The sequence below is a fragment of the Siphateles boraxobius genome, unplaced genomic scaffold (assembly GCF_051911475.1).
Source record: "Siphateles boraxobius isolate OS27281-9 unplaced genomic scaffold, OSU_SipBor_1 22, whole genome shotgun sequence".
Taxonomy (NCBI): domain Eukaryota; kingdom Metazoa; phylum Chordata; class Actinopteri; order Cypriniformes; family Leuciscidae; genus Siphateles; species Siphateles boraxobius.
The window spans coordinates 40,346,357-40,415,426 of NW_027508833.1; the positions used below are offsets into that span (position 1 = coordinate 40,346,357).

The 69,070-nt window shown below is 41.2% G+C and overlaps 2 protein-coding genes across 6 annotated transcripts; both read right to left on the reverse strand.

Annotated features, from left to right (window-relative positions):
- Positions 1 to 1,782: 1,782 nt before the first annotated feature.
- fam98b (family with sequence similarity 98 member B) lies at positions 1,783 to 17,415 on the reverse strand. Its single transcript, XM_077240150.1, has 8 exons — positions 17,258 to 17,415; positions 16,595 to 16,743; positions 16,302 to 16,424; positions 16,060 to 16,223; positions 12,117 to 12,197; positions 11,489 to 11,605; positions 3,791 to 3,958; positions 1,783 to 3,162 (listed from the first exon to the last, which is right to left on the reverse strand). The coding sequence occupies exons 1-8, from the start codon at positions 17,293 to 17,295 to the stop codon at positions 2,920 to 2,922; spliced, it is 1,083 nt and encodes a 360-aa protein (XP_077096265.1). The 5' UTR covers positions 17,296 to 17,415; the 3' UTR covers positions 1,783 to 2,919.
- Positions 17,416 to 18,310: 895 nt separating this feature from the next.
- On the reverse strand, positions 18,311 to 55,660 carry spred1 (sprouty related EVH1 domain containing 1). 5 transcript variants are annotated; one of them, XR_013206717.1, is made up of 7 exons: positions 55,000 to 55,660; positions 35,625 to 35,793; positions 34,189 to 34,357; positions 22,681 to 22,730; positions 21,443 to 21,586; positions 19,974 to 21,310; positions 18,311 to 19,841 (listed from the first exon to the last, which is right to left on the reverse strand). XR_013206717.1 is itself a non-coding variant. In XM_077240147.1 (6 exons), exons 1-6 carry the CDS (start codon positions 55,026 to 55,028, stop codon positions 20,708 to 20,710), a joined length of 1,164 nt encoding a protein of 387 aa, XP_077096262.1. In that variant the 5' UTR covers positions 55,029 to 55,578; the 3' UTR covers positions 18,311 to 20,707. The 5 variants fall into 5 exon arrangements, 1 of the variants encoding a protein (XP_077096262.1); XR_013206720.1 differs by having other exon boundaries at positions 20,527 to 21,310; positions 55,000 to 55,578; XR_013206719.1 differs by having other exon boundaries at positions 18,311 to 19,803; positions 20,070 to 21,310; positions 55,000 to 55,578.
- Between the last annotated feature and the right edge of the window lie 13,410 nt (positions 55,661 to 69,070).

A 69,070-nucleotide genomic window follows, 5' to 3' on the forward strand; every position in this document is an offset into this window, starting at 1 on the left:
CACTGACATTTGATTTGACATAACTACTGCCAGATATCTTACCTGTCCACTATCTAGGTGGGTTTAACTCTTGAGTTTCATGAAAAGCCAGTCTGAGGTTGATGAGCTTTATTACAAGGTCTGTTATACCCCTTTTCCACCAAAGCATTTTGAGAGCCGGTTCGGAGCCGGTGCCTACTCACGAACCAGTTCTTTGTGTTTCGACAGCCAAAGAACCGGTTCTCGGCCAGGAAAACTGGTTCCAAAGCGGCACCAACTCTTTGCTGGACTAGAACCGTTCTTTTACCACGTCATGTTTACGTCGGGGGCTGGGGCGGGTTTAGATGTGTTCTAAACATCTTTTCTGACCGCAAAGCCAGGAGAAACATTTGCAGAAACACAATGTAGTCCGCCATTGTAATTGTTATGCTTGAAGTTGGCGCAAGCATTTCTAGCTTTTATTTTATTTTATTTTTTTATTGAAAACATTATGTAAGCAAAGAAGAAAACAGTCACGATATAGAACAAATAAACGGAAAGAAAAAAAGACACAAGACAGGGGTACATAACTAATCAGAAAAGATTACATATCAAAGGAAAAGATTAAAAGACTTACATATTTCAATTGTTTTTAAACCCTTCTTGGTACACGAGTTAGAGATAATCCCAAAGTAATGTTGTACTTGCAAGCGTTTCTAGCTAAAGCCTGTTTTATGCTTCTGTGTCGAATCGACGGCGTACCCCGCAGACCCCTCTGCGTCGCCGCGAACCCCTCTCCGAACCCTCCGCCGTAGCTCGATGTGCACCTCCAAAAAATTTTAACTACGCGTCGAGGCAACGCAGACCACAAGGGCTGTGATTGGTCAGATGCACCGCGATGCAACGCAACCTGACGCAGAACCATAAAACGGCCACTACGCCGTCACTCCTACGGCGTCGTTGCCGTTTTATGGTTCTGCGTCAAGTTGAGTTGCATCGCGGTGCATCTGACCAATCACAGCCCTTGTGGTCTGCGTTGCCTCGACGCGTAGTTAAAATTTTTTGGAGATGCACGTCGAGCTACGGCGGAGGGGTTCGCGGGGGTACGCCGTCGATTCGACGCAGAAGCATAAAACAGGCTTGCGTATAGCGACGTACACAGTGACGTAACGACGTCGTTCGCTGGGCGCACTAGTCAGTGGAAAAACAAACAGGTTCTGAGAAGGTTCGCAAGTTGAACCAACTCCGAACCAACTTTGAACCAGCACCAGTTCCCGAACCAGTTCTTTTTTGGTGGAAAAGGGGTATTACTGTACTTTCTTTTTATGCTTCTAAACTCTTTTCTGAAACAAGGTTTGTTTTATCAACAGATGCTTCCATAGATGGTTACCTTTTTTAATGATGTATTGTCAATAATGTTGCTCATTAGTTATGACTCAGCACTAACGCACCTCCCATGCGCTGTAACAGCAAGATCTACTGTGTTTACACACGTGACGTAACAGCCGTAAGATGTGAGATGTTGGTTGTTGAAGTGATTCCCCTTCCATATGTAAAGCGCTTGAGTGCTTAAAAAAGCACTATATAAATGAAATTAACTATATTAATATAAATTACATATCCTGCAGAATCCAACCTGACAGCTCAAATTATCCATCATTACAAGCTTTACCCTTGTGAATCTGAGTAAGATTGAGTTACAAGAGATCCAGCGGGACCAGAATGCAAAGCACACGAACAGGAACATTGAACTGAGTCCATTTATACAGAACAAGAAAAAAGCTTCATACGACAAATAAATAAAAACAAAGATCAAATGTCATGTATATTTCATCAGGGTTTTTCACGGCTTTATTTTTCATAGTTTTCAGCAGACTTTTGAAGCAATGCATGCTTAGTAATCTCAGGTTTTTGCACAGGCTGATGATGTAGCTTAAAATGATAGTTCACCCAAAAATGAAAATTAGCCCATGATTTACTCACGCTGAAGTTATATACACACTTAGCTAGCGGTATATGACATTCTTCTTTCAGATGACTAAAATCTGAGTTATATTAAAAAATGTCCTGGCTCTTCCAAGCTTTATAATGGCAGTGAATGGCTGGTGCATCCATCCATGATGATAGTCTGGGGGGGGGTAATAAAGGCCTTCTGAAGTGAAGCGATGCATTCGTGTAAGAAAAATGTCCATATTTAAAACTTTATAAACTATAATCACTAGCTTCCGACAGACGGCCGTACACATCGATTTACGCCGAAAGACTAACCTCTGACCCGACGCGTAACAGTGACGAACACGGAAGCGCAGAGGAAAGAGCAAAACAAAAACACCGTCACAAATTAGCAATTTTTAAAGAGAAATGTGGGAGGAGCTTCAGTTTGTTGCCCAGTCCTGATTGTTTAAACCGTGAGAGGCTTCTAAGGTCATGATACTCCTAAATGCGACATCATTCATGCGTCAAGGGTTACTCTTGTGGCGCCAGTCGAATTGCGTTGTATGTGCGCGGTCGTCTGGCGGAAGATAGTTATTTTAGTTTATAAAGTTATAAATATGCGTATTTTTCTTACAAAAACCCATGGCTTCGCTTCAGAAGGCCTTTATTAACCCACTGGAGCCTGTGGAGAACTTTTATGATGGATAGATGCACTTTTATCATGGATAGATTTTCACTTAAATTTTCGCTTCAAATTTTCACCAGCCATTCACTGCCATTATAAAGCTTGGAAGAGCCAGGACATTTTCTAATATAACTCTGATTGCATTCGTCTGAAAGAAGAATGTCATATACAGCTAGAATGGCTTCAGGGTGAGTAAATCATGGGCTAATTAAATTTTTGGGTGAACTATCGCTTTAAGAAAACACTAGTTTAAAAGAGAGGAAATGACATCTCCTCACAGGACGCACGTTAATGCGCTTCACTGTCAGGCAAACTTCAGTCATTCGTCCACTATAACACTGTCAGTGATAATACTGCCCCCCTCGGCCTCCTCTCCTCCATCGGCGGCCTCCTCCTCCTCCTCCTCCTCCTCCTCCTCCATCTCTCCATCCTCCTCCTCCTCCATCTCTCCATCCTCCTCCTCCTCCATCTCTCCATCCTCCTCCTCCTCCATCTGTTCTCTTCTTCCACACGGGCATCTCCGGCAGAGGCGCCTGGATCTCAGACGGCCGTCCTCCGCGATCAGGAACTCTTCCCATCAGGATCTGACGAATCCACATCAAGTCAAGTCACCTTCATTTATACAGCGCTTTAACAATACAGATTATTTAAAAGCAGCTTTACAGTGATAATAGGAAATGAAAGTAACAGATTGTTTTGGCTTTACAGCAGCTCTAGAATAAAGTTATTGTCCAGCTAAAGTACGTTTTGTTTGATTCACTTCCGTTGCAAAGATCATTAGTTATTAACTTAGGGGCCGCTAACACGACGCCGCTCTAACAGAAAACCCTGAACGCGCTCCGGCTCACACACACACAACAGTGCCTGGAGCTCGAGGACACAAACCCTGAAACAGGTTCCACAGTGGAAACGTTATCATCTCTGCGCAAACTTAAACGGAAAACCTGTGAAACGCTGACGGCGTGCACATGCATATTACGTGTCTATAGAAATATGCGCATTTGATTATGTGCGCAGTCGTGTGTCTTTCTTTACAAATTGACCTCAACAAATTACTTGTCTGGCCTTAAAAATTCATAATACAGAATTTTTTGTTGGTTCCGCGTATCCATGCGAACTGGAATTATTTTCACAAGGTTTATCAGTACAGAGGAGAAGGGAAGGCCTTCACAGGGAGACAGTAGTTCATCAGAGATCATAAGCGGGACGTACTCTGTTGACGGCGCAGGCGGTGTTCTCTCGGCTCGAGCCGCTGCTGGTCTTCCTCAGGTTACAGACGTCCTCTCGAGCGGCGAGGAGATGAGCCACGCTCACTGACGACTGCAGCGACAGAGAGAAGCGCTTCGGCTGATACGCCCGGGCCATTCGGTCAATCCTAACCTGAAACATACACACAAATACACTCACAGCTTTGCTTTCCTAACACTCACAGCATACGCATCTGTCTGCCATTTATGTAAGGGAACAGAAGTACAGAGGGCGTCAGTGTCTTTCAATCAGAACTCAGTTCAGCTTCAGTTTCTGCTATACAGCGTCTCAGTGTGTATTTACCGGCGTCTGAACCGGAGATGATTTACACCTCAGAGAAGGCGGAGCCTCAGAGCCACACCCACCTGTTACATCAGCACCACCGACCAATGGGAGTATTGTAATATATTGTATTTCTGCTTTTTCTCTTAATTCTGACTTATTTTTTCACAATTTCGAGTTTAAATCTCATAATTCTGACTATTTTCTTTGTAATTATGAGTTTATATCCATTTCTGACTTTTTTCTTTGTAATTAAGTCGTCACCCTCATTTATACAGCGCTTTTTACAATACTGATTGTTTCAAAGCAGCTTTACAGTGATGACATGTTTCATTTTTGTTTAAACTAAGTTATTAATTTCGTTCATTTATATATATATGTATATAGCCACTCTGGAGAAAGTGATGTCATCGTCCAGCTCAGTTCAGTTCTCATAAAATGGTGTCAATGCAGGCAGATCAATATTATTGTTGAATATTAAATTAAATGTTCATTTCTGACTTTTTTCTTTGTAATTACAAGTTTCTCTCTCAATTTCTGACTTTTCTCTTCCTAATTACAAGTTTCTCTCTCAATTTCTGACTTTTTTTTCTTCCTAATTACAAGTTTCTCTCTCAATTTCTGACTTTTCTCTTCCTAATTACAAGTTTCTCTCTCAATTTCTGACTTTTTTTTCTTCCTAATTACAAGTTTCTCTCTCAATTTCTGACTTTTCTCTTCCTAATTACAAGTTTCTCTCTCAATTTCTGACTTTTTTTTCTTCCTAATTACAAGTTTCTCTCTCAATTTCTGACTTTTTTTCTTCCTAATTACAAGTTTCTCTCTCAATTTCTGACTTTTCTCTTCCTAATTACAAGTTTCTCTCTCAATTTCTGACTTTTCTCTTCCTAATTACAAGTTTCTCTCTCAATTTCTGACTTTTCTCTTCCTAATTACAAGTTTCTCTCTCAATTTCTGACTTTTTTTCTTCCTAATTACAAGTTTCTCTCTCAATTTCTGACTTTTCTCTTTCTAATTACAAGTTTCTCTCTCAATTTCTGACTTTTCTCTTCCTAATTACAAGTTTCTCTCTCAATTTCTGACTTTTTTTCTTCCTAATTACAAGTTTCTCTCTCAATTTCTGACTATTCTCTTTCTAATTACAAGTTTCTCTCTCAATTTCTGACTTTTCTCTTCCTAATTACAAGTTTCTCTCTCAATTTCTGACTTTTTTCTTCCTAATTACAAGTTTCTCTCTCAATTTCTGACTTTTCTCTTTCTAATTACAAGTTTCTCTCTCAATTTCTGACTTTTTTTCTTCCTAATTACAAGTTTCTCTCTCAATTTCTGACTTTTCTCTTTCTAATTACAAGTTTCTCTCTCAATTTCTGACTTTTCTCTTTCTAATTACAAGTTTCTCTCTCAATTTCTGACTTTTTTCTTCCTAATTACAAGTTTCTCTCTCAATTTCTGACTTTTCTCTTCCTAATTACAAGTTTCTCTCTCAATTTCTGACTTTTTTTTCTTCCTAATTACAAGTTTCTCTCTCAATTTCTGACTTTTCTCTTCCTAATTACAAGTTTCTCTCTCAATTTCTGACTTTTTTTTCTTCCTAATTACAAGTTTCTCTCTCAATTTCTGACTTTTTTTCTTCCTAATTACAAGTTTCTCTCTCAATTTCTGACTTTTCTCTTCCTAATTACAAGTTTCTCTCTCAATTTCTGACTTTTCTCTTCCTAATTACAAGTTTCTCTCTCAATTTCTGACTTTTCTCTTCCTAATTACAAGTTTCTCTCTCAATTTCTGACTTTTTTTCTTCCTAATTACAAGTTTCTCTCTCAATTTCTGACTTTTCTCTTTCTAATTACAAGTTTCTCTCTCAATTTCTGACTTTTCTCTTCCTAATTACAAGTTTCTCTCTCAATTTCTGACTTTTTTTCTTCCTAATTACAAGTTTCTCTCTCAATTTCTGACTATTCTCTTTCTAATTACAAGTTTCTCTCTCAATTTCTGACTTTTCTCTTCCTAATTACAAGTTTCTCTCTCAATTTCTGACTTTTTTTCTTCCTAATTACAAGTTTCTCTCTCAATTTCTGACTTTTCTCTTTCTAATTACAAGTTTCTCTCTCAATTTCTGACTTTTTTTCTTCCTAATTACAAGTTTCTCTCTCAATTTCTGACTTTTCTCTTTCTAATTACAAGTTTCTCTCTCAATTTCTGACTTTTCTCTTTCTAATTACAAGTTTCTCTCTCAATTTCTGACTTTTCTCTTCCTAATTACAAGTTTCTCTCTCAATTTCTGACTTTTCTCTTCCTAATTACAAGTTTCTCTCTCAATTTCTGACTTTTTTTCTTCCTAATTACAAGTTTCTCTCTCAATTTCTGACTTTTTTTTCTTCCTAATTACAAGTTTCTCTCTCAATTTCTGACTTTTCTCTTCCTAATTACAAGTTTCTCTCTCAATTTCTGACTTTTTTTCTTCCTAATTACAAGTTTCTCTCTCCATTTCTGACTTTTCTCTTTCTAATTACACGTTTCTCTCTCAATTTCTGACTTTTCTCTTCCTAATTACAAGTTTCTCTCTCAATTTCTGACTTTTCTCTTCCTAATTACAAGTTTCTCTCTCAATTTCTGACTTTTCTCTTCCTAATTACAAGTTTCTCTCTCAATTTCTGACTTTTCTCTTCCTAATTACAAGTTTCTCTCTCAATTTCTGACTTTTCTCTTCCTAATTACAAGTTTCTCTCTCAATTTCTGACTTTTCTCTTTCTAATTACAAGTTTCTCTCTCAATTTCTGACTTTTCTCTTTCTAATTACAAGTTTCTCTCTCAATTTCTGACTTTTTTTCTTCCTAATTACAAGTTTCTCTCTCAATTTCTGACTTTTCTCTTCCTAATTACAAGTTTCTCTCTCAATTTCTGACTTTTCTCTTCCTAATTACAAGTTTCTCTCTCAATTTCTGACTTTTCTCTTCCTAATTACAAGTTTCTCTCTCAATTTCTGACTTTTCTCTTTCTAATTACAAGTTTCTCTCTCAATTTCTGACTTTTTTTCTTCCTAATTACAAGTTTCTCTCTCAATTTCTGACTTTTCTCTTTCTAATTACAAGTTTCTCTCTCAATTTCTGACTTTTTTTCTTCCTAATTACAAGTTTCTCTCTCAATTTCTGACTTTTCTCTTCCTAATTACAAGTTTCTCTCTCAATTTCTGACTTTTCTCTTCCTAATTACAAGTTTCTCTCTCAATTTCTGACTTTTCTCTTCCTAATTACAAGTTTCTCTCTCAATTTCTGACTTTTCTCTTCCTAATTACAAGTTTCTCTCTCAATTTCTGACTTTTCTCTTTCTAATTACAAGTTTCTCTCTCAATTTCTGACTTTTTTTCTTCCTAATTACAAGTTTCTCTCTCAATTTCTGACTTTTCTCTTTCTAATTACAAGTTTCTCTCTCAATTTCTGACTTTTTTTCTTCCTAATTACAAGTTTCTCTCTCAATTTCTGACTTTTTTTCTTCCTAATTACAAGTTTCTCTCTCAATTTCTGACTTTTCTCTTCCTAATTACAAGTTTCTCTCTCAATTTCTGACTTTTCACTTCCTAATTACAAGTTTCTCTCTCAATTTCTGACTTTTTTTCTTTCTAATTACAAGTTTCTCTCTCAATTTCTTACTTTTTTTCTTCCTAATTACAAGTTTCTCTCTCAATTTCTGACTTTTCTCTTCCTAATTACAAGTTTCTCTCTCAATTTCTGACTTTTTTCTTCCTAATTACAAGTTTCTCTCTCAATTTCTGACTTTTTTTCTTCCTAATTACAAGTTTCTCTCTCAATTTCTGACTTTTCTCTTCCTAATTACAAGTTTCTCTCTCAATTTTTGACTTTTTTTTCTTCCTAATTACAAGTTTCTCTCTCAATTTCTGACTTTTTTTCTTCCTAATTACAAGTTTCTCTCTCAATTTTTGACTTTTCTCTTCCTAATTACAAGTTTCTCTCTCAATTTCTGACTTTTTTTCTTCCTAATTACAAGTTTCTCTCTCAATTTCTGACTTTTTTTCTTCCTAATTACAAGTTTCTCTCTCAATTTCTGACTTTTTTTCTTCCTAATTACAAGTTTCTCTCTCAATTTCTGACTTTTCTCTTCCTAATTACAAGTTTCTCTCTCAATTTCTGACTTTTTTCTTCCTAATTACAAGTTTCTCTCTCAATTTCTGACTTTTTTTCTTCCTAATTACAAGTTTCTCTCTCAATTTCTGACTTTTCTCTTCCTAATTACAAGTTTCTCTCTCAATTTCTGACTTTTCTCTTCCTAATTACAAGTTTCTCTCTCAATTTCTGACTTTTTTTCTTTCTAATTACAAGTTTCTCTCTCAATTTCTGACTTTTTTTCTTCCTAATTACAAGTTTCTCTCTCAATTTCTGACTTTTCTCTTCCTAATTACAAGTTTCTCTCTCAATTTCTGACTTTTTTTCTTCCTAATTACGTTTCTCTCTCAATTTCTGACTTTTCTCTTTCTAATTACAAGTTTCTCTCTCAATTTCTGACTTTTCTCTTCCTAATTACAAGTTTCTCTCTCAATTTCTGACTTTTCTCTTCCTAATTACAAGTTTCTCTCTCAATTTCTGACTTTTCTCTTTCTAATTACAAGTTTCTCTCTCAATTTCTGACTTTTTTTCTTCCTAATTACAAGTTTCTCTCTCAATTTCTGACTTTTCTCTTCCTAATTACAAGTTTCTCTCTCAATTTCTGACTTTTTTTCTTCCTAATTACAAGTTTCTCTCTCAATTTCTGACTTTTCTCTTCCTAATTACAAGTTTCTCTCTCAATTTCTGACTTTTCTCTTCCTAATTACAAGTTTCTCTCTCAATTTCTGACTTTTCTCTTTCTAATTACAAGTTTCTCTCTCAATTTCTGACTTTTTTTCTTCCTAATTACAAGTTTCTCTCTCAATTTCTGACTTTTCTCTTTTGTAATTACAAGTTTCTCTCTCAATTTCTGACTTTTTTTCTTCCTAATTACAAGTTTCTCTCTCAATTTCTGACTTTTTTTCTTCCTAATTACAAGTTTCTCTCTCAATTTCTGACTTTTCTCTTCCTAATTACAAGTTTCTCTCTCAATTTCTGACTTTTCACTTCCTAATTACAAGTTTCTCTCTCAATTTCTGACTTTTTTTCTTTCTAATTACAAGTTTCTCTCTCAATTTCTTACTTTTTTCTTCCTAATTACAAGTTTCTCTCTCAATTTCTGACTTTTCTCTTCCTAATTACAAGTTTCTCTCTCAATTTCTGACTTTTTTCTTCCTAATTACAAGTTTCTCTCTCAATTTCTGACTTTTTTTCTTCCTAATTACAAGTTTCTCTCTCAATTTCTGACTTTTCTCTTCCTAATTACTAGTTTCTCTCTCAATTTTTGACTTTTTTTTCTTCCTAATTACAAGTTTCTCTCTCAATTTCTGACTTTTTTTCTTCCTAATTACAAGTTTCTCTCTCAATTTTTGACTTTTCTCTTCCTAATTACAAGTTTCTCTCTCAATTTCTGACTTTTTTTCTTCCTAATTACAAGTTTCTCTCTCAATTTCTGACTTTTTTTCTTCCTAATTACAAGTTTCTCTCTCAATTTCTGACTTTTTTTCTTCCTAATTACAAGTTTCTCTCTCAATTTCTGACTTTTCTCTTCCTAATTACAAGTTTCTCTCTCAATTTCTGACTTTTTTCTTCCTAATTACAAGTTTCTCTCTCAATTTCTGACTTTTTTTCTTCCTAATTACAAGTTTCTCTCTCAATTTCTGACTTTTCTCTTCCTAATTACAAGTTTCTCTCTCAATTTCTGACTTTTCTCTTCCTAATTACAAGTTTCTCTCTCAATTTCTGACTTTTTTTCTTTCTAATTACAAGTTTCTCTCTCAATTTCTGACTTTTTTTCTTCCTAATTACAAGTTTCTCTCTCAATTTCTGACTTTTCTCTTCCTAATTACAAGTTTCTCTCAATTTCTGACTTTTTTTCTTCCTAATTACAAGTTTCTCTCTCAATTTCTGACTTTTCTCTTTCTAATTACAAGTTTCTCTCTCAATTTCTGACTTTTCTCTTCCTAATTACAAGTTTCTCTCTCAATTTTTGACTTTTTTTCTTCCTAATTACAAGTTTCTCTCTCAATTTCTGACTTTTTTTCTTCCTAATTACAAGTTTCTCTCTCAATTTTTGACTTTTCTCTTCCTAATTACAAGTTTCTCTCTCAATTTCTGACTTTTTTTCTTCCTAATTACAAGTTTCTCTCTCAATTTCTGACTTTTTCTCTTCCTAATTACAAGTTTCTCTCTCAATTTCTGACTTTTTTTCTTCCTAATTACAAGTTTCTCTCTCAATTTCTGACTTTTCTCTTCCTAATTACAAGTTTCTCTCTCAATTTCTGATTTTTTTTCTTCCTAATTACAAGTTTCTCTCTCAATTTCTGACTTTTCTCTTCCTAATTACAAGTTTCTCTCTCAATTTCTGACTTTTTTTTCTTCCTAATTACAAGTTTCTCTCTCAATTTCTGACTTTTTTTCTTCCTAATTACAAGTTTCTCTCTCAATTTTTGACTTTTCTCTTCCTAATTACAAGTTTCTCTCTCAATTTCTGACTTTTTTTCTTCCTAATTACAAGTTTCTCTCTCAATTTCTGACTTTTTTTCTTCCTAATTACAAGTTTCTCTCTCAATTTCTGACTTTTCTCTTCCTAATTACAAGTTTCTCTCTCAATTTCTGACTTTTTTTTCTTCCTAATTACAAGTTTCTCTCTAAATTTCTGACTTTTTTTCTTCCTAATTACAAGTTTCTCTCTCAATTTCTGACTTTTCTCTTCCTAATTACAAGTTTCTCTCTCAATTTCTGACTTTTCTCTTCCTAATTACAAGTTTCTCTCTCAATTTCTGACTTTTTTTCTTCCTAATTACAAGTTTCTCTCTCCATTTCTGACTTTTCTCTTCCTAATTACAAGTTTCTCTCTCAATTTCTGACTTTTCTCTTTCTAATTACAAGTTTCTCTCTCAATTTCTGACTTTTTTTCTTCCTAATTACAAGTTTCTCTCTCAATTTCTGACTTTTCTCTTTCTAATTACAAGTTTCTCTCTCAATTTCTGACTTTTCTCTTTCTAATTACAAGTTTCTCTCTCAATTTCTGACTTTTCTCTTTCTAATTACAAGTTTCTCTCTCAATTTCTGACTTTTCTCTTCCTAATTACAAGTTTCTCTCTCAATTTCTGACTTTTTTTCTTCCTAATTACAAGTTTCTCTCTCAATTTCTGACTTTTCTCTTTCTAATTACAAGTTTCTCTCTCAATTTCTGACTTTTTTCTTCCTAATTACAAGTTCTGATTTGCTTAAAAAAAGCTAGAAGTGTTGTTGAAAGTGTGTAGGCAGTGAGTCGTGCCTTGGCTCTGTCAGACCAGCTGAAGGACTGCACCGTCACATCCAGCCGCTTGATCAGCATCCGCCGCCGACACTCGTACTCCGCCGACAGCGCGCCGTTGATCTTCTCCAGCTCGCTCTAAACAGGCACACAGCACAATGATCACACACACATACACACTCTGCAGAGCTTGCAACAACAGCTGGGTTTACATCCAAACCTGAACCCAATCTTTTCAAAGTTTGCAAAAAAATGAGAAAGCAAACAAATGTGAGTTAGGTGCGTTTCCATTAAGTTGTTGGAGGATGACGGTGGTATTGGTAATCTAGTAAACAACAGTAAATAAAACATCAGCAGATCAGTGACGAGGCTTTAATCTTCGCTACATCAGAAGTTATTCAGCAAATGCATTTCCATCTCCAATTATTCACATTAACTCTTCACACAAAAGATCTCAAGCGAGTGTAAAAACTGTGAATTAAGGGATTTCCCCCAAAACTTGTCATTTCCATCGCTCGTTTCTGATGTGCATAACCCAGGTGATGGAGCGCTAGAGTCCGTGTTCTGCTGAAGCTCATCTGGGATGATCATCTGATCTGAAACCTCAGCGGTTGATGATGTATGTTCTGGGGAGAGAAGACGGACTCACCCATTGGTCAGGATGAAGGGAGCTCTTGAACGCAGGATCTCCGATGTGTGTGTCTGGAAGCTGCTTCAGCAAAACATTCACCTGCGCACAAACACAACTCTTATTTTAGTACGTCCACAGATAACAGCACATGAAGAGAGTCAATGTCATGAAGAATCTGTGATATTACAGAGAAGATTGTGCTATAAAACACACTGAAAACTTCCGTAACCATTTCCACTCCCAAACACGACTGTGGTGTTCAATTTAATATCCGGTCCATTAACGGTTTTTAATTGATTCACATTTTGACGACCCGATGATGTATCTTAAATCCCAGGAATCTGTCTTGTAGTCGGTGCTGTTTTCAGTCGACGCGTGAACAACTTCACTATTGGATTGCAGGAACTACAAATAATGTTCAATCACAATAATCTTTGATACATTAAAGGGATAGTTCACTCAAAAATTAAATTTGTGTTGTGTGATTGTGCTGTAGAGTGTGTGTGAGATCAGTGTTGTGTGATTGTGCTGTAGAGTGTGTGTGAGGTCAGTGTTGTGTGATTGTGCTGTAGAGTGTGTGTGAGGTCAGTGTTGTGTGATTGCGCAGCAGAAGTGTGTGTGAGATCAGTGTTGTGTGATTGTGCTGTAGAGTGTGTGTGAGGTCAGTGTTGTGTGATTGTGCTGTAGAGTGTGTGTGAGGTCAGTGTTGTGTGATTGCGCAGCAGAAGTGTGTGTGAGATCAGTGTTGTGTGATTGCGCAGCAGAAGTGTGTGTGAGGTCAGTGTTGTGTAATTGCGCGGCAGAAGTGTGTGTGAGATCAGTATTGTGTAATTGCGCTGCAGAAGTGTGTGTGAGGTCAGTGTTGTGTAATTGCGCTGCAGAAGTGTGTGTGAGGTCAGTGTTGTGTAATTGCGCGGCAGAAGTGTGTGTGAGATCAGTGTTGTGTAATTGCGCGGCAGAAGTGTGTGATTGCGCGGCAGAAGTGTGTGTGAGGTCAGTGTTGTGTAATTGCGCGGCAGAAGTGTGTGTGAGGTCAGTGTTGTGTAATTGCGCTGCAGAAGTGTGTGTGAGGTCAGTGTTGTGTAATTGCGCGGCAGAAGTGTGTGTGAGATCAGTGTTGTGTAATTGCGCGGCAGAAGTGTGTGATTGCGCGGCAGAAGTGTGTGTGAGGTCAGTGTTGTGTAATTGCGCGGCAGAAGTGTGTGATAGTGCTGAAGAGTGTGTGTGAGATCAGTGTTGTGTGATTGTGCTGAAGAGTGTTTGTGAGATCAGTGTTGTGTGATTGCGCGGCAGAAGTGTGTGTGAGATCAGTGTTGTGTGATTGCGCAGCAGAAGTGTGTGTGAGGTCAGTGTTGTGTAATTGCGCGGCAGAAGTGTGTGATTGCGCGGCAGAAGTGTGTGTGAGATCAGTGTTGTGTAATTGCGTGGCAGAAGTGTGTGTGAGATCAGTATTGTGTAATTGCGCGGTAGAAGTGTGTGTGAGATCAGTGTTGTGTAATTGCGCTGCAGAAGTCTGTGTGAGGTCAGTGTTGTGTGATTGTGTGGCAGAAGTGTGTGTGAGGTCAGTGTTGTGTGATTGCGCTGCAGAAGTGTGTGTGAGGTCAGTGTTGTGTGATTGCGTGGCAGAAGTGTGTGTGAGGTCAGTGTTGTGTAATTGCGCGGCAGAAGTGTGTGTGAGGTCAGTGTTGTGTGATTGCGTGGCAGAAGTGTGTGTGAGGTCAGTGTTGTGTGATTGCGCGGCAGAAGTGTGTGTGAGGTCAGTGTTGTGTGATTGTGCGGCAGAAGTGTGTGTGAGGTCAGTGTTGTGTGATTGTGTGGCAGAAGTGTGTGTGAGGTCAGTGTTGTGTGATTGCGCGGCAGAAGTGTGTGTGAGGTCAGTGTTGTATGATTGTGCTGTAGAGTGTGTGTGAGGTCAGTGTTGTGTGATTGCGCTGCAGAAGTGTGTGTGAGGTCAGTGTTGTGTGATTGTGCTGTAGAGTGTGTGTGAGGTCAGTGTTGTGTAATTGTGCTTTAGAGTGTGTGTGAGGTCAGTGTTGTGTGATTGTGCTGTAGAGTGTGTGTGAGGTCAGTGTTGTGTAATTGTGCTGTAGAGTGTGTGTGAGGTCAGTGTTGTGTAATTGCGCGGCAGAAGTGTGTGTGAGGTCAGTGTTGTGTAATTGCGCGGCAGAAGTGTGTGTGAGGTCAGTGTTGTGTGATTGTGCTGTAGAGTGTGTGTGAGGTCAGTGTTGTGTGATTGTGCTGTAGAGTGTGTGTGAGGTCAGTGTTGTGTGATTGTGCTGTAGAGTGTGTGTGAGGTCAGTGTTGTGTGATTGCGCAGCAGAAGTGTGTGTGAGGTCAGTGTTGTGTGATTGTGCTGTAGAGTGTGTGTGAGGTCAGTGTTGTGTGATTGTGCTGTAGAGTGTGTGTGAGGTCAGTGTTGTGTGATTGCGCAGCAGAAGTGTGTGTGAGGTCAGTGTTGTGTGATTGTGCTGTAGAGTGTGTGTGAGGTCAGTGTTGTGTGATTGTGCTGTAGAGTGTGTGTGAGGTCAGTGTTGTGTAATTGTGCTGTAGAGTGTGTGTGAGGTCAGTGTTGTGTAATTGCGCGGCAGAAGTGTGTGTGAGGTCAGTGTTGTGTAATTGCGCGGCAGAAGTGTGTGTGAGGTCAGTGTTGTGTGATTGCGCTGCAGAAGTGTGTGTGAGGTCAGTGTTGTGTGATTGCGCTGCAGAAGTGTGTGTGAGGTCAGTGTTGTGTAATTGCGCGGCAGAAGTGTGTGTGAGGTCAGTGTTGTGTAATTGCGCGGCAGAAGTGTGTGTGAGGTCAGTGTTGTGTGATTGTGTGGCAGAAGTGTGTGTGATATCAGTGTTGTGTGATTGTGCGGCAGAAGTGTGTGTGAGGTCAGTGTTGTGTGATTGTGCGGCAGAAGTGTGTGTGAGGTCAGTGTTGTGTGATTGCGCGGCAGAAGTGTGTGTGAGGTCAGTGTTGTGTGATTGCGCAGCAGAAGTGTGTGTGATATCAGTGTTGAGTGATTGCGCGGCAGAAGTGTGTGTGAGGTCAGTGTTGTGTGATTGCGCTGCAGAAGTGTGTGTGAGGTCAGTGTTGCGTGATTGCGCGGCAGAAGTGTGTGTGAAGTCAGTGTTGTGTGATTGCGCAGCAGAAGTGTGTGTGAGATCAGTGTTGTGTGATTGCGCTGCAGAAATGTGTGTGAGGTCAGTGTTGTGTGATTGTGTGGCAGAAGTGTGTGTGAGGTCAGTGTTGTGTGATTGTGCGGCAGAAGTGTGTGTGAGGTCAGTGTTGTGTGATTGCGCGGCAGAAGTGTGTGTGAGGTCAGTGTTGTGTGATTGCGCAGCAGAAGTGTGTGTGATATCAGTGTAGAGTGATTGTGCGGCAGAAGTGTGTGTGAGGTCAGTGTTGTGTGATTGCGCTGCAGAAATGTGTGTGAGGTCAGTGTTGCGTGATTGCGCGGCAGAAGTGTGTGTGAAGTCAGTGTTGTGTGATTGCGCAGCAGAAGTGTGTGTGATATCAGTGTTGTGTGATTGCGCTGCAGAAATGTGTGTGAGGTCAGTGTTGTGTGATTGCGCAGCAGAAGTGTGTGTGATATCAGTGTTGAGTGATTGCGCAGCAGAAGTGTGTGTGAGGTCAGTGTTGTGTGATTGCGCTGCAGAAGTGTGTGTGAGGTCAGTGTTGTGTGATTGCGCAGCAGAAGTGTGTGTGATATCAGTGTTGAGTGATTGTGCAGCAGAAGTGTGTGTGAGGTCAGTGTTGTGTGATTGCGCTGCAGAAGTGTGTGTGAGGTCAATGTTGCGTGATTGCGCGGCAGAAGTGTGTGTGATATCAGTGTTGTGTGATTGCGCAGCAGAAGTGTGTGTGATATCAGTGTTGTGTGATTGCGCGGCAGAAGTGTGTGTGAGGTTAGTGTTGTGTGATTGCGCTGCAGAAGTGTGTGTGATATCAGTGTTGTGTGATTCCGCGGCACACACACACCTGCTGCTGCACGGCACTGAGGGCGTGTGGTCCGGCTGGATCCGGCAGCTGCAGCGTCTCACACACCACTCTGAGCTCCTGCAGAGACGAGTCCTTCTCCACACACACACACGAGTGTTTACAGGCCTCCATCTCAGCCGCCTGCAGCTCCGACGCCACGAACACTGAGACCAACACACAAGTGAAACACTCACACACACACACAAGTGAAACACACACACACTCACGAGGGAAAGACTCACAGAGGATCTTCAGGTAGTCGCTGGTCTCTCTGGTGTCCCCGTTCGCGATCCGTGACGCCAGTCCCTCATACGGACAACAGCAATCCTTCAGCAGAGCACTGACCTCCACCGCACATCTGTCCTCTATACACACACACACACACACACACATCAGTACTTCAGCAGAGCACTGACCTCCACTGCACATCTGTCCTCTACACACACACACACACTTCAAACTAAAAAGCTGCCCATTTATTCTGCGATTCAGTTTATCAGTTCAGTAATGAGGTGTGTGTGTGTGTGTGTTTCACCTGTGATGAGCGACTCTTGTGTGTGTGAATCAGTGATGCGTGAGAGTCTGCAGGAGAGCCACGTCACCAGACTGACATATTCAGATGAGCTGAAGCCCCGCCCACAAGCTGCCAGAAGCCCCGCCTCCTCCGACAGCGGCCCCTCGTACCTGCCAATCATCACAGGTTTATGCATACTTTCATAGATAATTACTTTATAACGGTTTTGGATTAATAAACAAATTAAAAGTTAATTACTACTTTTTCTTCTTCTACCCTGTAACTGCTGATTAGCAATATTTAAACTGGAGTCTCTCCACATGAATAATTAACTGGTGGTGAATAATACCAAATACTTTAATTACTTCTTTCCGTTTATTGAGGTATTTTGTGATTTCAGTTTAGAAATAGATGCAAATATATTTATTCTATTACATTGTGGAATACAGAAACATATAACAATGAACATCAAGAGAGTCAGAACACATTATAATTGAACTGTGCTTTTCGCAATAAACACAACACTTATAACCACTTTATGACCCACACCAGAGGAAAATGTTTACTACTCATCAACGTGCAACAAATAAATACATCCGACCATTACACATAATCATTTGATCGGTTTCTGATCATTGTCATAAAAACAAACCACATTTCTCAAGCGATTGATCTTCTGCTTACCCGAGCTGATCCAGGATATCAAGAATATCGCTTTCCATCTTAAATACATTCACATATGATTAAACGAAAAACATAAATCACAATAATGAGCATTAGTGTTTCATTTAAATCACCCCACGCGCGCGTCTGCAGAAGTGCGTCACTGAAACGAGACCGGCCAGAAACCACAACAAAACAAGAGTTCCCATCGAAACACAGGTTTGTGTAATGTAATCGTTTGACTTTGGCCGCTTGAGATCCCTAAAAATACCATAGTAAATATAGTTTCCAATGCCGTGTAATCGTGGTTGTAATCCTGCTCCCACTTTTTATTTCTTCAGATTCTGTCATAAACATCCTGCATTCAGTCTCTGAGCATAAAACCACACAGACAGAATTGTGAATATAACGACATTAGTAAATTTCATAACTGATAAGCCCTTAAATAAGAAATCATTCAGCCAAAAACATTAATGTAACCATTATTTAACACTTGATGTTATTTTTTTCAGTGGGACACAAAAAGAGAGCCATTTGAAGCAGCACGGGTGTGTGTGTGTGTTCGCTTGCACTAGCTTTAACCCAACAGTAGAGTGTAAAGTGTGTGTAGCGGGTTGTTTAATGACTAAAGTACTTCAGCCGTCAGCGCGTTCGCGCGCACTGTCCATGGACGCGCTTGCATCAGGAAGGTCCGCGCACAACAGCGCAATGAGCGCATGCGCAGATGTCGAGGCAGAAGAGTCCACTAAACGGCCACTAAACGTTGAGCCGTTTCTAAAAGAAATGAGAAACTTTAACAGTTGTGGCGTGAGCTTACAAACAGAAAACATGCATTTAAAGAAATAATGAAAAACACATAAAAATAGTTCCTTTACTTAAACATCATTTTCACATATGAAGACATCCTTCAACACACATACTCTACACACACACACAACTAAGTTAACAGGCACTTGCGCGCACACACTCTCGAACATTCATACAGACACACTATCACAGACAGACACACCCACAGACACTACACACACAGACACTCTCACACATTCTCACAGTCAAACACACACTCACACAAAATTATATTTATATTCACCTTTTATTTTTATGGTAATGTTAACTGATGTAATAAGTGTACGGTGTAACATAAAAACAGTTACAAACATTTGTATGCATATTTACATTGTATATTTATGAAAGTAACAAGCTACATCTGTATACAGAAAATACAACTATGACATGAGTTACTGAACTATAAATATTACATCATATATTTAGTATTTTCAAACCATAATAGAAATAGCTATAGTAGAGATAAACAGAACCGAAGCGTTAGGGTTTGAGTGAGGGATGAGGCACTTTCTGCGGAGGGGAAGAATGAAGAATAAAACTACAGTTCACAGAATAAACCACTGAAACACTGAAGAGTTTCAAGAGAACGACACCATCTCGTCAAGAGTCTACGGTATGTTATGCATTCCAGAGTTATATTTCCATGAAGAGAAGAACACGAATAAAAAACAATAGCAGCACGTGATTAAACTGGTAGTCACATAAACGCGACGGTTGCGTCACACGAGGAAAGCGTTGCATATTCGCAAGATCGTGAAAATCGACTGATTCAGGAGAAAAGCAACTCAAACACACGCCTCAAGGTTAAATACTATAACTAGTTCGTGTTTAACAGTCATCCGTAGAGGAATGAGACTCTTGCGATGCAGTTAGTGATTGTTTCTAGCAGCTTCATAAGACGAGCTTCACAAACCTTTCATCTTTCGGCGATACAAAACTAGAGAGAATCTCGATTAAAATCTCGAACGTCATTTATCATCATCTCCACTACTTTTCAATGTGAAACAGTATCAACAGGTGATCTATGTACATAATGCTGTCAAATCAAACCACGACACGTACCGTCAGCAGCGATCACGAATGCAGAAATAGTGTTCGGTATTTACAGCGGGTCGTCATGGAAACGCACGCTCACGTTACCGTTGCTAAAGGGAAACTTCGCGGGCGCGTGAGGGACACAAAGTGTGTGGTCGTGTCATAAAGATCGTATTTATTTATGAACGCCACCACAATGTCGTGAATACCTGTGGGAAGCTAGATCTTTACGAGTTGTGGGCGTGTCAGTTAGCGAAAACATTATGAATACCACAATACTTAAAAGGTAGCCTATTTATCAGTGATATTGTCATGCTTTTCTATTTACAGCGAAATAAGCTAACTGCCTGCACATGATGGCATTATAATATAACAATATAATATGTAACGATAAAATTTGCAGTGGCTTCATAAATTAATTAAAAATATAAAAAGCAAAGCACACCTGATAGACATTTCTTTGTACTTCATTTTCTAGATTAGAACCTTGCTGTATTTTTGTGTAATTAATTAAGAGAAGGTACACCGCCATCTTACTCCGGCGAAAGTGACTTGAACGCTGTCATAAACACGACTTCCCACCTCGTAAATACGAACTTCCCAAGAGGACTTGAACGCACCAAAAGTTGGCAGTCCAACAGAAAGCTGATTTTAAAGTGACTTCTGTGTGCGCGGTGCTTCATACACTAGTGCAGAGATGGGCAACTTCGGTCCTGGAGGGCCACTGTCCTGCAGAGTTTAGCTCCAATCTTAATTAAACACACCTGAACAAGCTAATCTATTTTTTCAGGATTACTAGAAAAGAGTTTTTGTCAGGGTTGGAGCTAAACTCTGCAGGACAGTGGCCCTCCAGCACCGAAGTTGCCCATCCCTGCACTAGTGACAATAGACAGTTTTTCCCCGCAAAGTTTCCCTGAACGTCGGCTAACGTGAGGAACGGGACTGTGTGTGCGGAGGTCAGAGAGTCTCATGGAAATACTTGCATAGAAAGTTAACCGTGACGGGATTTTACCCACAACACGTTTCAAATACATGTGTCAACTAACACATACTCTTTGCACAAAAAAAACATCTGGTTATTAGTCAAAACAAGGTCGATTTTAAAAACAGAAAACACTTTTTAAACATGCATGTAAAATATAAACACTTCTATTCCACAGTAAGAATAAACGTCCATTTTCTGTGGCTCTCCTGGGTTTTAAACCGTCAGCGGTTAAAAGTCTCGAACAGGAGCAGGATTATAAGTGCCTGTTGGATTAATGATTGACAGAATCAAAAGAAAACTTCTGGAATATATTCTACAGCCGCGTGAAACAAGTCTTAGCGACCGCTGTCTTTAATGCTAACAACACGTTTTGCGCATTAGCGCACGGTTAATAACTCACGGAAAAGCCAAGTGTTAGAACCACTGTACAAGTACACAATATCATTTCTTCATAGTTGCACGCGATGTGTTAGCGTGTTCTCCGTGTCCGTGCGACGAGGACGCTCCTCCTGACGCCGCTAACGCCTGTGATCGACGCTCTCTCCACAGGACTGAGTTGCGCTAAGCCCGTCGAGGGCCGGTGTAAATCCGCGGGCTTGTCCCGCTCACCCGGCGGCCTTGTGCTTTCCACCACAGCATTGACAGGCCTCTCCACAGCGGTGGCAGGCTAGCAGCGGCGGGTAGCAGCACATGCAGGGCGCTAGCACCGCCAGCCCCAGCAGTGCTAGCCAGCGCAGGCAGAAGTGCGGGTCGCTGGCGTCGCAGGAGCAGGGGTCGGAGAAGTCGCCCTCAGCGTCAGACATGCAGTGGTAGAGCATGCTCTCGGCACACAGCATGCAGCTCACCCTGTGGATGCACTGGCGTATGGGGTCAGGCGCGTCCTGGCACTGCCCGCGCCGGTTGTCCTCGCGGTTGAACACCTCGCGGCAGTAGATGCAGCGTGAGCGCTCTCCGTCCTCGCGCCGCCGCCGGGACGCTTTAGCCGCGGGCTGCTGGGTCTTCACCTCGAGCTTGAGCCGCTCCGGGGCCTCGGCGTACGGGTACGGGCTCTTCTCGTCGGGGGCCTCGCGCTCCGGGTCACGCTTCCACAGATCCGGGTGCCGGTAGTCCTCGTAGCCACGGATCGGCACGTCCTTGCGCGGGTTGATGCGCACGATCTCCTCCTCGTCCATGTGGAAGCTCACGTGACGTCTGGGGTTGAAGGAGACCTGAGACACACACACACACGTTAGGAGGAAGTTGAAACAGACATCTAAAACAGAGCGCTGCAGGAGCGAGTTCATATTTCTGCACTTCTGATGGGTTTTTGTGTGAGTGTGTGAGTGAGTGTGTGTGTGTACCTGTGGAGGCAAGAAACGCTGGTTAGCAGTGAGCGTCTGGTCGAAGGGCAGCACTCGCACATAAGAGCCGCGGGAGTGTTCGCTGGACCCGACGGCTCGAGGACAGAAGACGTCTCTCACGGGCATCTCCACACACACACTCTCCTGTCAATCACAGCACAAACACTTCAACACACTCAGTAAAACTCAGCATGACATCACAGATTACAGAAGCTCTTACACCTCCAGCTTTGATGAGCTCATATTGATTGACATATACATGGAATATCTGGGTCATTCCTACAGTTTGGTGGATTTTATGTCCCCATGAATGAATACTGCATATTTTACATAAAATATTAATCAACTTTACTGCCACATGACCCATCCAGACGTACCCTATTTAACACAGATTTATAATGATTGGTACCTAAGAATAATGAACACTTTTTAAAACACTTTGACAGGCAAATAGGCTTTATGCACAGCTTCACTACTTCCTGAACTTCAGCCAGTCCTTTGTTTCCTGTCTGTCGTTATTGGACAAACTGATTAGTCCAGGTGTGCCTGATTATTGTTACTGAGGCCAGGCACACCTGAATTAATCAGTTTGTCCAATAATGACAGACAGGAAACAAAGGGCTGGCTGAAGTTCAGGAAGTAGTGAAGCTGTGCATAAAGCCAATTCCCACAATCATGTTTTCTCAACTTCACTTTGAAGTAAAGAGAGGGCCAATCATGAATAATTCGTTTATTTTTAATCTTTAAAATAATGAATCTTTTAAAAATGACTTGGGAATATTGAGTCATTTTATTTTGTTACATGCGCATTTGCGTGATATCTTTTTGTTTCATAAACATCATCTTTAAAAAACATGTTTATTACACACGTCTGACATTCACACCGGTGAAGCATTACTGCGTCACGCATCAGAACACGTAGGTCATGTGACAAACGCGTGTGAAAGCAGCAGCGCAGACGACCAGATGCATCATAAGAAACAGAAAGAGGAAAGTTCACACTGATAATGCTGTGTGTGTGTGTGTGTGTGTGTGTGTGTGTGGGTCACGTGAGTGAGAAGTGTGTGTACAGGTCTGTTTATATTTGCTCCAGTAAAGAACATCCTGTGGTTGCTAAGAGACACTTCCTGTGAATACGGTCTCCTGTCAGTACTTCCCACACACACTTTCATCAAATGTTTATTATTTGTGCTCTTTGTTGAATGATAATTCCCTGTGTGTGTGTGTGTGAGCCTCACCTGTGATGAAGCGTCCTCCGGTGTGTCCGTGTCGCTGTTCTGCGGGCCGCCTGCAGGTAAACACACACACACACACACACAATCAGATCACACAGGACCAGCGTTAGTTACACTAGCATCTCTAGCACTGAACATCACGGAGACACACACACACAACAGTGGCTCCATAAGGTGCTTCAGCACGAAGAGGACAATATTAACTGTTAATATTTGTCAAAACCTGAAGACCTGCGTTACACAAGCGAGAGGAACACTGAAGACCTGCGTTACACAAGCGGGAGGAACACTGAAGACCTGCGTTACACAAGCGAGAGGAACACTGAAGACCTGTGTTACACAAGCGAGAGGAACACTGAAGACCTGTGTTACACAAGCGAGAGGAACACTGAAGACCTGTGTTACACAAGCGAGAGGAACACTGAAGACCTGCATTACACACGTGAGAGGAACACTGAAGACCTGTGTTACACAAGCGAGAGGAACACTGAAGACCTGCGTTACACAAGCGAGAGGAACACTGAAGACCTGCGTTACACAAGCGAGAGGAACACTGAAGACCTGCGTTACACAAGCGGGAGGAACACTGAAGACCTGCGTTACACATGTGAGAGGAACACTGAAGACCTGCGTTACACAAGCGAGAGGAACACTGAAGACCTGCATTACACATGTGAGAGGAACACTGAAGACCTGCGTTACACAAGCGGGAGGAACACTGAAGACCTGCGTTACACATGCGGGAGGAACACTGAAGACCTGCGTTACACATGCGAGAGGAACACTGAAGACCTGCGTTACACAAGCGGTAGGAACACTGAAGACCTGCGTTACACATGCGAGAGGAACACTGAAGACCTGCGTTACACAAGCGGGAGGAACACTGAAGACCTGCGTTACACATGCGAGAGGAACACTGAAGACATGCGTTACACATGCGGGACGAACACTGAAGACCTGCGTTACACATGCGAGAGGAACACTGAAGACCTGCGTTACACATGGGAGAGGAACACTGAAGACCTGCGTTACACAAGCGGGAGGAACACTGAAGACCTGCATTACACATGTGAGAGGAACACTGAAGACCTGCGTTACACAAGCGGGAGGAACACTGAAGACCTGCGTTACACAAGCGGGAGGAACACTGAAGACCTGCGTTACACATGCGGGAGGAACACTGAAGACCTGCGTTACACATGCAAGAGGAACACTGAAGACCTGCGTTACACATGCGGGAGGAACACTGAAGACCTGCGTTACACAAGCGGGAGGAACACTGAAGACCTGCGTTACACATGCGAGAGGAACACTGAAGACCTGCGTTACACATGCAAGAGGAACACTGAAGACCTGCGTTACACAAGCGGGAGGAACACTGAAGACCTGCGTTACACAAGCGGGAGGAACACTGAAGACCTGCGTTACACAAGCGAGAGGAACACTGAAGACCTACGTTACAAATGCGGGAGGAACACTGAAGACCTGCGTTACACATGCGGGAGGAACACTGAAGACCTACGTTACACATGCGAGAGGAACACTGAAGACCTGCGTTACACAAGCGGGAGGAACACTGAAGACCTGCGTTACAAATGCGGGAGGAACACTGAAGACCTGCGTTACACATGCGAGAGGAACACTGAAGACCCGCGTTACACAAGCGGGAGGAACACTGAAGACCTGCGTTACACAAGCGGGAGGAACACTGAAGACCTGCGTTACACAAGCGGGAGGAACACTGAAGACCTGCGTTACACATGCGAGAGGAACACTGAAGACCTGCGTTACACAAGCGGGAGGAACACTGAAGACCTGCGTTACACATGCGAGAGGAACACTGAAGACCTGCGTTACACATGCGAGAGGAACACTGAAGACCTGCGTTACACAAGCGGGAGGAACACTGAAGACCTGCGTTGCGAGAGGAACACTGAAGACCTGCGTTACACAAGCGGGAGGAACACTGAAGACCTGCGTTACACAAGCGGGAGGAACACTGAAGACCTGCGTTACACAAGCGGGAGGAACACTGAAGACCTGTGTTACACAAGCGAGAGGAACACTGAAGACCTGTGTTACACAAGCGAGAGGAACACTGAAGACCTGCATTACACACGTGAGAGGAACACTGAAGACCTGTGTTACACAAGCGAGAGGAACACTGAAGACCTGCGTTACACAAGCGAGAGGAACACTGAAGACCTGCGTTACACAAGCGAGAGGAACACTGAAGACCTGCGTTACACAAGCGGGAGGAACACTGAAGACCTGCGTTACACATGTGAGAGGAACACTGAAGACCTGCGTTACACAAGCGAGAGGAACACTGAAGACCTGCATTACACATGTGAGAGGAACACTGAAGACCTGCGTTACACAAGCGGGAGGAACACTGAAGACCTGCGTTACACATGCGGGAGGAACACTGAAGACCTGCGTTACACATGCGAGAGGAACACTGAAGACCTGCGTTACACAAGCGGTAGGAACACTGAAGACCTGCGTTACACATGCGAGAGGAACACTGAAGACCTGCGTTACACAAGCGGGAGGAACACTGAAGACATGCGTTACACATGCGGGACGAACACTGAAGACCTGCGTTACACATGCGAGAGGAACACTGAAGACCTGCGTTACACATGGGAGAGGAACACTGAAGACCTGCGTTACACAAGCGGGAGGAACACTGAAGACCTGCATTACACATGTGAGAGGAACACTGAAGACCTGCGTTACACAAGCGGGAGGAACACTGAAGACCTGCGTTACACAAGCGGGAGGAACACTGAAGACCTGCGTTACACATGCGGGAGGAACACTGAAGACCTGCGTTACACATGCAAGAGGAACACTGAAGACCTGCGTTACACATGCGGGAGGAACACTGAAGACCTGCGTTACACAAGCGGGAGGAACACTGAAGACCTGCGTTACACATGCGAGAGGAACACTGAAGACCTGCGTTACACATGCAAGAGGAACACTGAAGACCTGCGTTACACAAGCGGGAGGAACACTGAAGACCTGCGTTACACAAGCGGGAGGAACACTGAAGACCTGCGTTACACAAGCGAGAGGAACACTGAAGACCTACGTTACAAATGCGGGAGGAACACTGAAGACCTGCGTTACACATGCGGGAGGAACACTGAAGACCTACGTTACACATGCGAGAGGAACACTGAAGACCTGCGTTACACAAGCGGGAGGAACACTGAAGACCTGCGTTACAAATGCGGGAGGAACACTGAAGACCTGCGTTACACATGCGAGAGGAACACTGAAGACCCGCGTTACACAAGCGGGAGGAACACTGAAGACCTGCGTTACACAAGCGGGAGGAACACTGAAGACCTGCGTTACACAAGCGGGAGGAACACTGAAGACCTGCGTTACACATGCGAGAGGAACACTGAAGACCTGCGTTACACAAGCGGGAGGAACACTGAAGACCTGCGTTACACATGCGAGAGGAACACTGAAGACCTGCGTTACACATGCGAGAGGAACACTGAAGACCTGCGTTACACAAGCGGGAGGAACACTGAAGACCTGCGTTGCGAGAGGAACACTGAAGACCTGCGTTACACAAGCGGGAGGAACACTGAAGACCTGCGTTACACAAGCGGGAGGAACACTGAAGACCTGCGTTACACAAGCGGGAGGAACACTGAAGACCTGCGTTACACAAGCGGGAGGAACACTGAAGACCCGCGTTACACAAGCGGGAGGAACACTGAAGACCTGCGTTACACAAGCGGGAGGAACACTGAAGACCTGCGTTACACATGCGAGAGGAACACTGAAGACCTGCGTTACACAAGCGGGAGAAACACTGAAGACCTGCGTTACACATGCGAGAGGAACACTGAAGACCTGCGTTACACAAGCGGGAGGAACACTGAAGACCTGCGTTGCGAGAGGAACACTGAAGACCTGCGTTACACAAGCGGGAGGAACACCGAAGACCTGCGTTACACATGCGAGAGGAACACTGAAGACCTGCGTTACACAAGCGGGAGGAACACTGAAGACCTGCGTTACACAAGCGGAAGGAACACTGAAGACCTCCATTACACATGCGGGAGGAACACTGAAGACCTGCGTTACACAAGCGGGAGGAACCCTGAAGACCTGCGTTACTCAAGCGGGAGGAACACTGAAGTCCTGCGTTACACAAGCGGGAGGAACACTGAAGACCTGCGTTACACAAGCGGGAGGAACACTGAAGACCTGCGTTACACAAGCGAGAGGAACACTGAAGACCTGCGTTACACATGCAAGAGGAACACTGAAGACCTGCGTTACACATACGGGAGGAACACTGAAGACCTGCGTTACACATGCGAGAGGAACACTGAAGACCTGCATTACACAAGCGGGAGGAACACTGAAGATCTGCGTTACACAAGCGGGAGGAATACTGAAGACCTGCGTTACACATGCGAGAGGAACACTGAAGACCTGCGTTACACAAGCGGGAGGAACACTGAAGACCTGCATTACACATGCGAGAGGAGCACTGAAGACCTGCGTTACACAAGCGGGACGAACACTGAAGACCTGCGTTACACATGCAAGAGGAACACTGAAGACCTGCGTTACACATACGGGAGGAACACTGAAGACCTGCGTTACACATGCCAGAGGAACACCGAAGACCTGCGTTACACAAGCGGGAGGAACACTGAAGACCTGCATTACACATGCGAGAGGAACACTGAAGACCTGCGTTACACAAGCGGCAGGAACACTGAAGACCTGCGTTACACATGCGAGAGGAACACTGAAGAGCTGCGTTAGACATGCGAGAGGAACACTGAAGACCTGCGTTACACATGCTAGAGGAACAATGAAGACCTGCGTTACACAGGCGAGAGGAACACCGAAGACCTACGTTACACATGCGAGAGGAACACCGAAGACCTGCGTTACACATGCGAGAGGAACACCAAGACCTGCGTTACACAAGCGGTAGGAACACTGAAGACCTGCGTTACACAAACGGTAGGAACACTGAAAACCTGCGTTACACATGCGAGAGGAACACTGAAGACCTGCGTTACACATGCGAGGGGAACACAGAAGACCTGTATTACACAAGCGAGAGGAATACTGAAGACCTGCTTTACACGAGCGGGAGGAACACTGAAGACCTGCTTTACACAAGCGGGAGGAACACTGAAGACCTGCGTTACACAAGCGGGAGGAACACTGAAGACCTCCATTACACATGCGGTAGGAACACTGAAGACCTGCGTTACACAAGCGAGAGGAACACTGAAAACCTGCTTTACACAAGCGGGAGGAACACTGAAGACCTGCGTTACACAAGCGGGAGGAACACTGAAGACCTGCGTTACACAAGCGAGAGGAACACTGAAAACCTGCGTTACACAAGCGGGAGGAACACTGAAGACCTCCATTACACATGCGGGAGGAACACTGAAGACCTGCGTTACACAAGCGAGAGGAACACTGAAGACCTGCTTTACACAAGCGGGAGGAACACTGAAGACCTGCGTTACACAAGCGGGAGGAACACTGAAGACCTGCGTTACACATGCGAGAGGAACACAGAAGACCTGCGTTACACATGCGGGAGGAACACTGAAGACCTGCATTACACATGCGGGAGGAACACTGAAGACCTGCGTTACACATGCGGGAGGAACACTGAAGACCTGCGTTACACATGCGGGAGGAACACTGAAGACCTGCGTTACACATGCGAGAGGAACACTGAAGACTTGCGTTACACATACGGGAGGAACACTGAAGACCTGCATTACACAAGCGGGAGGAACACTGAAGACCTGCATTACACAAGCGGGAGGAATACTGACGACCTGCGTTACACATGAGAGAGGAACACTGAAGACCTGCGTTACACAAGCGGGAGGAACACTGAAGACCTGTGTTACACAAGCGAGAGGAACACTGAAGACCTGCATTTCACAAACGGGAGGACCACTGAAGACCTGCGTTACACATGCGGGAAGAACACTGAAGACCTGCGTTACACAAGCGGCAGGAACACTCAAGACCTGCATTACACATGCGAGAGGAACACCGAAGACCTGCGTTACACAAGCGGTAGGAACACTGAAAACCTTCGTTACACATGCGAGAGGAACACTGAAGACCTGCGTTACACATGCGAGAGGAACACTGAAGACTTGCATTACACAAGCGAGAGGAACACTGAAGACCTGCTTTACACGAGCGGGAGGAACACTGAAGACCTGCTTTACACAAGCGGGAGGAACACTGAAGACATGCGTTACACAAGCGGGAGGAACACTGAAGACCTCCATTACACATGCGGGAGGAACACTGAAGACCTGCGTTACACAAGCGAGAGGAACACTGAAGACCTGCGTTACACATGCGAGAGGAACACTGAAGACCTGCGTTACACAAGCGGGAGGAACACTGAAGACCTGCATTACACATGCGAGAGGAACACTGAAGACCTGCATTACACATGCGAGAGGAACACTGAAGACCTGCGTTACACAAGCGGGACGAACACTGAAGACCTGCGGTACACATGCAAGAGGAACACTGAAGACCTGCGTTACACATACGGGAGGAACACTGAAGACCTGCGTTACACATGCCAGAGGAACACCGAAGACCTGCGTTACACAAGCGGGAGGAACACTGAAGACCTGCATTACACATGCGAGAGGAACACTGAAGACCTGCGTTACACAAGCGGCAGGAACACTGAAGACCTGCGTTACACATGCGAGAGGAACACTGAAGAGCTGCGTTAGACATGCGAGAGGAACACTGAAGACCTGCGTTAGACATGCTAGAGGAACAATGAAGACCTGCGTTACACAGGCGAGAGGAACACCGAAGACCTACGTTACACATGCGAGAGGAACACCGAAGACCTGCGTTACACATGCGAGAGGAACACCGAAGACCTGCGTTACACAAGCGGTAGGAACACTGAAGACCTGCGTTACACAAACGGTAGGAACATTGAAAACCTGCGTTACACATGCGAGAGGAACACTGAAGACCTGCGTTACACATGCGAGGGGAACACAGAAGACCTGCATTACACAAGCGAGAGGAATACTGAAGACCTGCTTTACACGAGCGGGAGGAACACTGAAGACCTGCTTTACACAAGCGGGAGGAACACTGAAGACCTGCGTTACACAAGCGGGAGGAACACTGAAGACCTCCATTACACATGCGGGAGGAACACTGAAGACCTGCGTTACACAAGCGAGAGGAACACTGAAAACCTGCTTTACACAAGCGGGAGGAACACTGAAGACCTGCGTTACACAAGCGGGAGGAACACTGAAGACCTGCGTTACACAAGCGAGAGGAACACTGAAAACCTGCGTTACACAAGCGGGAGGAACACTGAAGACCTCCATTACACATGCGGGAGGAACACTGAAGACCTGCGTTACACAAGCGAGAGGAACACTGAAGACCTGCTTTACACAAGCGGGAGGAACACTGAAGACCTGCGTTACACAAGCGGGAGGAACACTGAAGACCTGCGTTACACATGCGAGAGGAACACTGAACTATGCGGGAGGAACACTGAAGACCTGCATTACACATGCGGGAGGAACACTGAAGACCTGCGTTACACAAGCGAGAGGAACACTGAAGACCTGCGTTACACAAGCGAGAGGAACACTGAAGACCTGCATTACACATGCGGGAGGAACACTGAAGACCTGCATTACACATGCGGGAGGAACACTGAAGACCTGCGTTACACATGCGGGAGGAACACTGAAGACCTGCATTACACATGCGAGAGGAACACTGAAGACCTGCATTACACATGCGAGAGGAACACTGAAGACCTGCGTTACACAAGCGGTAGGAACACTGAAAACCTTCGTTACACATGCGAGAGGAACACTGAAGACCTGCGTTACACATGCGAGAGGAACACTGAAGACTTGCATTACACAAGCGAGAGGAACACTGAAGACCTGCGTTACACATGCGAGAGGAACACTGAAGACCTGCGTTACACAAGCGGGAGGAACACTGAAGACCTGCATTACACATGCGAGAGGAACACTGAAGACCTGCATTACACATGCGAGAGGAACACTGAAGACCTGCGTTACACAAGCGGGACGAACACTGAAGACCTGCGTTACACATGCAAGAGGAACACTGAAGACCTGCGTTACACATACGGGAGGAACACTGAAGACCTGCGTTACACATGCCAGAGGAACACCGAAGACCTGCGTTACACAAGCGGGAGGAACACTGAAGACCTGCATTACACATGCGAGAGGAACACTGAAGACCTGCGTTACACAAGCGGCAGGAACACTGAAGACCTGCGTTACACATGCGAGAGGAACACTGAAGAGCTGCGTTAGACATGCGAGAGGAACACTGAAGACCTGCGTTAGACATGCTAGAGGAACAATGAAGACCTGCGTTACACAGGCGAGAGGAACACCGAAGACCTACGTTACACATGCGAGAGGAACACCGAAGACCTGCGTTACACATGCGAGAGGAACACCGAAGACCTGCGTTACACAAGCGGTAGGAACACTGAAGACCTGCGTTACACAAACGGTAGGAACATTGAAAACCTGCGTTACACATGCGAGAGGAACACTGAAGACCTGCGTTACACATGCGAGGGGAACACAGAAGACCTGCATTACACAAGCGAGAGGAATACTGAAGACCTGCTTTACACGAGCGGGAGGAACACTGAAGACCTGCTTTACACAAGCGGGAGGAACACTGAAGACCTGCGTTACACAAGCGGGAGGAACACTGAAGACCTCCATTACACATGCGGGAGGAACACTGAAGACCTGCGTTACACAAGCGAGAGGAACACTGAAAACCTGCTTTACACAAGCGGGAGGAACACTGAAGACCTGCGTTACACAAGCGGGAGGAACACTGAAGACCTGCGTTACACAAGCGAGAGGAACACTGAAAACCTGCGTTACACAAGCGGGAGGAACACTGAAGACCTCCATTACACATGCGGGAGGAACACTGAAGACCTGCGTTACACAAGCGAGAGGAACACTGAAGACCTGCTTTACACAAGCGGGAGGAACACTGAAGACCTGCGTTACACAAGCGGGAGGAACACTGAAGACCTGCGTTACACATGCGAGAGGAACACTGAACTATGCGGGAGGAACACTGAAGACCTGCATTACACATGCGGGAGGAACACTGAAGACCTGCGTTACACATGCGGGAGGAACACTGAAGACCTGCGTTACACAAGCGAGAGGAACACTGAAGACCTGCGTTACACAAGCGAGAGGAACACTGAAGACCTGCATTACACATGCGGGAGGAACACTGAAGACCTGCGTTACACATGCGGGAGGAACACTGAAGACCTGCGTTACACATGCGGGAGGAACACTGAAGACCTGCGTTACACATGCGAGAGGAACACTGAAGACTTGCGTTACACATACGGGAGGAACACTGAAGACCTGCATTACACAAGCGGGAGGAATACTGAAGACCTGCGTTACACATGAAAGAGGAACACTGAAGACCTGCATTACACAAGCGGGAGGAACACTGAAGACCTGCGTTACACAAGCGGGAGGAACACTGAAGACCTGCATTACACAAGCGGGAGGAATACTGAAGACCTGCGTTACACATGAAAGAGGAACACTGAAGACCTGCATTACACAAGCGGGAGGAACACTGAAGACCTGCGTTACACAAGCGGGAGGAACACTGAAGACCTGCGTTACACATACGGGAGGAACACTGAAGACCTGCATTACACAAGCGGGAGGAATACTGAAGACCTGCGTTACACATGAAAGAGGAACACTGAAGACCTGCATTACACAAGCGAGAGGAACACTGAAGACCTGCATTACACAAGCGGGAGGAACACTGAAGACCTGCATTACACAAGCGGGAGGAATACTGAAGACCTGCGTTACACATGAAAGAGGAACACTGAAGACCTGCATTACACAAGCGGGAGGAACACTGAAGACCTGCGTTACACAAGCGGGAGGAACACTGAAGACCTGCGTTACACAAGCGAGAGGAACACTGAAGACCTGCGTTACACATGCGAGAGGAACACTGAAGACCTGCGTTACACATGCGAGAGGAACACTTAAGACCTGCGTTACACATGCGGGAGGAACACTGAAGACCTGCGTTACACATGCGGGAGGAACACTTAAGACCTGCGTTACACAACACACACTGGTAACCCGCAGGAACGAGCGCGAGGACAGTGGCGCTGACGTCATATGCAACAAAAATAACCTGAACTTAAACATAGCGGTTCAGAGCCTCTAAAGCCGTGACGCTTTTGCACACACACCGCAAAAGTGTGTGGCATATTTTAAAAAAAACAAAACATACTTTTAACATCTAAAGGCCTCATTATGCTTCTGCGTTAACTCCACGGCGTAGCTACGCCGTCACTCCTTAAGGCATCATGGCCGTTTTATGGTTCTGCGTCAGGTTGCGTTGCATCGCGGTGCATCTGACCAATCACAGCCCTTGCGGTCTGCGTCGCCTCGACGAGTAGTTACAATTTTTTGGAGGTGCACATCGAGCTACGGCGGAGGGTTCGGAGAGGGGTTCGCGGCGACGCAGAGGGGTCTGCGGAGGTACGCCGTCGATTCGACGCAGAAGCATAAAACAGGCTTTATAAGCAATAGCAAATCCAATGTGTTACAATATATAATATACTCTACATTCACACAGCTGTAAAGCAGGAGTCAAGACCCAGCTATCTTTACAGCACTTCATGCAGACTGTTTCAAAGCAAATTTGTCATCTCTGAAGAGTGGAAATGTTGCAAAATTGAATTTCAGTCAAGTCATCAAATCAGTTCAAATGTTGACTCAGGAGAAAAACAAATGGCTAAAGTGACATGTTTAATGAATATATCCGCGAATGTCTTTCTGATTAAAGTGTGAATATCATGAATGAAAATCAAGAGGCAACCTTCTGGTCTCTCTCTTGAATCCAACACGGAAATGACTTAAACTGCAGTTCATCGACCGGCCACTAGAGACTGGCTGCAGAAGAGAGTCAATCCCAGAAACCCCCATGCACAACTTTACAGCAGGAAAAAACATGTTTACAGCCTGGTACAAAAGTGTTTTTGGTGTATATAGATAATTTCTAGCCATTTGTCTGCAGACTGTTAGTGTCACGTCACCTCTGCTAATCCGCCTCTTTGCCCATTTTCGTTTATCCGGGAGTGACGCTGCCAAGATGGCGACGGCCGACTCCGCCCTATTTGGGCTTTAAAAATGCTCTTCAGAAACACTACAGGTGACATCACAGACACTACGCCCATATTTTTTTTACAGTCCATGGTGAAAACACATTTCAAAAATGAGATACTATATCGCACACATTTTACATTGTTGTGTAACATTTCCGTTCATGTTTTTACGAGGTGATCTGTAAGTAATGAGAGTGCTTTTAGAGCACACAGTGACGACACTAAACGCTCACCTTGTTTAATGTCCTCCATCGCCCGCCGTATGCCTCGGTCGAAGGCCCTGGCGTCCGCTGGGCTCTGGAAGGTCAGTCCAAACTTCATGTTGCCGATCCTCCAGTGGTGGAAGATGGGATTGACTTTATTATACACCAGATCCCTCCGGATGCAGCAGTCCAGCAGCACCTGAGGACCAGATGAAGTGCTCATTACACACGGATCAAACCCACGTCTGCACAGACAGCAGCTCGCAGAGGCACACTCACACACTGAACAACTACAACTGATACTAAAACCATGAAAAATCCCTATTTCAAATAAATGTAATTCGAAGTAAAATATTTTTTAAAAACAAGACCAAGGCTATGGAAGCTTGTTTCCGCCACAGAGTAAAACTTTTTAAAAAGATAATTGCGACTTTTTATCTCACAATTGCGAGGTTACATCTCACAATTCTGACTTTATTTCTCAGAATTGCATGATATAAAGTCACAATTGTGTTATAAAGTCCAATTCTAAGGAAAAAAAGGCTTTTTTTTCTCAGACTTTATTTCATAATTCTGACTTTATATCTCCCAATTACTTATTATAAAGTCAGAATTTTGAGAAATAAACATGCAATTTTAAGGAAAAAAAAGTCAGAATTGTAAGATTAAAAGACACAATTACCTTTTTTATTATTATTTAGTGGCGGAAACAAGCTTCCATACTAGGCAGCATTTCTCATTTAGTTTGATGTACAAAAAAATAATACTTAAATAAAACAATATAAACAAAACAAATAAGTCAATACCCCAACAAAATTACTAAAACTTAAACTAAAATGTAAAAATTAAAACAGAAAATATATATTTTTTAAAACCTTCAAAATATTAGTAAAAGTGATATTAAATAACACTGAACTAAAACTATAAAAAACATTGGAAATTAAATAAACATTAAAGGAGAGAAAAGAAAAGATTAGATCTTTTTGCCACGGAAACATTTTTAATTTTTATTTAGTTTAACTTGATGTACTAAAAGAATTAAATATAATATAAATATTTCAAAGATAATTTTTTAGTTTTACTAAAATGAACAGAAAACATGAAAATAAAAACGACATAGTACTGTCAAGTTGCAGTTGGCATGAAAAGGAAATGGTGCAGCATTTCTGAGTGACATCGAACAAGGAACCGGCTGACCTTCAGATGGTCAAACTTGAGCGTTCTTCTGCTTCTGCAGAAACTACTGAGATGCTCAATAACTTAATGACTTCCAGTTTTTTTAGTTTCAATATCCCTCAATCTGTCCAGGGGCTTTTGTCACCCTGACTGCTTGACATAACTGCATTTAAAATGTTTGCTATTGCAGTTTGGTGGCAGTGAAAACAAGCAGCGCGTCTGGCTGTTCACTGATGACATCAGCAGCGCCAAACAAACACTTTCTGTGAGTGCGATGATGTCACTGTTACCGATTTGTCTTTGAGCCGCTCCCCGTGGATGAGGAACTGGTCTTCGGCCTCGGTCCGGCTGATCTTGAGGACGGAGACGAGGCTGAGGCCACCGGCGCCCCGAGGAAGCCATCCGCCACTAGAGTCATCTCGAGTCATGACCACCGCTCTCACACGCGCGAAACTCTCACTGCCGACACAAGAGCACAACACACACACGCACACACGTCAGACACTTCACTTCATAGACACGTCACTTCCAGCACATCTACAATCACTGACCGTTCTGCGCTGGTAATGACACTTGAGACCAGACTGAAATACATTAGCCGACTTGTTTGGCTGAGAATCTGACATTACAGCTTCAGTGGAAATTAATGACACACTATAATAACCCGTTGATATTTATGTGAACCTCACAAAAAACAACAACAAGAGAGTCGTGAAAGGAGCTCAAATGGTGCAACGGATCACAAAATTCAAGGTTCGGATCATTTATGTTTTTTGAGCCACGGATCGGATAATGTTTTCAAATCAGCAAAAAAAAATAAAAAAATTTTTTTATATATATTGGGTGGCTTTGCTTTTCGTTTATTACTCAAAGCTCACTTCTTCGATACCACATCAAAAACTACTAGCCTACCCTTACTGATAAAGTTCAAACATTATTAACAACAAGTGAGCAGTCAGTAATAAAATAAGAAAATACACAAATTACAAGCAGAGATGAAGATCTTCAGTATTTTAGAGCAGTGGTTTTCAAACTTTTTCAAGAGGGACCCTTTTTTTGACGCGACCCATAGGCTTGTGCGCAGAAAAGAATCAGCTCAGCACTTTTTTTAACCACTTTTGATGATGCACGTGCACATGCTGCATGCTTAAAAAATACACAAAACATATTCCACAACAAACTCTTTAAATGTAATATTCAGAACAGAACAAGAATTTAAAAAATAATAACTATAAACAAGCCAAAACGAAATAATTTAAAGCGAAAGTAAAAGTAAGGGGCATTATGCTCACGTAACTCTCTCATTAGAATCAAAATGTTTCAACATTCGCGAATCGCGATGTATTTGATGGTAAACTATTCTTTTTTATAGGCTTTGTACAGTGCTTGAAGTGGGAAAAGAAAGGTGCCGGCCTCTCTTGCATTGGCAAATCATGACATTTGAGATTTCTACAGTGAAAAACAAAACTTATAACAAAACTTATTGTTATTTACTAACAACATAAATGTATTAAAACAAGTCGTGCGTGTGTGCACGTGCGTGCGAAAACGGAACTCCTCCAAGTCTGCAAGTCCAAAAATACATTTAGATTATTACATTTTATCTAATTAAATGCATTTATGGTGAGATTATTATATTTTCATGTCAATCTGTGTTTTGACCACGAACCATGAGCTGTCACTTTAATTCACCGCGTGCAGCACAGCAAAAATAGACTCGGAACGATCTCTGCACTGCTGTATACGCACAGCACCAGGAGCGCATTGACGGACCGCATGCGCGTGCAGTGTGAAAGCTCGAACCTGTTAACATGGGTGCGGAAAAAATACACACTGCAAACGAACTTCACTCACGTTGCAATATGGACAGGAAAAAAATCATAATTTTCACATGCGCAAAAATGTACATGGAAACATCACAGTTGAGCGGTGCTTACGCTGAATGGTACGAATCGTAGCTTACTACTGCTATTTAAACAGAGCAGTGTGATTTTTATATTAGGTAGACTATTGTATTATTTTAAAACACAAAATTGTGCTTTTGTCAAACTGTAAACTCTTGTCAAACTTAACCTACAACTGTCACCCAACCAAAATCACACACAGTTTAAAAGCAAACATCTTTTTAAATGAGAATAAAGTTAGCGTTACTTACAATTTTAAGGAAAACAAATATATTGATCTGAAATGTGTGTGTTGCTGCCAATGGAGCGAACGAGAGTGTGTTTCGGAAGGAACGACGAGTGTTTGTGTGTTGCTGCCGATGGAGCGAATGAGTGCGTGTTTTGTGTATATATATATTTATGAGAAGGGTGGGCCTGCTTATTCTGCATAATCTGGTCCCAAGCCGGTTCGCAGGACGAGAGGGCAACACACATGTCAGGAGAAGCATTCAGTTTGTTTCGTTGTTTCACGGTGGAATGATCTCCCCACCCTCGTCCGTAATGCAGAATCCCTGACAGCATTCAAAAGACAACTGAAAACGCATCTCTTCCGTGAGCACTTAACTTAAAATAAAAATAAAAATAAAAATTCTTCTCTTTTAAATCTTTCCTTCCCTTTTATATGTTCCCTTGTCTGGCTTTTGCTACTCTGAGCAATGCCTGAAGTTTGTATTTTGAGCACTTCTTGCGTCGTTCTTCCCTCTTCACGATGACTCGCTTGCTTTAGTCCTCAGATGTAAGTCGCTTTGGATAAAATCGCCGCTAAATGACTTAGGGCCTGTCCACACGAAGACGCGTTTCGCTGTATACGTATAATTTTTTTTTATCGTATTGGCGTTTCGTCCACACGGATCCGGCGTTTTGGGAGAGTGAAACCGCTATTTTTTTAAACCAGGTCCCAAAGTGGATAAATCTGAAAACGACGCCCTTGCGATTTCGTTTGTACGGCCAATCCGTATATTTTGTGAAACAATGATGTCATCACCCCACGTGTCGTCTAGTCAGACACGCTAAATCAGTAGCCTAACATCAACAACAACTGCGACTACTTGCTTGAGTTCATGCTTCAGAAGCTACTGAGCCTCTTTTATTTATTTATTTATTTATTTATTTATTTATTTATTATTTATTTATTATTTAGGCCTACTTTAATGTATTTTTATTTTATTTATTTATATTTCGTTCTTATGCTATGATGCTTGTATTTTGTCTGATTAAGACTTTTCGTATTTTGTAGAGATGGGCATGTCAAGCAAACATAATATTCGACGATCGCTGGGAATTATTTGATTATTATTCAAAAAACGCACCTCTGCCCCTCATGCTCACCAGTGACACGGCGTTCGCTCCGACATTACATTTCTCTGTACTGTAGGCCTATATGTTGTAGACATTAAAGAAAAGTTAGTTTCATATTTATGTTTTAATGGTATTTTTTCCATTTCATATATGTTGATTAGGCCCTATATATGAAAAGTGAACAGCGTGAGTAAGATGCGCAATATCGAGACACATCATTTGACCACTTCATTAAGTTTTGTTTTGTATAAAGCCTTCCTTTAAAGTGAATTTCGTTTTGTATAAATTGTATCTTAATTTAAATCAATGTTTCATTAACAAATTGCCTGGAAATATAGCAGACAATAGCCTATAATCAGGACATGGAGGCGCCGACGCGATATAACTTGCATCGCACGAGAACTGGAGCTTGTCTCATAAATGAACATAAACTCAGAAATATCTAAAAATGTCTACTTTTAAACAAAACATTTCAAAACGAAAAGAAACAGACAACTCTAATAATCCATATGAAGTGTGCATTTCTCTCTATAGGCACCTTCACAATACTGCAAAGGTGGCGAGTCAGCATCGTCACACAAAACACTAGTTAATTAATAAACAATTAAAATTTCTCCTTGCTATATTTGGCACATTCATAATGATTAGGCTATTTGCCGGTTCTTTGTGGCAAGCTTTATGCGTCTGCTAACTAATCGACTATCGTGACTCATCCCTATTTTGTACCATTTATAGTTTTTCATATTGTTCAAGAAAGTTCTTGGTAAAAAAGAAAAGAAAAGAAGCTACTGTGCCTAATATTACTGTATATTATTGTATACAGCGCGCAAGGTTTATGCGCAAGTCGAATTACATCGTCTCGTATTGGTCTGGCATGTAGCCTATACTACACCGTTTTCAGTCGGTTTCAGTGGTTTCGTGTGTACGCAGATATTTCTTGAGACGACGCCGTGTTTACGGAATTTTTTTTTAGAACGAGGAAAAAAAAAGATCGGATAGGGAACGCACCGGCTTCATGTGGACGTGGCCTAAATGTAAATGTTTCGTCTTAATTTTGGTCAGGTGACGTGGATTATTTATTTTGCATGAATTTGAACGTTTTTTTTAGTGTACTTCTAATCAAAGCTATTATTATTAATATTATTAGAAAACGGAATTTTTTTTTTTTTTTACATTTAAATCACTGGCGACCCATGACCAAGCGTTTGAAAACCACTGTTTTAGAGTAAGTTAAAGTCTAACAGTAGTATTCAGGTATAGAAATTACCTTCAGGTATAGCAAACACCTGAAGGATGCGGTTTGTGAAAAAGCTTCATTTAGTACAGATTTTGTTGGCTGTGTAGGAAATAACAGCACGAAGGAGGGAAACGTGTAGTTTCGAACAGAAAAACCCAAAATGATAGTTCACACTTTCTATTAGGTGGCCTTAAAGGTGGCATGAAACAGAAGTTACATTTAGGGCTGAAACGATTCCTCGAGTTACTCGATTACAAAAATTTCTCGAGGCAAAAACTCTGCGTCGAAGCCTCGTTAAATTCCCGTGACGGGCACTATACGCGCGGCGGAGGGATTTGATTGTTTCACACGGACCGTTTATTCACACGGACCTGTTCAGGAAGCATATATTTTGAATTTAGTTGGCGCGATGGCGGAGAATAAATATGTAAATAAACGGCAGAAATTGTCAAAAGTGTGGGATCATTACACACTTAATTCACTTAACTCACTGAAACAAGGTAACGTAGTCTAAGCCTATTGATGTTCGCTGATTTTAATCCCATACTGTATTTGTAGCGATGTCGTGATGCGGTTTGACTAGATATGATTTTTAGCTTTCATGACATTTTTAAGTAGTAAACGTAACTATCACGTTCAATTGCAAGAGAGTATAGCCTAAAAAAGGAACCCCTTCTCACACACACACACACACACGCCAGTCAGACCGATTGCAGCAATGCATCACATACTTCACACATAACACATAAACTATTATATAGCCACGCAACAATAATTTCAGCATGCATTCACTGTACACACCGGGACGTGATGGAGGAACAAATATTGTATTGCAGTCTTTGCGAGACCTTGTTTGTATTTCACGTCTGCCAAATAGTTACAGACAACAACAAAAAATAAAGTCCCCAGCCTGTTGGTTTTTAATAAAGATGCGGAGTACTCATTTTTCAGTTAAAACGCATGGAACAAAAGTGCGTCAGCTTTTACTGCCTGTTCAACAACAAGTCACGTTACAGCTCTTCTTCAGCGTTAAACTACCAGAATACACAAATATGCTTAGATGCTTAGAGTGGTTATATTATAACATCTTAAAGGAAAATTCACATATGAGATAGCTTTATAACTTGCATACTATATAACTTATAACAGCTTTAACTGAAATAGACACAAGTTTAATATAACTATTCTGTTAATAAAACACACACACACAAAACAATTCCGATTACTCGATTAATCGATCGATTAAGTGCTAGATTAATCGATTACAAAAAGAATCGATAGCTGCAGCCCTAGTTACATTAGTCTTTTCTTCCCTATTGAGACGTATATCTGAGTGAAACTGCTTAAAGGTGCATTGCGCAACAGTTCATGTTAAAAATACCCATTTTCTAACCCATACATGCATAAACAATTGCCTGATGGGCTGAATGAGCCCTTCTCTGATCACTGTGATTGCCTCTATAATCCTGTACAGTAAAATAAATAAGAGGGATTATGGTCAGGATATTTGAGACTAGGCGTGACGTGTTCACCTGGCTATGTCTGGCAGGTTTGTGTATTCGCCGCAATTCTCCGTATCAGCGAAGACAACTCGCGCGACAAAAGTAGAAGATGGATTCAAAGAGACCGGCTTGTAGTCCGTTCAAAATCCCAACGCAAAATCCACGTAAGACAAAGAAAACACACTCTGGTTGCAGTTTCGCTTGTTGCCAGAGGGGGGCATAGTTCTGCAAAACTCAGACACTTGCGCTTTGCACCTTTAAAGATTACTAGGGCACATGAATTTACAGTACAGAGAACTCAGTAACTGCTATATTGTAAAGTGAAAAACTGCTATATATCATATGCGAATGTCAGATATTGTGGAAAAGCAGCTTCAGTCTCAAACAGCTTGTGAGTCGCAAGTACCAAATCCAGTGGCTTTCTGCGCTTAAAAGATCAAATACATCCTAAATTATGTTCAGTAAATTAATTCAGTTATACACAGTCAGTTTTGGGACCTAATTATAGTTGAGAAAGATAACGTGAGTTGTGTAACAGTACTGGATCTGTGCATAAACTCTTAAAGTGACACAGCCTAATATCCTGCTGTCTGTCATGTTCATCAAAGAACAAAAGACAAATAAAATCACTCTACTCTTGGCTGAATATCTTTTGTAAGCGTTAATCTGCATTTAATTTTTACAATGAAGACCATCCTGTGTTATTTTACATTTAATTACTTTAATTTCTGAAGTTTTTCTTTCCTGAATAATAACCTACTGTTAGACCCTCCTGAAAAACTTATTTCATAGCTCTCTTTATTCTATTGCATTTATTTGTGCTTTTGTTTGAGATTTTTTTATTTGTTCTTTTTTTATAACTGACTTTTTACTTGTTTTTTTTTACAAAAATAAAATTTTATGTTGAAGAAAAGTAGATTTTTGTAATATGCTGTCAATTATAGTTCTTAGAAAGAAAATCTGAATCAGCAAAAATAAGTATTGGCCAAGAAAATTGCAATCGGTGCATCTCTTTTTCATACAACATGTCAGTGCATTGTAATAGAGTTTGAAGTACTTGCATTTAATAAACATTAGTAGTAACACTTAACTTTACCCCAACCCCTTATAAGCCTAACCCTATCTTTACTCCTACACCAAACCAAACGCCATACTCATTAGCAGTAAATAAGGGAATTTTCCAGAATAACATGCAGTTATACAACAGTAAATCCATAGGCCACCTGATATAAAGTGAGACTTTACTCTTTTGTTTAGTTCATCAATACAAATACACACACAAATCCATAGCAAAAAAGTCTCTGAGAGCTTTAATGTGATGATTTACTGAAAGAAAACTAAAGTGTGTTATTGTTATGGTTCATGAATCAGTTACTGACTAACCAGACACACCGGCTGAATTCACAAAACCACACCATGTTCTTAGTGTCAGTAAGAGGAACACAGTTATAGACACTCAGCTGGTTTTCCTGCTCACTTCACATCCGCTGGGAGAGCGCCGCTTCTCATCCTCGTGGTGCTGTTGTGTTAATCACTTGCAAGTAGCTTATTAGTGTTAGTTTATTTGTGAAGTGTTTATCCTTCAGCGCTCTGTCTCGCTGGATGTTTGGATCAGTGTTTTCTGCAACTTTAAAGCGTCGTTCACCTCTTCTCAAACCCCTGCAACCCTCCGTCCGTCCACTGGTTTACCACTCGACTCTCCCAGTGAGTGAGTCTCCTGAGTTTCTCATTGAGTAAATGCTGTGTGTGGTTTTGCCTCTGTAGCGGCTGGACCAATCAGACACACAATTATTCATTATATTTAATGAATAATCTAGCACAGTGGTTCCCAACAGGGGGGTCGCGGCCCACAAGGGGGCCTCAGCGAGCTCTGTGGGGGGTCGCGTCATATTTTGAAAAGTTTGGAGCAATGAGCATTAAATAAAAGTCCTTAACTTTTTCCTGTTCAAAATTTATATAATGAGCGAGTTCATCATGATTCCATCAATCCGTGTTTTTGTCTTATCCTGAACCACTATGGTACACCTATAATAAGTGTTTACATTGGGACTATTTCACACTGGTTCGGATCGCTGCCGCTGAGGAGTAGCCCAGTACCTGCGTGACTCGTCATAGACGTACACAGAGAGAAGTAGTTCCGGCTACAATGTTCTTCCGAAAGACGCATCAGGGCTCGCAAAATCGCTAGCCCGACGTCCCGGGGCTATTGTGTTTTCAAGTCGGGCTAACAAAATGCATAACCGGCCTGCCCGACGGGCTATCTAAAATAGTGTAATCAAATTCCCCTAAACTTCTGCCTCGCCCACCTAAAAATGTGTGATTAAGTGTAAGCTTCACAAATTCGTGTTCGCTTCAGTCTTGTTATAATCAGATTCAGCGCGATAATCTTCAAACCGCAGCGGCACGCGAGCAGAGTGCACGTCAGAAAAAGAGGACAGTGTGTGTGTGTGTGTGTGTGTTCATATTAGCCTCCTTGGTCTGTCACTGCTCGTCAATGTCAGAATATTTGAGATGACCAATCAAAGATGACCAATCAAATAGGCGGGCTATATGTTCACAGAAGCTGCTGAGCGCGAATTTTACCAGAGTGACTGACGCTTCAGTTTATGGCCGTCAAGTGCGAGATAAGATGTAAGTAGCTGAACAAAACATTTCATATTTGACAGTTTTTTTATGTCATAAATGTTAAATGAATGACAAAAATAATCAGGCAAACTAATATACTGAAAATAGGCTTATCTAACGTGATTCATGTAGGCCTAATGTAATAATTAGTTTACTGTCATTGTGAGGTGACAAGAAACATTAAAGCCGTTTGCATCATGTTAGGCACAAGATTAATAATGAATGTGTACATGTTGAGAATTAATATAATACAATTTGTAGCCTTCAGTAAATTAAAAAAGTTCATTTTTAGGAGGGGAAGAGACCAGGGCAAAATGAGGAGACAGAGAAAAAGAAAGAGTGATGGAGATGAGGAGAGAGCAGGTATTGACAAAAAATCTATTGCCACTGACATGGTTTTAAAGCTATTTCTTATCCTTTTTTGGCCTTCAAATGTCTTGAAATGCACACATCAGAGAAATAAAAAAATTTGAACCCCCTGACAACCTTAAATTTAGGACCTCTTTGATTATAAAGCCCTGTCTACGGCCCTGTGTTAGGAATAAGATCAATAATGAATGTGTATATATTGTGAATGCATTTAATAAACTTAGTTAGACTACCTAGCTTTCCTAGTAGCTTTCAGTAAATTAACGCATCTGAGAAAATGATTCATACATCAACCTATCAGTTGATCCTATGTTTACTTTCTTCACTGGCATCAGGAGAGAAAAATAATCAGCTGCATGACATGTTTTTAAAGTTGTTGTTATCCAATTTTTGGGATATGTAGATCAGAGAAATACAAATTATCTCGAACCCCCCTAACTAGCCTACCTCACATCCGGGACCTCAGAAATTATAAAACCCTGCCATCTGCATGTTAATGAAACTTGTTAATAGTAAGAATTAGACTCTAAACTAAAGTGTTAACTTTTTTAATCATACCCTCATTGGGGGCTGAGCCACAGACTGATTCATGTTCCACACTGGTCACACAAATTTCAGTTCAGTTAGAACCAGATGGCATATTTGTATTGATGATTCTAATTTGATTATTTTATATCCAATTGTTGATATTTGTGTTTTTAAAAAGTTTTTGATTGATGTTTTGACTCCTAACCAATTTTCTACATTAAAAATTGTCTTTTTATTTGGGCTAGTAAAATTCATTTCGGGCTACCAAAATCTGAAGAGTGCCTGCCCGAAGGGCTACCAGCAATTTTTAAATTTTGCGAGCCCTGCGCATTATTCTGTTAATAAACGCAAGTTTATTATCGCTCGCTGAAGCGCCAAAAACGTAAAAAATAAAGCCTCACATTAATAAAGCCTCACAAATAACTTGCAAGTATTGAGGCCCCAGACAGCAGTCATTTAGTAATAGCCTATATTCCTTCTTTTTTTACCTACACACCAGTGGGAATATTTTCAGGTTTTGCATTTCAAATAAGGGCCAATATATAGGCTTCTCCTAGGCTTACGTTTTTAAATTACAAAGGGCCTACTGATGTTTTTGTTATTGTATTTTCAATATTATAGGCTATTATTTGAGCATAAACATATCTGGTTATAGTAAATATACCGTTTGTTTGAAAACAACATATTTTGTCATCCTTGCTGCAAGCTTACAAGAGCGATAATATCATTAAATGTAAAGGGGGGCCCTAAAATATTTTATTGGGAAAAAGGGGGTCTCAGACCAAAAAAGGTTGGGAACCACTGATCTAGCAAACCCCTCACCCAACTACACAAGGAGATAGAACAGGCCACTGGTTACCACTACAGCAAAGCCACACCATCGAGAGAAGATTGGTTTACGACATAAAATACGTGGAAACTGCAAAATTATATTTAAAATGGCTCAGTAATTTTGTTCAATTCGGTATTTGATGCGCTGCTGTTTAGTGCGCTACCCGAACTGACTCGTCACTTTATCATCCGGACATGCTCAAAGCCTTCAGAGATCGACAGCTGAGTCCACCATTCAACTGATTTAATTTAGACTTATTCACAACACTGATAAGAGCTTATTAATTAAATATGATACAGTAAACACGAAAGCTCAAATGTGCTTGCATGACACGCTAGAACCAATTAAGTTTAGGTCTCATAATTTTTGCACTTTCAAACAATCATATTAATTGAATTTGAATGAAGATTATTAATATTAATCTTAGTAAAATTGAATGCGTATTACAGCCGCTGTGGCGACCCCTAGAGGAATCAGCCGAGAGAGAGAGAGAGTAGTAATATGAATATTACTATATGAATGTTAGAACAACACTTTACAAGTAAGCTACATTTGTCAACATTTATTAAGTAAGCATTATAGCATTTATTGATGTAGATCAATCAGTATTTATTTAAATATACTGATACACATATGTAGACACATATATATGGCTATTGAAGTTCAGTTCATTAGTGACTCAGTCCAGTACCATGATGGTAGTTGAACAAACTCAGGGTTACAGGGTTAGTTTTGAGTTGACAAAACCAAACCAATCCAACCAGGCTTTGTTGGTACCATGATGCTGATCATCAACTTTCTCTGTCGACCCAGGCTTTGATCCTGAGTTTAGGAGTTTAAGTGTGACATCAGTAGCGAATAGCCAATCACACGTTGAGAAAGAGTGAAACTGAGATTAATTTCTCGCGAGAGAAGCAGCGCAATTCACTTATTAAATAAAAGTATTAAAATAGTAAGAATTTAAACAAATTTACACAGCAAGAAGAAAACAGCTGTCTATGAAAGAGGACAACTAAAAGAAAAAGTCTCGCTACTGTATATCAGTGCAAGTAAAAGTTGTGAAGTTATTTTATACAGTTAATAAAGGTATAGAGAGAATTGAACATTTAAGCTCAAATGTAGTCATTTTATAGCTTCATCTATTGATGCTAAAGCGTATTTATATTACCTTTATATATTTAATCATTTAAACTGCGTAATAATAATAATTGAACATCTAAAATTGTACATCTGTGATTGATTAAGGGTATAATAATTACATAAATAATATCTAAATAATCTAAATCCAAATCTAAATAAGCATCACTGAAACTTAGACGATTTTGTCTTTAAAAATCATTTGCTATGTAGTGACCTTTAATTTGGAGTAGAAACAGGAGGAGTGACTTTATCGCATCAGACATGTGACACTTTGCTCACAGCTGATTGGTCCAAGTTCAGTTTGCAACCTCTTACCTGGAACATAACCTGCCCCGGACCAGGTTAGCCGTGGAGCGTCAGTTACTATGGCGATGAACACTGGTAAAAGCCAAACCACTTTCATGGTCCCTAAAACCCAGGGTTGACGCAAACTAAACTGAAACATAGCTGGCTAGCCACCTAAACCGGCTTCATGGTATAGGCCCCTTGTGTCTTGGATGTTTTTGTGTAACATTTTGATACTTTTTGTTTGGACAAAACAAAAATGTTTTTTTTTTTTTTATAAAATTGTTTCAATTCACTTAACTTTTGAGGCTGGTTATTTGTCACCTGTGGTATCGATATCGAGGTATTAGATTCTGGCATCCCTAATCCAGACGCCCGTATCACACAATTAACTGACTTAACAGAAGTTTAAGCGGTAGAAGGTGCTTTGAAATAAGAAACTGATGGTTTTCTTCAGATGATTAAATGACCATTTTTCCATGAATGCATGATTTGTGTGTATGTGTTTGTTTAGATTAGTTATTTGTTTGTGATTTAGTTAAAACTTTTGTGCACGTTTTTAATGTCACTTTAATGATGTGATCACAGTTGTTTCATGTGGCCACGGAAAATATCCTTTCTGAGAGTTGATACACTCACTATTGATCATCTATCTCTCTAATTGATTGTAATATTAATTCAGCTACATCAAGTTCATTCGATTAACTGATTTAAGTATGTACTTCTGACAAGTTAAGATTAATTATTCATATTTCCCCTTTGAGCTACTTTGCTACACCTCTCCGGACTCGCTAACGCGGTGAGGAGCGTTTTCACTCCTCACTCTGTTTTTATCTGTGAGTGCGGTTCATCTCGAATTATGTGAGGCTAAGGCAATGTTTTTGATCATTAATAAACTCTTGGTCAATGGACCGCTGGTCCTGGTCTTCTGGTTAGCATCTCGTTTACACCGTGGCAGCTGCATCATTTGAACCGTTCTTCTCGATTGGGTTTTTCTACATGTGAATGGTGTAAGACTCTCGGGTTTGCTTGACGTCCGCTGTGTGTTTCATCAGACTCCCAAGCTCTTATCTGCTCTTCTCCATCTTCCATACCTGTGATCTGGTCAAATATAATAACCGCATCTCATGCTCTCTGACAGCTGTGGCCAGAGACTCTCAGTGCAGTGCAACTCATATATGTATGTATTAGGGATGGGCATGATTAATCGACGATCGATTATTGATCATTAAGAATTTCGTCGATCACGTTAATTTGTTATCGATTATCATTAAACTAATGCTGCTGCGTTGTGTAGTGTGAGTGGAAAGTGAACGTGTTCCCCGGGCTGGTCAAGTTAGCGCGGAGGTACCTGTGCATCCCGGCAACGTCAGTCCCCTCAGAGCGGGTGTTTTCAGCGGCTGGACTGAAGCCTTGTTTACACTCGACGCGTCCGCATTCTGTGTTTCACACATAGACATAATAAATACATAGACGCCCTATTGGCCGCTGGAGCGTACGTCAACGGCGCCGCCATATTGCGGAGGGCAACTTTCCCATACCTCTCATTACGGGAATTGAGAAAAAATGCCTGCTTCGTGTGCTGCTTGGGGCTGAACAAATCGCCACACAATTGAAAACAGGTCTCGGGGAATTACCTTTCACAAACAAGACTGAACATTTTTTTCAGGTTGTATTTGGTTATTATATAATTAGTAATAGTAACGTACAAACCACTGAAATCGGTTGATAAATGTAAAAGTTATTATTGTTTTTATCCATGAGAACTGCAGCTCACCCATTTACTTGCATTTGTTTACAGCACAGTCTTGCCCTCAGCAAAATGAGCAAAAAAGCCTAGCCTAATTGATTGTTACAGTAGGTAGGCTAATCTCTATCACCCTCTTTCTCGACTCCGTTCTTGGATAGTTTTGAAATACATTTTGACAAAACCTGTCAGATCTAAGTATTATTATGTTTTTGGTTAAGTTATTATTTAACATGATTTTTTTTATTATTTATTATTTTGGAACAAACGAGGGTCTCTGTTTAAGAGCGCCAACTCGCAGCTGCAGGTTCCGTTGCTTTTGAGCACCGCAGCGCATATTTCTTCAAGTTTAGCCTAACCGAACGTCCAGTTTTACTGCCACAAGTTGATCATCTTGTAATAAAGATCTAATCGAGGAAAAGCACGCTGTATTTTCATTGCATTTTTAATTTATAAAAAGTTAATTAAATACTGAATTTGAATATAAAAATGTTAATGATTAATCGATAGTCGATCGTTAATTCTCCCGACGATCGACTAAGAAAATTTAATCAAATGCCCATCCCTAGTATGTATATGCTTCCCCCTGACCAGATCATCCCCCATCATGGTCTTAATTTCCATAGTTATGCTAATAATACACAATTATATCTTGCCTTTCAGCCTCATAGTGTTCCCCCCCTTCCAACACTTCCCGTCAACAACATCTCAAAAGTATGGATGGCTCAAAACTTCTGACGAAACTGAAATCCTGTTAGAAGGCCCTAAAGCACCTCGTCTTTTCTCAACATGACTTCTCCATTCATACTGACGGAGTTACAGTTCATCCATCCACCAATATATGGATTCTTGGGGTACCATTTTATTTCCAATTATGCTTTGAATCCCATATCAGCCAGCTTGTTAAATCCTGTTTTTTCCATCTTCGCAACATTATCCGTACACTATCTTTGCTAAATCTCATGGTTTAGCACCTTCATATCTAACAGAATTAATACACACTTATGTTCCATAATCTTAAATTGAGATCCGGGAATTTGCTTGTACTGCCCAAGTTCAATCTATCCACTGTTGGTTGTAGGACGTTCAGCATTTCGACTCCTAAAAATTCCTCACTCTTAGTAGGTAGGTTAAGCCCAAAAAATAGGCCTTTGACTTCAAGTCATGATGCAAAGGTCGCCTTTGGTATGGAAGTACCTTAGGGTCATACAAATAAATTTAACCTAAGACACAAGTGAGATCACACTTTGACATGTTTTTTCAAAAATGGCCGCCAATGGGCCGAAAATACTCTAGAGCTCATATCTTTGCTTCTGTTATCACTATAATGACAAATTTGGTTTCAAAATGTACATTTTTGGGGTCAAGGAATCCAATAAAATTGGTTTCAAGTTAAAAAAAAAAAATTTCCCCATACCATGACAATTGGGGTTAATTATGCACATTTCACATAAAAATTTTCATCAGAGTGACTTTACTTATCTTTTCGTTCAAAAACTTTAATTTTGTATTTAAGCAGTGCGGCTACTTCTGTACATTACATTTGTCCTAAGTAGCATGAGATTTCGACCGGTCAAGAGTAGCCTTTAGCAAATCAGCTCCTGCAACAACACATCCCATCTGCACCAGGAGCTGTGACAGCTGTTAGCTATTTGACTATGGAAAAAAAAAACCTTAGAGGGAAAACCTCTTTCCTCGAGAATACTAAAGCCAAAAATTATCCTTATAATTTGTATTAATTTAAAACGCACTTGCTGCAGCTAGCAGACCTAGGCGAGGCAGCTCACGCGCCTATTGGCTGCTCTGCGGCAACTGCTGCAACCTATCGAGGGACTGCTTGTGACGTAAGCACCAATGAGGGCGCCGGCGCCCTCAGTCGTCACGTCCCACGCGAATGGGCGTGGCTTATGCCTATATAAGCCAGAGCTCGATAGGATGCTCCTTGGTTTTCATCGACTGAAGCGAAACCAGATGGTAGCAAGCACGGTAGGGTTACGCAGCACTCGTTCCCTCTTCTAGAAAGAACCGAGGTTACGTTAGTAACAGAGACGTTCTCTTACGAGAGTACTCTCGTGTTGCGTAAGCTAGCTTACGCTACAAGAACCCAATTTAAAACGCTGTGCGTGCTAAATCTACAACAACACTGACCCAAGGGCGAGCGCCCTGAGCTCATATGATATGGGGATATAAAAAGCCGACATTGGGAATGGGCTTAAATAAGAATGATATAAGGCAAACGTGGTTACCTTAAATGCATAGAGGGTGCTTAACACTGTATAACAGTCAGGGGAGGCAATAGCCTGCCTGAACTGAAAACTTTGCAGTCCGCGGAAGCGAGTCCAGCAGAACTGAGCGGATAAACTAAACTGACAACAGTCTAGCTTGGAGCGCGGGAACTTCAGGTTATAGAACCTTATGAATGTAGACGGAGAGGCCCAGCCTGCCGCCATACAGATATCGTGAAGGGAAATCCCACTGGACCAGGCCCACGAAGAGGCATGCCTCTAGTGGAATGAGCTCTGACGCCCAGAGGGCAATGAAGGCTCTTAGATGTATATGCCAGTGAGATAGCGTCCACTATCCACCTGGAAAGGCTATGACTTGCGCTCTGAAAGGATTGGCAAGTACTTTGGGGACATAACCATGTCTTGGTTTGAGGATGACCTTGGAGTCATTAGGCCCAAACTCAAGGCACGACGCGGTAACAGAGAGTGCGTGTAAGTCACCCACCCGCTTGACTGAGGCGATAGCCACCAGAAAGGCGGTTTTCAATGGGAGATACTTAAGGTCCACAGACTGTAGAGGTTTGAAAGGGGCACCCTTCATGGCCTCCAGGACCAAGGAAAGGTCCCATATGGGAACCGAGGGGGGACGAGGAGGGTTCATCATTCTAGCTTCCCTGAGGAAGCGGACTACAAGGTCGTTCCTACCCAGTGACTGGCCATGCGAATGTTTGACAAACGCAGCAATAGCCGCCACATACCTTGAGCGTGGATGGGGATCTACCCTTATCCAAGAGTTCCTGTAGGAAGGAGAGAACCTCCAACACCCCACAATCTTGTGGATCCAGGTTGCGAGCTGAGCACCAACCTGAGAACACTGACCACTTGGATGCATAAAGCCGTCTAGTAGAGGGCGCTCTAGCTTGCGTAATCGTGTTTAACACTCCGTCGGGGAGACTGACGGGTACCCGTTGATGGCCCACACATGCAGAGCCCAAAGCTCGGGTCGTTGGTGCCAAATCGTACCCCCGGCCTGTGAGTGGAGATCTCTCCTCAACGGGACAGGCCACGGAGCCAAGCTCTGAAGCTGCATCAGCTCCGTAAACCAAACTTGGTTCGGCCAGAACGGAGCTACTAGAAGCACAGAGGAACCGTTCTCCCTGTTTCGCTTGATAACCTGTGGTAACAGCATGATCGGAGGGAAAGCATAGAAAGGACGGCTGGGCCATTGATGGGCCAGCGCGTCCTTGTTCTTTGTGAAGCATATTGGACACTGAGCGTTGTCTTGAGACGCAAAGAGGTTGACTTCCGCTGTGCCAAAGGTGTCCCACAACAGCTGAACTGTCCTGGGGGAACGTTGTCCCTGGAAAGCCTGTCTGGACCCTCATTCAGATGGCCTGGCACATGCGCCGCTCTCAGCAAGAGTAGGTTGCGGTGAACCCATACAAGGAGGCGTTCTGTCAGTGCATGAAGGTTCCGTGATCTCAGACCGCCCTGGCGATTTATGTAGGAAACCACAGACATGTTGTCCGCGCGGACAAGGACATGGTGGCCCTTTAGAACGGGAAGGAAGAACCGCAAGGCGTTCTCGACCGCCTTCATCTCTAGACAGTTTATGTGCAAGCTCTTTTCTTGGCTTGACCACAGGACAAAAGTCGGTCTGCCCTCGTAGAGGGCGCCCCAGCCCGAATTGGAGGCGTCTGTCGAAACCACTTTCAGTTTCGAGATTACTCCCAGGTTTACACCTGTCTGATACCAGTCGACCGCCTTCCAGGGCTCCAGAGCTGTGACACAGTTCTGAGTTACCTTGAGACGTAAACGACCGGATGCCCATGCTCGACGCGGGACCCGCGTCTTCAGCCAGTGCTGTAAAGGGCGCATGCGAAGCAGACCTAAACGAAGAAATGATTAAGTTGTGAATGGACTGTGTTTGGCATGCATTTTTTAATAAAAAATTGAATAATTCACCTCCAATTGTCATGGTAAGGACAACATTATTGTTTTTTAGTCTTGGAACCTATTTTATTGGACTCCTTGACCACAAAAATGTACACGTTGATACCAAATTTGTCATTACAGCTATAACAGAAGCAAAGATATGGGCCTCTCAAGTATGGTCGGCGGCCATTTTAAAAAACTGTGCGTATATAAGATACAAAATGTGATCTCACTTGTGTCTTAGGATAAATTTATTTCTATGGCCCTAAGGTACTTCCATACCAAAGGGGACCTTTGCATCATGACTTGAAGTCAAAAGTCACTTAACCTCCCTCCTATCTAGACCTTTAAGACTTAGCTAACCCAAAACTCATTTCTTTACAATGTTTTTGTCTGCCGGTTCACGTTGTTGCTGTTCCCTGATTGGACATCTGTGTTATTTGTCAATATTATGTCAAGTGTCCATGGGATCTTGAAAGGTGCTATAGTATACTATGTTAGCCTGTAATTGTAAAAAAAAAAAAATCTTTTGTAACATTATAGATGTCTTCACATACATTGTTGTGGCTGCCCACCACAATATCAGCATTGACCCCCACAAACAGATACAGTGCTTCCCATTCATTATCTAGACTGTAGTGACCCGAATTTTATGTTAAATATAAAATATGTATGCAAATTTATGCAAAATATGTTCAGCACCAGTTAATCAGTATTGTCTAATAATAAAAGTCATTTCGGCCAATTATTTCAAAACGACTAATGATCAGGGGCTGCTTATATCTTGATCATGAAAATGGAAGATGAAATGGCAAAACTGCAGTGACGAAAAGGAGAATATGTGTGATTTGTCACATTGGAAAAAAAAAAATATATATATAAAAAAAATAAAAAATAAAAAAATATATATATATATACACACACACACACACGCACACAAAAAGGAAACCAGCATTCCTTTACAATCATTTGACAGTTCATGTGACACACAGTGTGAATATATTGACACAGTGGACTGAAAATGCATAAATAAATAAAAATTTTACATAAGCATTAATTCTTAAATATAATTAATAAAAATGGGTCTACAATCGAGAAAGTAAAGAAAGTAGATTTGATATTTCGGCATTATACCGTTCTGAAAACTGCCATCAGACCTGTGGTTATGTGACGTGACGTGTGTGTGTGTGTGTGTGAATGGGCACGCGGGTTCTTTATGAATGGAGGCGGGTCACGTGATCAAGGCAGCTCCGTCTCTCTCGCGCGCTGAGCTTAAGAAGGGAACATCACGGAAATTGCTCATAAACGTGAAAACAGCGAACAACTTACAGTAAATTAGTCGCAATGCGTCTGTTGACAAGTCTCGTGTTTTAGATATTTTTATGAATGAGGTCTGCGATGATTGAGAAAACATGGCGCCCTGCTCTCTGAGGCCGCGTGTCAATACCGCTCGCGCGCCCTGCATTGTGCGCGCGCTCCACGCGGCTGTCATGCGCGAGCCTGCTGCCTAGATAGGGCACTCACTAGGGTTTGAGACGCGGCCTGACACTGCAGTAAATAACATTAAACACATCTCTAACATATAGTGTTCGATATAAACATAGATCAAACGTGCAGCTCTCAAAGACCCCGGAACCTGTACTGAGTTTATCTTCAAATCCATTATATAACTTTCACATCATATTTATTTCCAAATAGGCCCAAGTGTTTTCATTTGAGATAATAACGCCAATTGACACCTTGCCAATAGCTCATGTTGGTCATAAACTGCCATATCAAAGCTTTGTATTGTTCCAATGGTAATAAATGTGTTCAGATTTTGAAGTGATCGATATATTATCGAACATCTTGAGTTTAGAAATAAACAATCAGATGTCTTATATAATATGGGTCTATAAACACGAGACATACTCAGCACAGGAAATAATAGACATATTCAGCTCTAACGTTATATTCACTGTTATGTACGTGTGTGTGCGTGTGTGTACACACACTTACTCGTTGTTTGGATTTGATTCTTCGCTCATTTTTTCTCACGGGGATTCAAATCCTGGAAATATCATCGAGTTCGCACTCAAGGCGGGGAAATAAAGTGCAAATATCTCCATTTTCTCCGTGAAATCGCCACGAAAGGCCATTATTGACAGAAAGCGATCCGATCTGCAGTCGATCATGCTGCACGAGACGCCAAAACAGCGGATTCAGATCGGGAATGGTGTGTGAAAGCAATGAAAGCAACACTTCGATCCATCTGCACTATAAATCACATCCTGAGGCGAAACCATCGGAGTCTTCCTCATCCTGGTCGGACAAAAATCCCAAAATCCCAGCGAAAGCGAGTTTGGAAAATCCACACGAACCGATCATAGACAACTTCACACGGCAGTATGTCAGTAATGAAACGAAACCCTGTCTAATGTACGCTTCCTCGACGCACAGGGGGAGGCTGGAGCTGGACGAAAGTCTCGGATTGGAACAGAAAGTGTCACAGGAGCGTGCCGAATGACTGCGATTCTTCATTGGGAACTTTGAAGGATCTGCTTTACGCGAACTCCATTTTCAGCGCAGGCGAATCACATAGGAAAACTGGGCGGAAGAGCGGACGCGGCCTGCGCGCGCCACACAGATCCCTCCGCCGCACATTCCTGATCCCGCTCCTGACGTACCGTGCGAGTTCAGATGATTGACAGCGTTATTTGACATGATCCACTCACTGATGTTCTTCATCTAACTGACGTCTGAGGAAAGTCAGTTTTAAAAGCCACTTAGATACACCAAACATGCTTAAAGTCACCATGAAATCAAAATTGACCATTCTTTTCTTTCTTTTTTATATGGAATATTGCAGCATGTAGCCTATTATAGGCCTAAATGATTTATCGGTGCACATTAGGGTGACCACCAGTCCCGAAATTGGGAGCTCAATTGCTCAGTGTCCAGCATTTCAATTAGGCCTATGTCTGTATTATTTAATTTCTTCCCAAAAATTACAATGTGGCTACAAACAATTTTCCTTCAATGTAGGCCTACTAAAAATTCTGTGAATGTTCCCAAAACATGTTTGTAACGTTTGATTTGTCTGTTTGTTCGTAACAAATATATAACTTTTTTAGGTTTGCAGAACGTTCCCCAACCTTCCCTTAACGATAAACTTTTCATCATTTATTTCACATATTCTCCCGCGTCCCATGGTATAAGCGGCATTAATTTTATTCACAGACAAAAAATGAATAACAATTATGTGATAAGATAACATTACTTTAATTTCTTACCACGAACGTTTAATGTATTAGGCTACTAATTTGTTCTCTTCAATTAGACTTGTCAAATCTCTCTGAAATCACACGTATAAGCAATTATTCAATAAAGAGGTGGATAAACTGCTTGTTTTGTCATCATTCATCAAACCTGTATGACTTTCTTAAATCCGTACATTTTCTCAAAATCTTATTTTATGTTCCACAGGAGAAACAAAGGTTTGGAACGGCATGAGGGCGACATGATGACAGGGCAGTTTTGGGTGAACTGACCCTTTAAACCTTATTCCTTATGAAAACAGTGTAATGATTGTGATATCATCTGTTTCAGACTATCAAGCTCTTTATATGTGCATCTCCATATAGTGCAACATCCTAATAGTTGTGATTCATTGTCAAAATTGCTTCAGATGCTTCTGGGCACTTATTCTCTGAAAGAAGCCAATCCAAGCTGATCCCAGTTTGAATAATTTTTCAAAAACTTTGATTTTCAGCATGAAAAGTATTGGAAAAGCAGACAAAAGACAAGACTGTGAGGAAATGAAACCTTACAAATGACATAACTGAAACAACTGTTGACTTATTCATTCTGATATATATATATATAGGCCCTTGTTATATGTGACTCATTCCAGAATATCGGGTACATTTCAAGTAGAGAAAGAAAACAAAAACTAGGATTTTTTTTTTTCTGTTAAACTTTTTTATTTTCATAGAATGCACTTTAAATTCAACATTTTCATTATTTGCTGATCTTAAACTTGTAAGATTTAAAATATGAATACTGAACATCAATGTACTAACAGAAAAATCTCTCGACTCCGTTATAGACAAATCGCGTTGATGATAACAGAGTTGACATTTTCCACCATTTTGTGCTTTAGCTCAAAATGCTAACCTCAAACCAGATACCACATGGCATGTCTAAAAACTGAATTTTATGGGTTTTTGCTATATTATCATTTTTTAAAAAGTGAATGAGAGATTCACTGCAATATCACAATTGACAAATAATTAATCTACTATTGGTGTATCCTAAACATTTTGTACAAATTATTGAGAGAAGAATAATGACTGACATCACTGCTTCCCAGAGTTTCCTGCCAGAGGAAGTGACATCACTTGGTGAAAGTCACATGCTTTTTCTACAAATGCTTTGGAGGTTTTTTTTTTGTTTGTTTGTTTTATAACAGAGGTAACAGAGTTGACCAGAACGTAGGGACGGACACAAAATATATTTTTTTATTAATTAAATTACAAATAATACAGAAAATATATATTCTATGCAATTGTTTACATAACTTAGAGTAAACACAAAAAATATTTGAAATTAGACTTAATGGTTTCATGATAATTCAAGTTGAATGTATGAATCAGGAGGCAGAGAGAGTCAATAAAGTCATTTAGTTCATATTTCCCATACATTTTTTCCCCTAAATATACATAAAGCATTATTTTTAGTGATAGTGTAATATAATTTGTGTTATTATTCAAAACTGATTAAAAAATTATATATATATTTTTTTAATAAAAGAAGGTTTATCTGGCAAACTCGAAATGTACCCCCAATTCTAGAATGACTCATATATATGTATGTATATATGTATATATATATATATATACAGAGGTGGACAAAGTACACAACTTCCTTACTTGAGTGAAAGTACAGATACTACTGGTCAAATATTACTCCGTTACAAGTAAAAGTTGTAAAGACCGATTTTTACCTAAGTAAAATTACAGAAGTACTTGTTTTTAAAAGTACTTGAGTATCAAAAGTACAAAGTAAATGTCAATGCATTTTTATATTATTGTTGCATTATTACAGGACCTTATGCCTCTGAAGCAACCTAGTGAATACACTGACCAGTTTGTAGTTTTGTAGTGTGGAGCTTTTAGAATGTCTGAATTTATAAAAAAGACAGCCATGATCATCTTCTTATTTTATTTTACACTCCTACCACCCCAAAAAAAGTACACATCTATGTGTATCCATTCATGTACATTTGAATCCAGTGGTATGTAAATAAAAATAAAAAACCTAGCTACAACCATAACTGAATAACTGCCCAACAGCAATACTGCTTTAACAAACAGCACAACATAAATACTTATTTGCCATGAAAACAAAACTTTCAAACCATTACCTGGACAACGATACTGTCTCTCACAGATCACTAGTAAAGAGAAATCGTACAAATCGTCAAACTTCACGACACGTGACCCTACAGGAGTGATTACCGATAGGCTTGTCTGTCAGCCGCAAAAAAAAACAATCACGTTTTAGAGACAGAAATAATCACGCCCTCACTAACATAACTACTTTCTACTCAAGGACGTTGACAGAAATGTAGTAGAGTAAAAAGTATGATATTTGTCTTTCAAATGTAGTGAAGTTAAAGTAAAATGTTTCCAGAAAAAATAATACTCAAGTGAAGTACAGATACTCAACTCAAAAAGTATACTTAAGAACAGTACTCAAGTAAATGTACTTTGTTACTGTCCACCTCTGTATATATATATATATATATGTACATATATTAAAATGTTTGGCACATATAATGTTTCAGTGGTATCAGATTGGTGCATCTCTCATCAGGTGGGGCAGTAGTTATTTACCGGGAATAAAACACTATTTCTTTGAACAGTCCATGAAAGGGAATTTCACTTTTTATTTGCAGTAACTTTGACAGTCTGTCATGTGACCTTCAGTAACTGAGCCGTTCATGATGGCTGAATATTTCAGTCTTGATGCCTATTCAGTTCAGTTTTAGTATTCTGTCGCATGTGTTCTCATTAAAGCGGCTGAAGAGGAAGTCGACACTTTTCAGACTGGTCAAATGGAAATCCCCAAACATGCACACATGACGAACGCTGCACGACAACATCTGCTGCTGACCAGCTGAAAACTACACTTTATTTTTCCAGCACTTTTACAAATCATAATTTAACGCTTCTGCTGTCTGCGGGTCATTTTTGTAATTCCCACTCAAGCACAAAAACATGACAAAAAAAGCACCACGGCTCTTTCTTGAACACCTGGAACAGGTTTGCATTGTTTGTGAGGAAATGATTTGTTGTGATTGATGTGCAAAGTACTGCCATGGAGGAGATTTCAACAATTACTGTTGCAACAATTACTGTTGAAATACTAACAAAATACTAAAAATAAATACTGAAAGCTCTATACCTCAATATTCATTTTATAAAATTACAGATTAAGTTCTTGTAACACATGTGTGAAATTATGATATGGCAAATATATCCGTTAGGGAGTAATGGTACAGGTATTGGGTCTGTTAATGAGTTCCTCTACTGTAATGTGCTTAGTTATGGAGTAGGGTGGTCCAGGGTTCACAACTCAAGGGAAACTAACTGGACCTAAACACATTATGGCGTCAGAGAGGGGAAATGTGCTGAATGCAAGCTCTACGCCCTACCAGTCATCTGAATTCATCTCTTGGTACCCAGAACTTGAGATAAAACTATAGTTTCATGTGCAGATTATAAAATTTGGCAGGAGAAATTGGGTGTAGCCCGGCCCGCAGCTCAGCAAATGTCTGCTAGCAAGGCACCGCTCGCTAAAGCCGAAGAGGCTGTGGTCGAGTGCACCCTCACTCCCAAGTGGCACAGTAAACCCCAAGCTTGATATGACAGGAGAATTGCATCCACGATACAGTGGGACATTCTCTGTTTGGAGATGGCCTTCCCCATCTGCCATCCTCCAAGATAGAAAAAGAGCTGTTCCAATAACCTGAAACTCTCTGTGCGATCCAGACACATGTGCAAAGCATGCACTGGGCACAACAGAGACCAGGCTGGGTCTCCGTCATCAGGAGGGATCGCTTGCAAGGTTATCACTTGATCCTTGAAAGGCGTAATGGGAACCTTAGGCACATATCCGAGCCAGGGTGTCAGGACCACGTGAGAGACTGCCGGTCCGAACTCAAGGCACGTCTTGTAACGGAGAGGGCTTGTAGATCTCTTAATTGTGTCTATCACTGCTGGTGATAGCCCTCTGAGTTCATCCTCATCCTGTCCAGAGACCACACACCGGAGATCTGGGTGCGGGTGCCAGATTGTGCCCTGCGAGAGCAAAGAAGGCCCTTCCTTGAGGGAATCGCCAAAGAGGGACTGACACATCAGTGTGAGCACGAAAACCAAGTCTGTTAGTGTCAATATGGCGCAACCATAAGGACCTGTTCTGCACCACGTGATCTTGCACAACGTGTGAGCAAAGAGTCTCACTGGGGGAACACATATTTGCGTAGGTTCCTGGGCCAGCAGTGTGCCAGTGCATCCGTGCCAAGGAGGAGTACCACAGAGGACAGTGGGAGGATTCTTGAGAGGCAAACGGGTCAACCTACGCTTCACCAAATCGACTCAAACTCAGCTGGACTGTCTGGGGAAGGAGTCTCCACTCTCCTCTGAGCATAGCCTGTTGTTAGAGCCAATCCGCTGTGCGACTAAGTTGCCCGGTCTGTGAGTGGCTTGCAGAGATTTCAGTTGCTGCTGACTCCAAAAGTAGGAGATGGTGGGCGAGATCTGTTGTTACAACAATGCATCTGGACACTTGTTCTAGAGGAACTCCTGCCCTTAGAATAGCAAGCTCTGTCCAAGGACTGAATAACACCCTTGCATGACGGCCACGCGATGTGTGCCGCTGCGCCATGACCATCTCGGGTGCTGAAGCGGTCTCATATGTATCAACCCAAGCAGCGTTACCACGGCCAAGGATGCCATATGTCCCAGGACCCTCTGAAAGTATTTGAGAGGGACCGCTGTTGTATACTTGACCATATTCAAACAGTTCAGCACTGAATGAGTGCGGTCTTCAGAGAGATGCGCTGTCATTGCGACCGAGTCCGACTCCACACCGAGTAAAGAGGGGGAGAGCTTTTTCTCGTCCCAGGTGAACCTGAAGTCCCAGTTGGGTTAAGTCTCAAGGACCATGTCCTTGTGCGCACATAACAACTCTCGATAGTGAGCTAATATTAGCCAGTCGTCGAGGTAGTTGAGGATGCGACTACCTACTTTCCTCATGGAGGCAAGTGCAACCTCTGTGACTTTAGTAAAAATGCAAGGAGATAGGGAGAACCCGAAAGGGAGGAACTTGTACAGATATACCTGCCCTTCGATGGCGAACCACATAAATTATCTGTGTCAAGGAAGGATTGAGACATGAAAGTATGCGACATTCAGGTCTATTGCTGCAAATCAATCCTTATATCCGATACGTTTTCATGTGTTTCCGGGTGAGCATCCTGAACGGGAGCCTGTGAAGGGCCTGATTCAGTACTCGTAAGTCCAGGATTGGTCAGAACCTCCCACCCTTCTTTGCTACGATGAAGTTAAGGCTGTAAATGAAGGACAGTGAAGTAAGGGGCGTGTGCCTGGTGAACTTGGTCGCATAGTCGATTCGAATTGTTCTGAGAAGTCAGTGTGACGTGCTGGGAAGATTTAACCATGCGCCCAGACTTCGTAGCAGCTGTCTCAATGGAACCACATCCGGCGTACCTGGGGTAGGATTCCTGCAGCGTTGTTGATCAAGGTTTCACTGTGCCAGGAGACCTTGTGTCTTTAGTAATGCATGGTGAAGGGTGCATTGCACTTACCTTGTTCCTTAGGTCTGCTGTGGAAGAGGCTGGTTACAGCCGAGCAAGCTGGAGCTCGTTGTAACTCACCACAGACCTGGTGCACTAGAACATGATGAGGGCTCGTCTGACCAGGTTCGATGCATGGTCATCATGGTGACAAGCCATGTGTGAGAGAGACCCAGGAAAAAAATAAATAGCTCTTTTCCGCTTGAGTGAGGCTCAACCCCAAGCCTGGGGCAAGCAGGTTTGGGGGTGTAGAGACCCGACCCGTGTTGAGGCAGGATGAGCTTAATCGCCTCCGTCTGCTTTATAACACAGAGAACTGTGGTGCAGAATCCCTGACAGTGTCAGTGTATAGGCCAACCTGGGAGATAGCGCATCAAGAAAGCGCATTTTCCCAGCATCCCACATACCTGTCAGGTTGAGCCACAGATGGAGGAGCTGGTGTATCATTTCCTGGCAGAGAAAGGCCAAATCTGTCAAAATCCAGCCAAAAGTCGTGCCTTGGCTTTATTTGCTTGCTTCAATCACTTTTGCTTTCATTCTCATGCACTCTTGCTCGCTAAGCTGAAAAACCAATCGAAGTTCTCTCTTTCACTGACGACGCTGATTCAATAGGCCAAAATACCCCCCACAATGTCCAAGTAGTGCCAACGGTGCAGAACACACCGAAAACCTGAGCTGGCCGATGCTCATCGGCTTGGTGTGTTAGGGCCTTTAGAAACCCTGCGTATCTCGGCGGCCGTGTCTCAATTTGTACGATCCTTGGAATTCTTAATATATTTTTTACAAGTTTATTTTCACGGCTAAAATTTTTTTGTTTATAAAACAAGAACAAATATTTGCAAAGTCAGAAAAGTAAACTTAATTCAAAATGAAAACATTTATATTTTTCTTACTTCACTATTCCTGTTTTAAGCACAAACTCACTTCATTCTGATGCATTTTTTTTTATAGAACAAGGCTTAATCACTCATTATTTTTGCTTCACCAGTAAATGTATCTTGATTTAAGAATGTTTAGATATATGAGCTTGAAAACAAGTCATTAATCACTAATAATATTACCCTCTCAAAACAAATCATCTTTCGACATTAACGTGTCAGGTCGGATGTAATCAGATGTCATGGGCTTTTGTGTCTGATGATCAAATAGTCCTCAAACCTGATGTTATGTAGACTTATATCTAAATAGACTTATATTTTCTTCTGTTCCTCACACAAGCTTCAAAAGACTTCAGCACAGGAATCCTATGATTTCACTTTTCTTAAAACCATCAATGATGCATCTATTGAGGTTAGTATTATCACTCACAATAAGTATTTATGAGAAAACAATATAGCTATTAATAACAATATACTCCCTTATTTGATAGAAATAAGTCTGAGTTACTAAAAAGTCATTGTATATAATATAATAACATTATAGCAATGCAGGTTTCATCTCTATAAATACATTAATGGAACCATACGACTGAGTAATGAATACTTATAAATCAGTTTATAATGGATTATGAGCATGCGCATTGAAAAAGCAAATGCATGACTTATAAGTAGTTATAAAAATATTATAAATGTTACTATGAATGTTCTTTTAATGTAGTATAGGTCTTAATGAGTCTTTATAAATATATTTATAGCAATACTTATAAATAAGTATAAATGGAGCTATAATTCATTATAAGCATGGACTTCATAGAATGTGCTAAAATATTCTTTAGATTATTAAAATGTTCTTCACACTAAGAAAAATTGTTATTTTAAGAACTGACCACTGAATGGTTCTTTAGGGAACTGAAAATAGTTATTCTATGGTATTGCTGTGAAAACCCCCTTTGAAACCTTTATTTTAAAAAGTATATGCTGTTTTTTTTGTCAGTCATTGTATTGAACATTTTTCAGCGGCTGAAGAAATGACGGGTTTGAAACGGCTTGAGGATGAGTGGATGATGTGATTGACAGCTGACTTCACAGTAACTCTCTCTGATTCTGGAGGGATCATGAATGTGATGGAAGCTCCTGAAATAATATGAAGTCATTCTGATAGCGTCTCAGCAGTGCTGTGTGGCGTTCATGTCAGGATCAGCGCCATGCTCGAATGCGCTCGTGTGGACGCAGGAGAAGGTCCAGCAGACGTGAGTGGAGGTGGAAACACACGGAGGCCAAGCATGACGGAGAGGTGAAGCTGAGCTGGAGAAGAATGGCTCTGATTCAGGCCTTTCTTGTCTGCAGGCCCATGCGTGTCCACTAGCGTGCGTGCGTGTGTGTGTGAGTGTGTGTGTGAAGGGGAAGCGGCTCAAAGTGTTGAATGGAGCTTTTGTTCTGGGCCGGCTGTGGCTTTTTTACATTCTGCAGTGCTGCAGATGGAAGTGAAGCGGCCCGCATGAGACGAGCGTTGAGACGAGCTCCTCCTCCTGGGATGATCCGAGCGCCACTCCTCCTCGTCCTGCAGGAGTGAGTCACCGGAGCACACGGCCCAGAACACACGCCGGCTCTCCTGTCCTGACGGGTCCCGGTCCCTCAGGGGCCGCAAGGGGGAGATAGGGGCTCCGTGGAAACATTTAGAGGAAAACTGTAAATGTGGGGAAAAAATTAAGACTCTAGTTTTTAAAAATAATTATAATGATTAATAAAAAGATTAAAATTAATAATTAAATGTGTTAAAAATATATATCATTTATATATATATAAATATATATAGATTAAAATAAATAAGTAAACCATAAATAAATAATTTAAATAATTAAATAATACAAATATTAAAATTAATAATTAAATAAATATATTAAAATAAATTCATTGAATAAAAAAATTGATTATAATAAATGATAAAAATTTGATTAGATAAATATGTAAGCAATAAAAAATTTAAAATTAAAAAAATATATATATATTTAGATTACATGAATAAGTAAACAATAAAAATGTTTAACTTAATTAAACTTAATTAAAACTAGTAAACATTTTATTTTAATAAATAAATGAGTTGGAAAAACTTAATGTAGCCTAACTTAACAGATATTATTTTTTCCAGATAAAACTATTAATAGAATAGTATACAATTTAAATTAATATAAAGTGAGTCTTTATACATGTATATATATAAATACACACACATGCATGTATACATTTAAGAAAAATTTGTTATTTATATATAAAATATTTATATATAATATAAATTATATATAAATGTATACAGTATATACATGCAAATATTTCTTAAATATATACATGCATGTGTGTGTATTTATATATATACAAAATAATTATACACAGTGCACACACATATATTATGTAAACACAAACTTTTATTTTGGATGTGATTAATCACGATTAATCTTTTGACAACCCTATATATATATATATATATATATATATATATATATATACATATATATATATATATACATATATATATATATATATATATATATATATATATATATATACATTATATATATATATACATATATATATATTTACATGAAATTGTTTACATGAAATTGTTGTCACTGACGTTTATATATATATATATATATATATAATAAGAAACGTCAGTGAGAACAATTTCACAATGGCATTGGCCATATACTATTTGAAGGACGAGAAGTGGAAGTGGGTTAAACTGACTGGATGAGTACCGGAGACCAGCAGACATGTTCAAGAATGAGTACGCATGTCCCAGACTCGAGGATGAAGATGGGCGGATGAGTGTAAAGTGGGACAAATGCAGAAAAAATAACCTGCAAAGGTTTTAATGTTCGGTGGTGAGTAACTTTTGAAATAAGGTTTGCATCACTAATCTTGACGGACTAGACATAATAATAAATAAATACAATTATAACAGGCTTTCTTTCAGGAACAGCTGTGGACCCAGTTTTTCATAATGCTTTTTTACAGACAACTTATATGGCGGGAAATCAATGACAAAGAACCGAGCGCACAACTGATGCTGGCGCGCGCGGTAAATGACTTTCGCGAAAGGATAACAGATCTACACGCGAGGAAACGGGAACTCGCGAGCTCATTCAGGTCCTCGCGTGCGCATGATCATTCCCCACGGCCTCGCGTGAAGATCTGCTCTCGCCTGCTGCTTTTTTATTTATTTGAAAAGTTTTAATTATTATTATTGCACTTCAAACAAACATAGTCAATGCACAGGCAGAGTTGAAATACATACAAATCTATAAGAAAAAACACAGATAGCCAGGGGGGAGGCTAAACATTATATAAAAATATCAAAGGATTCATAAACAGAAACAGTTTAAATTGTTTTCTTATTGTGGGAATGAAAGATAGTCTTGATATATTTCTTTTTCAAGAGCCACAAACAAAGGTTGCGTTTTATTGTACTTACATTTATGTATATGGAATTTAGCAAAAATTAAAATTTAATTTATAATATAGTACTCTTTCCTTTTATTTGAGGGAATATTATTAAAACCATATATAACGTTTTCTAAACACAAAGACAAAGTGAGGTCAATGTTGTCAATTATAAATCTAGACAAATCTTTCCAAAATTTTCTTACATGAGCGCAATGTCAAAATAAATGAAACAAGGTTTCAGCCAATGTATTGCGAAAAGAACAGTTCAGATCAATATCCTTTTTAAATTTAACCAGAAAATTATTTACTGGGTAGTTGTAACGAATGGATAGAGGGGACAATAGCAGGTAAAACAGATCTTTATTTGAGCAAGTATAACCAGTCTCAGAGAATAAAGCAGACAAGTTCTCAGTGGTATAGGAGAATAGTAGCTGTAGTTCATAAGATCCTTCTCAATGCGATGGTAATCTCCGATAGTGGTGGTGGTGGCAAGGCAGCGCAGGTTTGCGTGGCCAACTCGATCCGTAGGTCAGATGTGAAGTGAAGAACCCAGTGTCGGTGAAGAGTGAAGACAAAGACTGCAACGGCGAACCTCCAGAACGAAGACAGGGCAGGAAACACAGGGAGCCGAAGAGACAGGAACACAACAGGAAACATCCACAAAACAACGATCTGACAAACACAAGACGCACCAGATGAGTATAAATAGACAGTGGTAATGCACAACACCTGTCGCTGATAATCCCGGAGGATAACCAGCGACCACGCCCATACACACATACATTCATTCACAAATACACACACACAGCGTAAGGGAGCGTCAATGAATTCCTCAACCGTGACAGTAGTACCTGTGTAAGATTTTGAAACTTATTTCCTTTATTTTATTTACCAATAAATATTTGTTTGGTAAAGTCCAGATGGCCTTCCATAACAAACCTTCAACCGGTCTATTCCAATAAACAATATTTGTCCTGGTGACAATGTCTTTTTGAAATAATGAATGAATAGTTTTATTAACATGTACAACTCCGGGGGCCAAACAAATTTTTCCAATTTTAGTATCAAATAAATCAAAGGAAGAAAGGGGCGCAATACTGGTTTGGGTATTAGCTCTGAGTAATGTGGGAATCGCATCCATGACAATAGAAAATTCCCTGGGCGACACTGGAATATTATGAAAATATAGAAACTCAGAGTAAGTTAGCAGCATAACTTCTTGATTTAATAATTGATCTACTCGTATTATACCTGCTAACAAAACATCTTTCAAAAAATAAGGATTTATTTTTAAATAATATATTATAATTGTTCCAAATTAAATATCTATGGGGTGAAAAATTATGCTTATATAACAGGGAGCGAGCAAGTAACATTTGTTTGTGAAAGCGAGACAAGTTCAGAGGGATTTTCTCAATTTTATATTGCAAATTAAGAGAAAATCAAGACTCTGGAGAAAACAAAACTGGGTATGAAATTCCATAGACTATTTGGATTTAGAATGAAATGTCTAATCCAATTCATTTTAAAAATGTTATTTAATACTGGAATCAGGGAAGTTCAAACCACCTGATTCATAAGTATTCATTATTATAGACTTCCTAATAAAATGAGTTTTGTTTCTCCAAAGAAAATGAAATAAGGCAGTATCAATAGCTTTACACTTCTCCTTAGAAACACCGAGTGAAGTCGCAGTATAGACTAATCTTGACAGTCCCTCAGCTTTACATCACAAAACTCTACCCTTTAGGGATAAATCCCTCAAAAGCAGAGATTCAGCTTTGCTTTAGTCTTCTGAAGAATGGGATCAAAATGTATCTTACATCTAGATTTTTGGTCTTTCGAAAGACATCTGTAGTAGGCTACTATTGTATACTATATTTGGCGCAGGTGATTTGCTGGGTATACAGGTATAGCGGTAAAGTCTTCATCAGCCATTATATAGTCATGGAAATGTTCCTCCACGCTAACGCTATATCTGACGTGACTGTTGTCTTAGACTTCGATTTTGCCTGATTTCTATCTCTTTTCCGATCAGAGGTCGCCATTTGGTCAAATCAAATGTTGTTTAAATAATTGAAAGGCAACACATTACATTAGATATAATAATAAGACTACCACTTTAGTCAAAATAACAATTTAAATTCAGCGGCTCTCCTTAGACCATGTTCTTAGGGCGCCATCTTGAGCTCCAACCCGGCGCATCCGCTGCTGTTTTTGCTGCTGAACACCTTTATTTTGGGCAGTCGAGGGGCGGGACTTACTGTTTTAATAACCTCAAATGTCATTGGTTACTTCCCCTTTTCTGGAAGTCAGTTGTGATTGGACGCCTGTCCAATGACCCATAATTCACTTGACTTGAGACTTGAGACATCACTTAATTTGTTTTATTTATTGTGGTTTATTAATGTGTAATGTGATTTATGCAATGTTAATATAGAATATATTCCTACCAGATACTTTATTAACAGAAAGTCTTACTAGTGATTGCATTGTGTTGTTAAGAGATATTTACAGACAGTAATGACACATTTCCATTGTTATTAGCATTGCTATTAGCATTGTTATTAGCATTGCTATTAGCATTGTTATTAGCATTGCTATTAGCATTGTTATTAGCATTGCGGCCGGCTCACACCCCTCACACGTTTTCTCTATCATAGTCTGCACTCCTTTCCAGAATTTCAAGATCTCTTCACACTCCCATACACAATCAAAGAATGTACCTTTACATGAATTGTATTTAGGACAGATGATCTGTGATATTCTTGTTGATTTGTTTAATAAAACTGGGGTTACATAAACTCGCATTAGCCAATTACACTGTAACAATTTCAATCTTGTATTAACAGTTTGCTTCTGAGTGTCTCTACTGACTCTCTCCAAT

Coding starts and splice junctions, on each gene's coding strand:
- spred1 (XM_077240147.1), bottom strand. CDS start 55,028: ATGAGCGAAGAATCAAATCCAAACAACGA. Junction 22,731..34,188: donor GATGGAGGACATTAAACAAG/GTGAGCGTTTAG, acceptor GTTTACCTGCAG/GCGGCCCGCAGAACAGCGAC. Junction 21,311..21,442: donor AGCGTTTCTTGCCTCCACAG/GTACACACACAC, acceptor TGTGTGTCTCAG/GTCTCCTTCAACCCCAGACG.
- fam98b (XM_077240150.1), bottom strand. CDS start 17,295: ATGGAAAGCGATATTCTTGATATCCTGGATCAGCTCGG. Junction 11,606..12,116: donor CCCTTCATCCTGACCAATGG/GTGAGTCCGTCT, acceptor GTGCCTGTTTAG/AGCGAGCTGGAGAAGATCAA. Junction 3,163..3,790: donor CCGCCTGCGCCGTCAACAGA/GTACGTCCCGCT, acceptor TGGATTCGTCAG/ATCCTGATGGGAAGAGTTCC.